The 72,089-nt window shown below is 37.5% G+C and overlaps 4 protein-coding genes and 1 long non-coding RNA gene across 16 annotated transcripts; 1 reads left to right on the forward strand and 4 right to left on the reverse strand.

Annotated features, from left to right (window-relative positions):
• Positions 1-25,950: 25,950 nt before the first annotated feature.
• Positions 25,951-31,700, reverse strand: LOC112195326. Of its 12 annotated transcripts, none has more exons than XR_005808355.1 (11): positions 31,309-31,700; positions 30,919-31,144; positions 30,772-30,839; positions 29,905-29,988; positions 29,682-29,783; positions 29,466-29,577; positions 27,332-27,424; positions 26,953-26,993; positions 26,670-26,749; positions 26,222-26,314; positions 25,951-26,133 (listed from the first exon to the last, which is right to left on the reverse strand). XR_005808355.1 is itself a non-coding variant. In XM_024335737.2 (8 exons), exons 2-8 carry the CDS (start codon positions 30,983-30,985, stop codon positions 26,727-26,729), a joined length of 477 nt encoding a protein of 158 aa, XP_024191505.1. In that variant the 5' UTR covers positions 30,986-31,144; positions 31,309-31,699; the 3' UTR covers positions 26,612-26,726. The 12 variants fall into 12 exon arrangements, 2 of the variants coding, with proteins under 2 accessions (XP_024191505.1, XP_024191507.1); XR_005808351.1 differs by having other exon boundaries at positions 25,951-26,140; positions 26,612-26,749; positions 30,756-30,839; XR_005808350.1 differs by having other exon boundaries at positions 25,951-26,140; positions 26,612-26,749; positions 31,314-31,699.
• Positions 31,701-41,032: 9,332 nt separating this feature from the next.
• Positions 41,033-43,052, forward strand: LOC121052336. Its single transcript, XR_005808743.1, has 4 exons — positions 41,033-41,371; positions 41,606-41,650; positions 42,474-42,540; positions 42,687-43,052. It is a non-coding gene; the product is annotated as an uncharacterized LOC121052336 (long non-coding RNA).
• A 17,212-nt stretch (positions 43,053-60,264) lies between these two features.
• Positions 60,265-61,068, reverse strand: LOC112194951 (inactive protein RESTRICTED TEV MOVEMENT 2). The gene is made up of 2 exons (XM_024335216.2): positions 60,883-61,068; positions 60,265-60,762 (listed from the first exon to the last, which is right to left on the reverse strand). Exons 1-2 carry the CDS (start codon positions 60,992-60,994, stop codon positions 60,419-60,421), a joined length of 456 nt encoding a protein of 151 aa, XP_024190984.1. The 5' UTR covers positions 60,995-61,068; the 3' UTR covers positions 60,265-60,418.
• Positions 61,069-62,369: 1,301 nt separating this feature from the next.
• On the reverse strand, positions 62,370-62,825 carry LOC112194662 (uncharacterized mitochondrial protein AtMg00810-like). The gene has a single exon (XM_024334880.1). The coding sequence runs from the start codon at positions 62,823-62,825 to the stop codon at positions 62,370-62,372; it is 456 nt and encodes a 151-aa protein (XP_024190648.1).
• A 6,297-nt stretch (positions 62,826-69,122) lies between these two features.
• LOC112193768 lies at positions 69,123-71,794 on the reverse strand. Its single transcript, XM_040517071.1, has 4 exons — positions 71,720-71,794; positions 70,895-70,986; positions 69,446-70,655; positions 69,123-69,355 (listed from the first exon to the last, which is right to left on the reverse strand). Exons 3-4 carry the CDS (start codon positions 70,641-70,643, stop codon positions 69,123-69,125), a joined length of 1,431 nt encoding a protein of 476 aa, XP_040373005.1. The 5' UTR covers positions 70,644-70,655; positions 70,895-70,986; positions 71,720-71,794.
• Positions 71,795-72,089: the final 295 nt, after the last annotated feature.

Consider the following 72,089-nt stretch of genomic DNA (forward strand, 5'->3'; position numbering starts at 1 on the left):
CCTAGGAATCAACGGGTTGAGGGCCCATTTACTTTCAGGTCACAAGCACAAACATACAAAGGGTACAGTATCTCAACATGCAAGTCCAGCCTCGGTTTTCCCAATCAATAATTATCCGTTATGAAAACACAGGTATCACGAGGCATCGACTAATAAACAACCAAAAACGTACTCGCAGGCAACATACTATTATACTAGAGCATTCCACATATATCGAAAAGTCTCTAATAAGGAAGCGATAGCACACCCTACCTGGATATGGAGTCCTCATCCACAATTAACTTCGTTTTCGACTTTCGATACTTCTTCCAATTTCATGTGCACACGCTCGAGTCCTTTATAATAAAATTAAACCAATAAGTAACTTGACTTCATTAACTTAATCAATCGAGCACCTAAGGCATTCACTTAATTTCCTTAAAGTCCATTGAATTATCCTTTAACATAAAAATCTACTATCCATTCCCAAATAATCCGAATGGTATTGCATTTGAACCATTTGGGATATGGTGATTATACTTAGCACTTTTACTTCACTTCTTTAACCTTTTTACTTTAGAAAAAGAAATCACAATTTCCATTCCCAAACAATTCACTTAATGTAGCAAGCTCATTCGGGATATGGTGATCGTACTTCTTTCCTTAATGTAATTCGGTTCAACCGAGTTGACATTTTTACCTAGTCTTTAAACCTTAAGCAAATAAATAGTAATTACGTACCATTTCCATTCCCGAATGATTATGATTCTTAAAATCATTCCAAGTTATGGCCGCTTTAAAGTTAAGTAATCCGCTCATGATTTAATTTACTTAACTATGCTCGTTTAACCTTTTTTACTGTCAATTTCCACTAGACTCAAATTCCTTATTTTCTTCATTACCAACTTCGTTCACCTCGCCATACAACATTCCACAATTGATATCAGATTCACCATTTTAATTAATAAGACCAATTTTCTCAATACAAACTGCCAGTTCACTCTGATCCACAGTATAGTCAAGTTATCATCAAGGCATCAGTCAACTAAGCAATCGAAGCAATAAAGCGGACTACGTTCCAAATAGTCACAATTGCAAGAAATTTACAATCACTACACCAAAGCCTGGATTGGCAGAGACCAAAACTTACCATCTTGTCTTCTCCAACTTGGAAACCAATTCCATTCTAGCTGCATTGCACAACCATTAACCATATGAATCCCTAGAATAAATTATACCATCAATGAACAACCCTCAACCAATCTTTAATCCAAAGCAGAATTCGGAAATCCTTACCAGTCTCCAATACCAATTAGGCTGAACCAACAGTTTCTCCTTCCTCCAAAATCCCCAAAATGCATACTCCATAATCCTCACAGGTTTCAAATTAAGGAATAAAGTTAGGGTTTTCAATCTAGACCAAACCAGAAGCTCCAGCTAAGAGAAATCACAAAATTACCTAATCAAGAAGTCCGGACGATTCCGGCGACCGTGAGCGACAGAGCTACGGTGATCCACGCGCCAGCGGCAGCTCCAGTACTAATCAGAGGTCAGGTGTTTGGCCTATTGGAAAATGTGAGACGCTGATTCCAACCATGGAGGTGGTTTAGCTCGATTCGTGTTGGAGACTAAAGAACGAAGGCATGCAGAGCCTCGAGTTCCGGCGAGCTTGCATTGTGTTTTCCGGTGGTCGGAGTTTGAGGCTATGGTTCGGGTTTTTCTCTCTAGGTCTTGGTGCTTCAATTTCTAGTAGTGATGGTGTGAATCAGCAACTAGAGATCGAAGGAGTAAGGATGGCAGTGGTGTCGCAGGTTTGGTGGTCGTGTGTGGAGGCCAGAGTTGATGCATGGCGGTGCTGGGCTCGGGTTTTGGTCGGATTTGGGTGCTGGTTCGAAGGGTGGAGGATGTGTCGGGAGGTGGTGGCCGGAACCGGTGTTTTCCGGTGGTTGCAGAGGGAAGAAGAGAGAGTGCGAGAAAGAGAGGCCGGGGAGAGAGAGAGGACGCGACCGAGAGTGTTTTGGGATTTTAGGGTTGTTTGTTCCTATTTATACTTGTACATGTGAAATGACAAGTCTATCCCTGCGACGAATTCGACCAATAATTGAGTCGGGTTTTGAGCTTGCTTCTTTATTCATTTTTCGTCACTAATGTTCTTAGTCGACTCTGTCGTATGCCCGACAATCTTTTGCTTCAATAAACCTTAGTAATTCTTTAGGCCCAATTGGAAGGACATTGGCCCAAACTTAATTCAAATAGCCCAATTGGTGGTCTCGATACCTAAAAATGTCCAAAATCGATTCCTTCACTAAAATCACCTTGTGCAAAAATCTTATTTTCGAAAAATTACCTTCTAAAAATTAAACAAAATTTTCGGGGGCTCACACTCCACCCCCCTTAAAATAAATTTCGTCCTTGAAATTTGCCCAATGCATAAATGAGAGGGGTTACTTCTTGTTGATGTCTAGAAAAGTTCAGCGGTAGCTGAACCTTGGTTAACGCTAATCCAATGGGCGGACCGCTACTTGTGATATTCAGAGCTCCGTTTACCTATCAAGTAAAATACAGAGGGCGTCAGCAACGCGGTCTTCTTTTCTCCGATGCCTAAGTTAGTCAATGTATTTATGTTGACAAAGTAACAGCAGGTAAGTAGTAAATGCGTAATTAATGAGAAGAGAGGAGAGGACCTTTTATGGGTGAGGAGGGAGCTGATCTTCTCCATGTTTTCGATGTGGGACTAATATGCTTCAGTTTCCAGCTTCTGGAGCTTCTGATGATATCTTGGCGCGACGCGTAGCGGCATGTTAGCGGTTATCTGGGGGTACGCCGGGGCTCAGGCTATAGCCTACTTGGCTGTGTTTCCGTAGGTCACCCCTTTGGCGGGTTTTGGTACCTCTGGCAGTGGCATGAGCGTGGCTCATTATAGCTAATTATGCTTGCAAATGCCTATGTAAGTACACTTCTTTTCACCTCGGACTCGAGTGTGCACAAGACATAGTTTCACTTTCCCTTGACACCTTTCGAACCTTTACCTTTCACATGGTTCATCTTACTTCACTTATGGGGACGACCTCATCATACTCCAACCATTTGTTTTTATTTATTTTTCGCAAATTACGATTTTCCTCAATCACATTGTGTGTGTATACGCATACATCTGATTTCATTGTCCCATCCAACTCCTCCAAACTCAATACCATAGGCAATGACATCATTGCTTTAGCACTTCTAAAAAATTCAAGGAGTCTCAAAACAAATCAGGGACTAACACTTAGTCACCCACTAATTTCAGTAACAACATACTACAAAGCATTGGTAAGTCCACTTATCAACCTCGTTTCCACAACTAGATGACCAACACATTAATGTAAGAATTCTCAAGCGTTACTTGTAAATAATTCACGTGGAATACCCCATCACGCATCAAGTTACGCAATATAATAACATTAATAAAGCTTCCACATTTTGTGCTTCTGTTAGCTACATATCCCAATTTCGGGGCTATTTTTATCACTTCACCAAGTGTTCCTATTATACGTTCCATAGGATACACTTCTCTCCATGAATCATGATTCTTCTCGATAAGTAACTCGCTGAATAGCAACTTCGTTGCAACCATGCAATAGTACCTTACCTTTCAAAATCACCGAAAACAGATTGATGTCTACACCAAATCTCCATTCCACAAGAGTAGATAATTACTCTGGAATTTGAACCTTAAATATAAGTTGCAACCAAGAGAAACCAAGCTTTGTATGTATGTCTAATATAGATAACTTTCGTAGAATGTCACCATGAATGACACGTCAACGATGTCATCACTGACGTTAGCCTCGTAGTTATCAACGATCTTGGTTGTCCAACCTCATACACCCTTATTCATAGCCCTAACAGATACTGTTTACTCCATGAACAAACAATTGTGACAGCTTGTCCATATAACATCGAAACCAAGCACACAATTCAGTAGGCTTGATGTCACATTATAAAATTGCAACACCTAGGTATCTACTACACGTCATGAGACATCAATCAATAAGTTGCTTGGCATTAACCGAACAAACCATTCAATGCTCAAGGCGTCAAGTTGCAGCAATACCTTTTGATAAGACTCAACGAAATTCGAGGTTCACCAATAGAAGTTGACTCCTTGGAATTTGTAAAGTTCATAGCATTTTCAATTCACAGTCTCGACCCTAAGGTATCATTTTCACCCCATGAACTCGTTTGGTGTCAAAACTCAAAAATCAAATCATAAGCGCTCCTTCGATTTTTGGTCAAGCCAAAACAGTTGAATCGATTATAAGCACTTTATTTCCTTGTGTCCTCGTCCAACAACAAGAAAAAGTAATTTCTGAATATTCTCCTTTAGAGTAATCATTTACTTTCGAAGGGGGTGTCCTGAGTAAATTCGAAGGTGAACTAACATTCTTCCAACCACCAGTTTTACATAAAAAGAATAACCAAAGAGAAAAGAAAACCACAACGAGTTTAACATTTCAAGTTTCCAAGAAGTTGGAAAATAATTTTGAAGAAGTTCACGACTAAAATTTTTTTGGATATGCAATTTCAACCCAAACAAGATCCATAGATTCAATGTAGAGATGCTGACTGAGAGCGTCGTCCAAATTTCAAAAATTTAAAAGTTGTAGAGGTCAGATAAAACTACATTTCAAGTAGTTGCAGAGAAAAACAGTAAAATTCTCATAATTTCAATTTTGCTTGAAAACAAATTAGAGAAATTTTCAACTTTCTTACTTTTCGAACAAGATTTGTTGGCATGAACTTTTTGGTAGGTAAGGGAATAATTTCAATCTCTTTGCTTGTCTGGCGGCTCCTGCCCGTGGTATGCCTCTGGCCTTGTTGCCGTGTGGAGTGTGCGGTCAGACTAGAGTGTTTTGAGAATATTGCTTGGGCGGTTTTTGGAGAGTTTTTGCTATTCGACGCTCTTGCAGGATGGTTGAGGTAGCGAGGTCTTGGTTTGGGGCGGAGCTTGATCAAAGACATCCTGGACTTATTGGGGTTGGATTAATTGACGCCGATATGGTTCATGAGGGTCTAGGTGGCATGGATCTAGTAGTGTTATTCGTAGCATTGGAGGTTGTGGCATTGAAGGTCATGGCAGTGTGGTGCAAGCGATGTGGTCTTCGCGGCCTGAATTGGAGGCGAGGAGGCAGTATGTATGTGTTGCTATTGCTTGAAGGGAGGGGAGACTTAGGCTTACGACTGATCCAACTTGCCTGGCTTTGAGTTTATAGCTTTTCTTTTGGGCTGCCCTTTTGAGATTTTTCAATTTAGTTAGTTTTTTCTTTCTAGTTATTTCCCTATTTTTTTTAAGGAACTATGCATTGTTGGTCTTATTTTGTGTGTGCCTATTTTGCTACCTCTTGCAGCATAGCTTATGATAGGACTAGCCCTGCGGCGCCCACCTTAGAAGAAATTCTACCAAAAATTTGGTGGAACTTCTCCTAAAAATTGACTACCCAAAACCTGCAAACCACACAAATGCACTTCTAACAATCCAACCTTGTTCTCTTGGAGCCACCTTGCTCCCCCAAGTCACAACATCTCCCATTTCACAAGTACAGGTCTCAACTTGATAACATTAATCCTACAGGTTATCAGAGAAATTCTAATCCACTAGGTAACAAGGAAAACATAAATAGAATGAATACAGGAAGCTATGCTGTTGACTATGCCTTGACTCTATGTATGACCGACCTCAACTAACCTAGCCTGCAAACTGGGCATTTGAAACCGAAGGGCCCAGGGAAAAGTAATTGAAAAACACGTTAGTGTGAGTGGACAAAAATTAATAAACAAGATAATTTAAATGAAGCAAAGCTTTAATACTTTCCCACGTAGTTAAACTTATAAAATCTCGATCCATGCAACGTTTAGAAAACATATTTCTTTATTCTTGAAATCTCGTGAAATCATACCAGCCCCGCTGGTTAAGAAAAAACATAAAGTAAGGGGAAGATGTGTAATGCCCCGATTTTTAAATACAAATAAAAATCAATATATAATCCCATAATTATACATGCGTAATGGTTCAGCCATTAATACAAAATACCTGGAAAACTTTTTCTCTTTAACCCAAGTACATACTGATGCCCTGAACCCACAACATCAATATATACTCGCTTCGTAGAGTCATATATTACACGAGTTTACGAATTAAATTGCTACAACAAGATAAACATAAATGCTCCTCAGAGCTTACTACATAGCGGAAGTTATAAAATGGCAAAGCCAATAAAATTTGCGTCCTACCCGTCCTGCTGCCCACAAGCTACCTCAAATTCAACCACGATTACCTTAACCTGCAGGATTAACCCCTACACCATTGAATAGTGTGCCGGGTTGCCACACAACAAACCCAGTAAGCTTATGAAAGCTTGTATGAGTAACTCATGAGCATCAATCAACTTAAGAAAACAACACAACCATGATTCCTTTCAACATTCCATGTCCTTTCCACTGAAGGGACAACATAAGTCACCGCTATGACAAAGTACTATTTGCAAACTCAACAATCAATAAGCAAATCAAGTCTCATCTAGACAAAAAAAGAAAGAATACTCTCGAGACTCTCTTTTAAACTACACACTTATGAGTCTCTAGCAACCTCGACCATTACCCTCATAAGCTATAATGGCGGACAGATAAGAGCTCTAACTTACCGTAACCACTTGCAGGGCCAAAGGCGTGATTCCCGATTTCTTGCCTTGGTCACCATCTGTGACATATGATTTTCAGACCTCGTCTGGTCTTAGAATCAAACGTTAAGTAGGTCGCACCCAACCTAAAAACGTTACATAAATCTAATAGAAGATTTCCCCATCCCTGCTCACCATATGTGACTCTTGGTACAAAGACCAATACATTTAAAATAAGTCATGCTTGACTAAAAAATATAACATCAAACTCAACACTTTTCAAACAATAGAAAACATCTTTTTCTACAATATTGTTTCCCGAAAAGTCGCCTTCAACAATAATATGAACACAATCATGCATATTATTCATCACACATCACTCACAAGAATATATATATTTCACGTAAATATATATATGCAGTCATTCGCTCAGGAATGCCTACTAATACCAACTATAGTTTGCAGTTAAATAAATAATGCCCAAAACAATAATAGTAACTCTGTTCGTAAATAAACATTATGAGATTACTCACCTTGGAATCCTGCTGCGTCTTCAATACAGAACAAAGCAACACAACCACAAAATATTCGTCCAAGAGCACTTCGTCAAGTACCTAATCACATACGGTCTCAACTTAGTATATGAATCACAAGCGCTTTAAGTCCGAAACCCCCGTTTTGAACTAAAATCCCCAAAAGTGACCCCAATAAAGGCAAAACCACAACCGAGGCCTCCCAATGTCTCCGGAATACTTCTACGATCGATATGTCAAAACCAGAAGTTGATCGAGCGCTTGAATCCTCACGGATCGAATAATCAAATTATTCGAAACCGTACAAATCATAACATATTCATATGATCTCCAAAAATTATGTATTATATATCAAAATGCTCGTATCGACGAGTAGATGATATATAAAACCAGAATTATCCCTTACATGGCTGGAATGCCACCATCGGCGCCTCCACAGGCTGCCATCGGGTCAAATTCTACAACCAAAAAATCAAGGCCATCAAACATGATCATCATGAAGAGTTGAGCAACTTTCATACCTGGAGCTAAGTCTGGATCGGTCTAGATCGTCCTAGATCAAGCTTGCAAGATCGATTAATCTCTGTCGTCTGATCAAGCTCCAGATCCGTTGTGCACCGCTAATTTTCAAACCTTGATCTTTCACTCCACACGCAAAATCGTCCTCCAAGGCGGGTATAGGGATGATCAAGAGGAGGAGGAGATTCCAAAACTGGGAAGCATCAGCCAAGGAGTCGCCGGAAAATTGAAAATCCGACCAGGTCGGTCCGCTGCCACTGTTCACATCTCCGATCTCCTTCTGGGTTGCTCTGTCGGTGAAACTGATGCCAGGGGTCGACAGAGGAGGGCTGGGCAAGTCAATCTGGGCCAGCTTTGCCGTCGTAAGTCACCGGAAAAAGGCGATGGGTCCGGGTCGAGTTGGCCAGACTTCGTCGGGTCTGAGGAGAGAGAACAGAGAGAAACCGGGGGAGGAAAATGGAAAAATGGAAAATTTTGGGATTTATGAAAAAATCTCAAAATTTTCCCTATCTATAAAATTTTCCCCAATCTTCAATCACAAATAACTTTTTCAAACGAGCTCCGATTGACGTGTACCACATATCTTCGAACTTATATCGACGTGTCTACGATTTTCGTGAAGGAAGTTTTCAGAGAATCTCAACATACAAAAAGTCAATCTTTGTAACCCCCTAAAACCACACTTTTCGAATAATTAATTGTCCGAAACAATTTCACTTCACATTTTTGAAATAGAAGTTGAATTCATTAGATCAACAGCCAAAGGCTAGAGCAGAACATGACAAGAAAAACCAAACTAAACTATCTAAGCTAAACAGATCATTAAAATCTCTGGGACGCTCACTATTAAGCAAGCCTATCTAAGAATGTAAAAACCTCGCCTTCTACAGAAATGAAATCATTCAACTAGTCCTTCCTTGCCAATCACGCAATTGTGGTACAAGCAAGAAACCAAAAACGTCATAGAAGACTCATAGAAGTCCATGCACTCTCACATAAGCTTCACCCCAATAACAGAATTTAAAAAATAACTATCTCCTTCCCTTTCGAGTTGGAGTGTTTACCCACAGATTGCTTCTTTTTGGGAGACATGTGCTATGCATTGCCCTCATCATGTTTTGAGGTCGTATTCTCGTCATCGGAAGATGACCTATTCTTACTGCCAATAGATCGTCCTCTCTTTCTCTTCATGCTTCCAGAGGTGGACTCTACCTGCAAATTCAGGTCCAGTCCAAGGTTTTTAGAATCTAGAATGAGGTTTCTCTTACCCACAGCCAAACTCAATTTCAACTTCTTAGGGGATATGGTCAAGCCATCTTCACGACCTCGATGTTTGCCAGTGAGGCGCTCTAGAGTTCCGGCTGTTTCTTGGAGGTCATGCACCACCACCTTCCGCTTTTGCTTCGGAAACAAGGTGTCCAACGAGGGCTCACCAACCAGACCAGGGACTGGAGTCCGAAATACCAATGACGGGCATGGGGTAGGAACCCTAGCCCTCATACCAGTAATAACCCCGCTGCTGCTAGCTGTGCCAGAAGATGATCCACCTGCCGTCCCCTACATTGGCATATCACCACCAGTCGCCTCTTTAGCCAAACTCTGGGACCCCAGAATGGTCCGCTCAGCATCGTCATCATCCTCATCCAACGCCGGCCCTGAGCACGGCAGTCCAACATGAGTTACAAGGCCATAATTTGAACACCGCCCAAAAAGCTTGTCATACCGGAACTTGCATCGAAATTCAACTTCATCCTCCACTAGATACCATCGCTTGAAAGGCAACAGTTTTTTCAATGGGATTTCAACCCTAATCCGAAGTTTCCCGACCTTCTTGGCATTCTTGTCGATCTCCTGAAAATCCCCCAAGGTGTATCCAATCATAGTCATGACTCTTTCAGACCGGAATACCGGCGGGATCTCCTGGAGAGTAATCCAATACGACGTCATGGTCAGGGGGACTTTTTCAACCAGCATGATGCCATCATACCATGCCAACACCACTGGAGCATGGTTATACCCCCATGGCGCACCGATCAGCAGGGTCAGACAACGTGAAGAGCACCCTTTGCTCCCCCGCTTCCTCCACTTGCAATGTTCCATTAATCCTCCAGGCGTTGCAGAAAATCCCCATGAATGATTTGATCTTGAAGTCGGGGGCTGTGAGGAGTTTTCCCACCAAGAACACATTTGCTTGTCTCAAATTCTGGCCCTGCGTTGGGCGCAAATCAATCTACCTCTTGCGTTCAGCGATAGCAAGAGAGATGGCTAGTCTAGCAGCCATGGCATCAACAGAGCTCATCTTGTTGACAAGGACAAGCAAAGATAGTTAAACCCTAGCCCTAGGTTGAGAGAGAGTTGGAGGCTTCTAACTAGGTTTTTGAATGCATATATTATCAAATCGAGTCATGGAGAAATATCTCATGGAATTAGTATTAGTGAAATAGTCTTTATTATTAATTAATTATAGCATTAGTAGTTTCCTTAACCAAATATAATTCTTTTTACATGCATTTTACTACAACCACAACAATTAATATAAAAATAGATAATCTTTGTTTTAGATGTAGTAACTACTTCACGTACAACTTGTTATTATTGCTTTTTGAACTAATTTAGAAATGTTACCACAATGTGTTATCATATAGGTAGATCATTATATTTTGACTAAAAGCTGTCCTCATTGGTGTAATGAAGTTCTCCCTTGCATAATTTAAGTCAGTGGCGGAGCCAGGAATTTAGGTTCACTGGGGCACAAAAAAAAAAAATACAAAATATTTAAATGTAATTTCTATCTATTACAATGGTAATTGCCCTTGATGAAATTTCATATTTTGAAATCCTTACATGATAGTCTCATTATCTATGCTAGTAAAAATGTCTTTCTCAATATATGAAATAAAGCAATCATCAGTAAACTCGTGAGCTCTAGGTTGACAAGGACCTTTTTGTAGATAATATCGATCTGCGTACTTCATTTTGAATATTAGGATGATAAGTTGAAATTGGAGGACGATTTCCATGATCAGAAGGATATTTTTCATTAATTTCAGGACAAGGCTTCTCTAAATTACTATCATTCTTCTTTGTTTTTTTTTTGCGGGAGATGAATCTAATGAGGTATTTATACCCGATGACTCCTCTGCACTAGGATTTTCTTTTCTTTTAAAGTATCTTAACATATTTGAATGAAGAATAGAGTAGTAGTAAGAATCAAAAGAAGTGCTATTCACAAAAGAATTGATTGAGAATTGTTACTTGACTATATATATATATAGGGCTAAATACAAATTACTACCCCGTGGTTTAGGTCCAAAATCAATTCAGTCTCTGAACTTCTAATTTCATCAAAAACACCCATGCACTTTCAATTTTGATATAATAGATCCAATTTGTTAGTTTTCCGACAATTGAGTTATTTAACTTGTTAACGTGGCTCATATATAGCCTATGTTTTATGATGTGATGTCGAGGTGATCTGCATAGTCAATTTAGGAGTGAGTCTTACTATTAAAATAAACAGTTTTTCGACAAATAATCCAACTATAACTTGAACCCATAACAGAATATTAACGAATTGGACCTATTAGATCAAAATTGAAAGTACAGGGGTATTTTTGATGAAATTAGAAATCCAGGGACTGAATTGATTTTGGACCTAAACCACAGGGTATTAACTAGTATTTAGCCCATATATATATATATATATATATATATATATATATATATATATATATATATATATAGACACACACACACACACATGTTACTGATATAATAGAATATTTTTTTTAGGGAAAATGATCATTTACCCAATTTTAACAACAAAATTGCCCACTTGCTCCACTAACAGTTTTTCAACCCTATTTACCCAATTAATTCTTTTTTATTCATTTTATTTATTTTTAGGACTTTTTTGCCCTCTCCTTCTTTCTCACTTATTGAGAAAAGTCATCCTTCACCATGCTGTGCTCCGGTGACTAGTGGCCGGCAGCGGACTCCGGCGATCGGTGACCGGAATCTGGTGACTGGTCACCAGGATCCGGCGATCGATTGACCAGAATCCGGCGACTGGTCACCGGAATCCGGCTACCTGACTGGAGTCGGGATTCCGGCGTCTGAATTTATTGCCCCCCAATAATACCCAGTAATCATATTATTGCCCCTAATAATCATATTATTGCCCCCCAGTAAACATTTTATTGCCTCCCAAAAATCATATTATTGCCTCCAATAATCATATTATTTTTGTCCAGTGAATTGTATAAACTCCCGAAACCAAAATGAATACACTACAAGCACAATTGATCATATTATTGCCCCACAGTAATCATATTATTGCCCCCAATACTCATATTATTGGCTCCTAATAATCATATTATTACCCTCCAATAATCATATTATTGCCCTCAAGTGAACCAAAATGAATACATTACAGATACAAACAAAAATTAAAAAAAAAAAAAAAAAATCTCTGGTCACCCACCGGAGTGTGAGGCCGATGCAGGAGTGGTTAACTTCACTGACCATCTCCATCGTTCATCATCATCTTCTAGTTCGATTGGAACGAGGCGGAGCCGAAGCTCATCGGAGATGCAGGATCGAGGGTGGCCGGGCGACATCGTAGGCTTGGATCGAATCGGATCGGACTGATCCGATCTGGACTGGGTTTCACAGATGCCTCGCTGTACTCATCGGCGGAATGGCTTGAAGGTGCAGGTTCGAGTTTTGTTGGGCGACGTCGAACCTGTGGCGACCTGGATCGCATCAGATCAAACTGATCCGATCTGGACTGGGTTCACAGATCCAAGCTGGGGATCGATTTGCTTGGAGGAGGTGGCACTTTTATTTTGCGTGACGGGGATGGCAGAATGACGGCGTTGCCGGATTCGGGTAAATGGGGTTAAAAAACTCTTAGTGGAGTAAGTGGACAATTTTTAGGCTAAAATTGGGTAAGTGGTCACGGCCCCCTTTTTTTAATCCTTTTCCTCTTAGACTTAAAAATCTGTAAATAATAAGGAAATAAGAATCATTTGCTCAAAAAAAAAAAAAAAGGAAATAAGAATCATAATCAATTTATTATTGATGTCAAAAAAATTGGGAAAAGAAAAATATCATATAAATCACACGTGGGAGCCCAAGTTTTCTTCCTCAAACAATCCCAACAAAGAAAACAAAGAAGAGCACGTGAAGTGCTTCCGAAAGTGAAAAAAAATAATATAAAAACATATATTAAAAACCTGATATTAATATAATACTAATACTATATATATATATTAACTTTTTGGTGAAAATGTGAGTGGGGCACGGGACCCATTGGGCCCCTGCCTCCCTCTGTCTCTGATTTAAGTAATATATTATGTAATTTCCATCGTCGAAGTTGTAATTACTTTCAATCGACGAATTTATCACAAATTATAACAACTAGTGTATAAATGATAATTTTTATTCTAATTATAGTAATTACTCCACATACAACCTATGTACTAGTTTATGGACAATTTAACAAGTGTGACATCCAATTTGTTGTCAGAGTGGTAAATCTTTATGTTTTAATCATTAATAAAATGATTACTTCAATAACCATGTATTTTACCACAATCCACGGCAATTGATGTAAAAAGGATCATTTTTGTTCTATTTATAGTAATTACTCTACCTAAACTAATGTACTAGTTTATGGACAATTTAACAAGTGTGACAACAAATTTGTGTCACAGTGGTAAATCTTTATGTTTTATCTTTAATAAAATGATTACTACAATGACTATAAATTTTACCACAACCCACAATACTTGATGTAAAAGCGATAACTTTTGTTCTATTTGTAGTAATTACTTCAAAAACTATATCATTTACAAGATTATCAACCATTTTACAATTCTGACAACATTTGTGTTGTGAACATGATAAAATTAATATTAGACCAAAAGATATGTAAGTACTCAGTATTGTAAGAAGGTTCTCCATTTGATAATCAATGTTCTCCATTTGATAAAAGTTGTCTAACTATGATATTTACATCTTTGACCACTCAATTACAATAACCATAATACAAGTGGTCATAAATCATAATTTTAGTTCTACTAGGTGTAATTGATTATTTTGACAATATTTGTTACATGTTTCTGAACAATATTACATATCAAGAAAGAAGACCTGCTCACCTAAGGGACAATTTTTAAGGGACTGTGAGGGACAAGTGAATCTGACGGCTGAAAATAAATGCACAGTTTTAAGTTGTTATAATTTATGCTTTTACATTTAATACATGTGGTTGAGATGCATTTGTCCCTCACAGTCCCTTAAAATTGTCCCTTAGGTGAGCAAATCTGATTAAGAAAGAATGTGTTGTTAATATAGTAAATTTTATTTAAAAAATAACACATGTCAACATTTAAGTGAGTAATCTGTTAACCGGTTCAATAGGTTTACATTACATTAATTTATTAAAAATAAAAAAATAAGGGTATGACATACAGTAAAGTACCCTAGACGACCTCATGAGTTCAACTCTATTTGATATTCCTTGCAGATTTGTTGTAGATTTCGGCCAAGGCAACTTTGAGCAGAGCAGTTTTACAGTGCTGCTGGGACTTGGGAGAGCAAGGCTTGCTGCTGGGACTTCAAAAGAACAAGCCATCGCCAGAATTTGAGGATGATACAATGCCTAGGGTACGTCGTGTAGTTCTGAAACAATATTGAAACAATTTTGGCACCCTAAGGCATGCCTCGCCGGAACTCGACGACAATCGGCACCCTATGGCACGCCGTGTCGGAGCTCGATATCACTAGAGGCCTGTATCATTTGAGTATAGCAAAGGAAAAGGTGCAGATCGGTGAAAGTCTCACCCTCTTCTTTCTCGCTTTCTTCCTCTCCAAAGCTGTTGTCCTCTGTTTCTTCACAGTCCTCCTCAAGTTGCTGTCTTCCTCCCTCTCTCTTCTTGATGTAGTCTCTTTTACAGGAGTAATAGGTAAGACTTTAATTATTGGGATAATACAAATTACTACCCTGTGGTTTAGTCCCAAAATCAATTCAGTTTCTGAACTTCTAATTTCATCAAAAACACCCTTGCACTTTCAATTTTGATCTAATAGGTCCAATTTGTTAGTTTTCCGACAATTGAGTTATTTAACTTGTTAACGTGGCTCATATATGGCCTATGTTTTATGATGTGGTGTCAAGGTGGTTTGCATAGTCAATTTAGGAGTGAGTCCTACTATTAAAAATAAATAGTTTTTCAACAAATAATCCAACTATAACTTGAACCCATAACAGCATATTAACGAATTGGACCTATTAGATCAAAATTGAAAGTGCAGGGGTGTTTTTGATGAAATTAGAAGTCCTGGGACTGAATTGATTTTGGACCTAAACCACAGGGTACTAACTAGTATTTAGCCCTTAATTATTCTATACTGACAACTACATTTTGCAGGGTTAAATTGCGCGTTTGTTTTTAACGTATCAATTTTTTCGGAGCATTTTAATGCAACGTTTTAAATGTTATTTTCTCATATTTACTTAGTTATTTCCTTAAATAAATCCTTCTTTTTTAAGAAAGTTTATATTTTTAGTAATTTTAATAAAAGTTTGGGAAAAATTCTGTTTAGTCGTACTATGCCTCTTTCATCGTTTCAGTCCTTGACATTCTAATTTAATCTTAAAAGTCCCTGAGGTCTCAATTTCCGTTTAATAGGTCCTCACCGTTAACATTCCGTCAAATTCAGCTGTTAACTTGCTGATGTGGCAATCCAAGCTACGCCACCTCAGCAATTTGCATGTCATGTAACCTGTAAATTGTCCAATATACCCCCCTTTACATTTTCCCACATTCTTCATGAAATCTCCCTCCAAATTGATTGAATTTTTCACTACATACCCCCAACAGATAAACCATTTATTTAAACTCTAGTCAGAAACATAATTAAACACAATCAGATAAGACTCAGACTTGGCCATGACCAGAAAAATCAAGCTCCAGATTGAAATGCATGCACAACCATTTAAACATAATTAAACACAATCAGTCACCATATGATTCTCATTCAGTTCTTTCGATCTCATGGCATACAACATTACCACTACTAGTAGAAATCCATATCTTTCATCAAAACATTACCTTTTTCATAATCATTCCAATTCCTCCCTTCTAGGTGGTAGTCTCAGCTAATTTTCCTTAACCCAGAACTCCATGTATTCATCTCCACCACAAAACAACATTCACAATAATCTCAATTTCCCAACAAAATCAAATTCACAATTAAAGGCTTGGGTTTCTTACCCTATTTCAATGTTTTGTCCACGACATATTGGAACTCGCTGTTTTCATCAGTTCTTCATCCTTTCCTTAAGGCTTTATAACAATCAAGACTAGAAGCTCTCCTTCCAATCTGAAGTCTATTGTTTCCTCCAAACCCAATATTCAAATATTGCAAATCGAAGAACTAAACATCATAAATCCACCAATTTCAAGGCTGGAACTCAATCATATAATGAAAGAGGCTTCAGGGCTAGCTTACCTGAACGATTGGACTACGCCGGCATACACAGCGTAGCTATGGCAGTCCACGTGCCAGCGGTGGTGCGTGTGGAGGCTCTGATCGAAACCGAAAGGCGGCGTCTCGGAAGTGTGTGGGTGTTAAGAAGCTAATTCTAATTATGGAAGTGGTTTAACTCGATTCGAGCTGGAGTTTGGAGAATGGAGAAGCACAAATTCGGCAAATCCGGCAACGGCCCGTGCGGCTTTCCAACCAATGGTGCCACCACTAACCTGATCTACAGAAAAGCTGGATTGGCGGTCTCCTCGACAAGATAAGGCAGGCCCAAAGTAATAGCTTCGAGTATGGCTCCGGCCGCTTCGAGTATCGCGGCTCCTTCGAAGACAACATCACAATCGTAATGCCCACCCACATCTTCAACTCCGCCAATCGCATACCCCAACGTCGACTGGTGCGAATCGAATTGATTTAAATCTAGGTTTGGGTAACAAACAGATTGATTTGGATTTGGGTAATCTGAATCCAAATCCTCAACCCCAAATCACCATATCCGAAAAAGACCTTAGGTTTTGGGCAAATCCGAGGATGTTTTTGGATGGTAAGCTTGGTAGTGGTGGTGGAAAGCTTGGTGGTGGTGGATTTTGCTCAACGCATGGCTCCATTCAGTGGTGGCCGGTGGACTTTGGGTGTGAACAAAAGAAAGAAAAGAGACAGAAAGAAATTAAAAAGAAAGAAAGAAAGAAGAATAGGGGCATAGTGGACATTTTACCATCCATCACGCTTACATGGCGCTAACGTGGTGTCTAATTGCATGCCACGTCAGCTAGTTAACAGACTTATTAGACGGTGAGGACCTCTTGGACAGAAATTGAGACCTCAAGGACCTTTCAGATTAAATTAGAATGTCAGGGACTGAAACGATGAGAGAGACATAGTATAGGGATTAAACAGAATTTTTTCCTAAAAGTTTCTATTTTTAGGTCCCATGGAGCAAGTGGAGCAGAAATGAGCTTATAGGAGAAAGAAAGGCAAGGAAACGTTGGAAATAGCTAAGGCAAGGCACAAGGGTTGTAAAAATGAGCTGAAACGAAGAAATGAAATTTTCCTGATCTAGCCAGGAAATCTTGATTCAACCAGGAAATCCTGTTCAAAATAGGAAACTTTATCAAAGTAAGACTCCTGAGTCAACTCGGAAACATTGTCGGGAAAATGAAGAAAAATGGCAAAATGTGAGGAGTCCTGAAGGCACTAGGGGACCACATGGCTTGAAGAAGATTTAAGAAAGCCTAAGATCCTTCTAGATTAAATGTGAAATTCGGCAAAAGGAAGAAGCCCAATTGATTTTGGGTTTTTGGGATGTGAAAAGAGATATTTTTGGGGAATATATATTTTGCCGTGAAAAATGGATAGAAAATCATGGAGTTAACGTCAAAAATGGAAGGATCTACAGAATAGATGACGCCATGGAGAGTTTTAAGGATGGCAAAGTGTATGCAATAAGAAAAGGTCCAAAACAAGTCCAGATTCATTCCTACTTTCACTCAATAGTATTTTGGCCGAAAATTAAGAGAAAAAACAGATAAAATCTTGGAAAATTCAGCAATAATATATTTTGAAGGTTTATGGACTTTATTTTGAAGGAGTTGTGTCCTAAAACAATCATTTTGATGTAATTATTATTGTAATGATTATTAATCAAAAAGGCAAGTTTATTGTTCATTGCTTATATTTAATATTTGATTGAACAAGGTCCAAGGAATATGAGTTAAAGAGAAAGTAATCTAAAGAGTTAGATGTGTGAGACCTTTACTCTTTTATACTCTTATCCTAAAAGATTTCTAGTCATAGGATTATCATTTGGACATTGATGATCCGGACAGACTAGTACATACTATGTATGCTCAATATGGAGGATGATATGTCTCTTGTCATTCGTGTGGAGACACTAATACAAGTATGTGGGTGCTCTTATCTTAAAGAGTACACTGAACGTGATTACTAGAGTTCTTGTATGGAGTTTTACTTACATGTCAAACTTGAACTCTAAATTGCAATAATACGAATTAGTCCTTTGACCTGAGACACCATGGTTATCTTATGAGTGAGTGGATTAACTCTTGATGATGCAATAATATTATGTCCCTTAATGGATATGATTGATGTATTCATTGGTGCAATCAATTCGGTCATAGAGACATGTGAGTGTACAATAAGGAATCTCTATCCTTTTTTTTTTTTTTTTTGGTGAATGGAATCTCTATCCTTAAGTAAATAAGGTGTATGTTTAAAGATGTGATTCAAAGAGTCTTTGGCCAAAACATTGAATGAGATTAAAAAGGAGTTTCTAATCACATTCTAAGAATCACATAAGAATGGAAATCACATTAGGGGGTTGACATATCAATTCCATAGCCCAATGATATGATTTAGAACATCGTGTTAGAGAATGACCGTATTGTATTGTAATTCCAATTGAATAGGTTATTTGTAATTCTATATTAACTAGGGTAGTCATGATATGTTGCAAGACGTCACTCATGACTTGTGAAGTCCCCAAGGATTCATAAACATTTATGATCCTAATAACAAGGGAGAATCAAAATGGAGTTTTGATTCATAAACGAAAATAGAATGGTTCTATAAACTTCACTGCCTTGTTAATTAGAACCTAAGAGATCACACACTATATAAGTAGATCCTTGAGATTGTAAATGAAGAAGATTAAACAAGAGTTGGTTATGACCAAATAATTAATTGGATTTATTATTTGGACATAATTAGGTCTTTCGGGTAAAACCGAACCTATTGAGCCTAAACGATTGTCAGGTTTTGGTGTGGACTTGGGATTCACTAAGTGAGACTTAAATGAAAGCCCTAGACACATTTTTAGTGCCCAATAGCATGTATAGACCAGCCAACATATTGGCTTTGTGAAAGTCAATATTTCACTTTTTGTAGTTGGAGTTATTTCCTATTATATAAGGTGAAAACATGGACAAAGAGAGTAAGTAAGTAAGAAGAGTGTGTCTTCACACTATCATCTTTTAGTTGAAAAGAGAGAGTTCTCCCTTTGTCTAATTGCACAAGATGATGTTACAACAAGGAAGGAAGAACACTTGCATACTTCTTCCTTTCCTTTCATCTTTCTTCATCTCTTGATTCACTTGGTGAAGATCCTTAGAGGCCACATCCTTTTGTGGCTCTACTTGTAATCACAGGGAGGAGTCTACAAGCACAAGAAGGAATTCTCAATCCAAGGTTTCTTAAGGTGGAGGGAACACACACAAGGAGAGATCAAGGAGAGGAACTTTGGTGGTTCACTTGGATCGAATTGAGATTACGCTCCAAGGGTGAGTAAAACATAAACTCCTTCTTTGTTCTTCCTTACTAAGCATGCTATGTTTATATACATATCATAATCAGCCAAGATCATGGGTTAAAGGAATGTGTTTTATGTTTAGTTAGTAGTTTAATGTGTTTTATGTTTGATTGGTTGGATGACACAACAGGGCTTATGTGGCATTATTTGATTGGTTGAAGCTGTGTGGTGCAACCAGATAATTCCTTGGAAATTAAAAGAAGATTCATAAAGCCTTGGCCTTTCCCTATATATAGAACCATCCTTTGGATGTTTTACACACCTCTCCCCCTCAGAAAACTCCAATGAAAAACATTCTCTCCACTCTCTAGTTTCAAGTCTCTACGTTTTCAAGCAAAGAGAAGAAGAGAAGAAGAAGCCGTGAAGCCTCATAGACGCCATCATCCACCTTGTGCCGTGAAGTTTTGAAGCCTTGCTTCCAAGATTCAAGAATCAACGTCTCAAGCTCTCCACCATCCTCTCCATTCACGGTGTAATTCCGTCTTATTCCTTGTAACCTTTTGGTTTTCTTTGTTTTGAATTCGTATGAACTTGATATCTAGTTAACATATAAGTTAAGGGCAAAGTTAAAGCCCGTTCTTATGTTTGAATAAATTTCGAATTCTATGGTTGTGAATCTAAGTTGCTTTTGTGAGTTTGTTCAATTGATTTTGCTTGATTGATATCTTTTATGTGTTAATCTTATTTGGGTCGACACTTATAGGATTTGCATGTAATTGGTGCTAGATTTAGGTTAACAATTCACCTAATAGTTTTGTAACCCTAAATTGAAAGTAGTAAAGGCTTTGGACAAAAGTCGAAATCAATTGAAGAGGATTGCAAGTAGATGAACTTTTTCATACTAGGTTGTGCACTCAAGTTGATATCCTTTCTCTATGCTTATTGCGTTGAACATGTCTTGATTAGCTAACTTTTTAAACTTTGATTGCATGTGTAATAGGATTAATTTGGGTGCTTTCACTTAGATTAATTAATTAAGGAAAGTAAAATATGGAAAATCGTTTTCTTTGAACGTTTCACATGATCAACTTCTCTCTCATGACTTAGATGATCAACTATAGGAATTATAATTGAATTCGATCATATGAATTTGGTTTTAATCTTTGTACCTAACATCCACCCTATCTTGTATATATATTTTATATGTTTGTGTTATTTCGTTTCAATTTTCGATTGCTTTATCCTAAACCCCCCCTTTTTCGTTAACTTGTATATATTCTTGTTTTATTTTTGTAAATAACATTTTATACTTATATTAATTCTTTATTTGTTTATGCCATTATAGGTGTACCCTCAATCCCTAGCTTGAACGATCCCTACTTATTCTATTCTGACAACTACATTTTGCAAGGTTAAATTGCGCGCTTGTTTTTAGCGTATCAGACTTTGAATTTGAATTAGCCTTAGACTCCTGCACCTTTACACAATATGCACGGGCAACATATCTTGATACCTGTATGCTTCCTTTCTTTTAGGGATAGATAAGAACCGATGATAATCCACATGCAGAGGTGGCATTTGTTCTGGCTCTAGACTCTCGTCTCTATTGTACTTCTTTGTTTTTGAATTTGACCAAACATAAAATTTGTATTTTGGTTGGAAGAAGTGTACATGAACATATATGCCTTTATTTTTAGTATTCAATTTTCTCTTACCAGCTATGTGCTTATAAATATATATATATATATATATATATAGATTCTATCCAGAGCGATGTTAGGGTTTAGGGTCACTTTTCGGTCGCATATTCACATCTTGACCTTTCAGTTTTTAGGTACTAACGTATAGATCATCTCTGCAAAATTTCAGCCAAATTGATAATCTGTAAGGTATCTAACTCGTTCAAACCAATGGACGAACTAAATTTGTTCAACCTGAACCGTACTGGCTTTAAGGCAGTTATCAATGCCTTAACAACCATCAATTTGACTGAAATTTTACAAAGATGATCTATACATTAGTACTTAAAAACTGAACGGTCGAGATGTTGATATGTGACCGAAAAGTGACCCTAAACCCTAACCTTACTTTGAAATTTCAGAGCGAGGCATCGCTCTGGATAGGATCTGTAGACACACACACACACATATATATAATTTTGACTTCATGAAATTTTTTTATCTCAACGATAATGCAACCCAAATAAAATAAAATAAATATTATGTTGAATTAGAATATACAAATTACTGATATAAACCCTAAGATGCCTCTCTCGACGTCCAAACCCTAATACCAATTTTTGGCAACGACAAATCGTCCAAAAACAGTAGCAAGATGGCATCCATTGATGCCATTACAGCGCCCTTCGCAGCCTCTTTGGCCCTGATCGGCAATGAAGTCGTCGACATCACCAAAATGGAGGGGGCGCGCAGTGGAGGGCGGTAGAATCGTATATGGGTTCTAGAGGTAGGCTTTCAGATCTAACAACGAGATGAAGACTGCTTTCACATCTTCTTTGATCTCCGACAAGACCGTAACAAGGTGCTGCAAGGTGGTCCATGGAGGTACAACAAGGCGTCGGTAATCTTGCAGATCTTTAATGGTGTGTCACCTTTTCATCAGATCCCCACGACTGAACTCTTCTTCTGAGTGCACAGTACAGACGTACTGCCTGACTTCGAAGAGCACCATACGATCAGAAACATTGCATCTGTTGCATGTAAGTTTTTCAAGCTTGATGACATGTTGTTTAATACTACAAGAATGATTAGGGTTCGTGTATCCCATGATATCTCGAAACCTTTTCACTTCAAAAAAACCCTAAAGTTGGACACAAATGTGATTGCTGATATCTCATTCTTCTTTAAGAATTTGGGGGGTAAATGTAATGTATGTCATTTAATCTTCCATTAGAATGAGATTCGTTCACTTGCTGCTCAAGCGGCACCTGCACCACCGGTAGAGAAAATTACAAACATAACAGGGCCTTTGCTAGGCTTTGCAAATCAGATCGTCAATGGCAGTTTCACCTTCCAGGGACTTAAAACCCCTGCCCTCCCTCCTGTAAGTCGAATGCTCTTTGGCCCGAAAGAACAGGTACAAAAACCTATTATTATTTGAGAGCATGTGTTATGCTCAAAGGACATTGGGGAATGCAGCAACATGGAGCTATCTGTTGTCCCCATGAACACCACTGTCACAAAACGAGGTCGTCCCACATCTCCTTTCTCTTCACCAAAAAAGCTTAAGGGTGTCCCGGAACTGCTAACCCTACCTGCATGCTCTGAAGCTCCTACTAAAAAGGTGAAGCTCCTACCCAGAGTTCACATCCAAGTTTACTAGCAAATCCCTCTCCTTGGTGGAGGTGCCAAGCTGTGTACTTGTTCCAAAGGAGGGGAATGGAGCTGAGACAAAGAAGAAGAAGCGGGGAAGGCCCCTAGGATCAAGGAACAAGCAACCCTCCATGAAGAAAATTGAGAAAGCATAAGAAGCATGCTATGCTTTCCTTACTCAACCTCCTAGCCCTAGTGTAAAGGGCAAGGAGAAAATTTAAGTTTTTTATGTTTTAAACTTAGCCTATTGCTTTGCTTTTCTTGCTTAGTACGTAGGCTCTCTGAAATAAGTGAGCATGGGAATATTCAAATGAGTAGGTCTAGTCCATGTATCATTGTGGCTTGTCCACAGACTTTTTATCTACTCATAGTCGGTAGAGGGAGGATATGTAATGGCATGTTCTTGCTTGAGAAATTTATATAATATTGACATGATATTTATTCAAAAAAAAAAAACACAAATGACTTTATGGGTTTATTTTATTTTAATTTTCGTTTACAGAAATAAAAATAAGATCTTAAACACAAAAAAGAATAATCCCTCTCTCTTTTTTTATTTATTATTTTTTTTTTGTAGGGAGATAACCTAATTGATTTAAGAATTGAATTGATCATCTATGACCTTGAATTTCACACCTTAAAATGAATCTAATTTAGAAAAAAAATAACTACACGTAAACTCCATACTTTTTCTTTTCTTTTCAATACCTGATGATTTTAAGGATGAAACGGTAAATGTTTAATTGGTTGAGTTTTTAATTTAATATAATTAGTTTTGTCATTATCTTTAGATAGTTTTAAAGTATATTGACATTAAAATATTAACAATAGAACACACATGTTGCCTAGCTCAAGTGGTTGAGCACTAAACCCCAACCAAGAGGTTGGAGGTTGTGAGTTCTTGAAACATTTTTGTTAGGCAAGATGGTTGGGCCCACTACTCCAAACTGGAAGGTGCTATCTCACCAAAATGGATCTTTATTGGCCACGTCAGCTAGGGGTCATCATTTGACTCGCTGGCCCAAAAGCTCATAGGCGCCCGCCCGGCCCGGCTTGCGGCAAAGCCCATCTCAGCCCGCCTAGCCCAAAAGCCCATTCAATTATAGTATTAATATTTTTTTTATGTAGTTATTAGTTCAATATGTAAACTAATTATTGCATTAGGTCATATTTTTCTTTAATTTTTTATTTTATTTTATTCAATCATTAACATATCACAATTTTTTTCATAGCTTTTTGTATTTTTTTTAATAAAAGAACAATATATATATATATATATATAATGGGCTTGGCCCTGCCCATCCAAAAAGCCCAGCCCTTTCTAACTCGAAAAAAAAAAATGTTGTGGTTCTGCCTTGCCCATTGATGACCCCTGATGTCAGCAATCTAATATGATTGGGCATTCCATGTCATTGCGAATTGATGAAAAAATGGGTCCTAATTGTGCCACGTCAGCATTTAACGGTCAAAATTGACAGATTGGCTAACGGTTGGACTAGACTGATCAAATTGATAAGTATAAGAGTGTTGTTGATGAAATTAAAAGGTCAAGGATTGATTTTGGGTATAAATACGAGGTGGTAAACCGGATTTAGTCTTATGTTTTGTACTACTGTTCATGTATTAGTGGTTAAACACACACAATGGCTCTGCAACTCCTTCCTCAGCCTTTTTTTTTTTTTTTTGAATCATACATGCTCAAAAATGATTTATCTATGGTTCTTCTAGATGAAATTTCAAACCTAACGCAGGCTACTAGGTAAAACCTTTTAAAATCAAGCATTTCTATTGCACTAAATGGTATTTCATCTAGCACAATAATTTCAATCACAGCATCCTACAGTTCTCCTGTGTCCAATTTCTCATTGCTAAAATTAGTTCTCTAATGCTCCCATTTCTAGCCAAAACTTAATGGCCCTTTTCTAAATCTAACCCACCCGAATATTGCTCGCAAACATCTTGAATGTGTCTCCTAAGATTACTAGTGCCATTTTCATAAGAATCGCAATCCAAATCAATTGGATAAAACATACATTTAGCACGCTGAGTTGTTGCCACTTGTTGCATCTTTCCATCAACTGTTTCGAAAGTCAGCTTCTCAATCTTCTCAAAATGACCCCAAACACAAGACCGTGATTTCGGAGTAGACTTCTCTGTCTTCTTCCTCTTGCCCTTTGATTTCGGATCAACTGGTGGTCGAGCTGTTGAACTTGCAGCCGAGTGACTTGCTTCTACTATTGAACTTCACTACTAGAATTTTGTTCATAGACATCGGTTCTGGACCGATGTTAAACTAATTTTCGACCGATGTCTTAGTGGGTGTAGAGAAAAGTATAGACATCAGTATAAGCGCGTTTTCAACCGATGTCCCAGACAACAACCAACATCAATTCTAAAAAACAAATCGATGTATAATCGTTATAATCATCATATTTTTGTATGTTAGGTATGTCTAATTCTTCATATTTTCACATTTTATGCTTAAAAAAGTATATGTCGAACAATACCTACTTGAACATTTGCATTGATTTCTATTCCAGAAGCGATGTCCAGTACACTTGTAGACATCAGTTCCCATGAGTATTGTTTGTTCGTGGCCATTTTTACATGTAGGTTGCCACATTATTTTCCTAGGAACGATGTCTGTATCTTTATTCTACATCATTTTTTAATTCAGAAATGATGTTTCCTTTAAGACAGAACATCGTTTCCAATTAAGTAAACCGATGTTCAATGGTATTATGTACGTCGGCTATTTTTATTCAAACTGATGTGTTAGTTCATTGAAGACATCGTTTTTGCTTTCCAAAACCGATGTTCACTTTTTGACCACACATCGGTTTGCTCCATGGTAGGTGATTTGTATATTCATAATAGATTACGGTTTGGTGATTAGAAATCGAGAAATCGATGTGCAGTAGTTTTGATTACATCGGTTTTGAGTTACAATTCGATATATTGATAATCATAGGACATCGATTTCATCTAGTTGCTGGAAAAAGAAATACATTTCTCATCACCCAAAAATTGGAGCTTTCCATTAATTTTCTTTCCAAATTCATGATTCAACATAATTCACAAAACAAAACCCAAAACCTACAAAGGCTAGCTTAGAAACATATTAGCAACCAACTACAAAAGTATGTTCTACACCAAACTTTGCTTCAAAGCAAAAACTAGCCTTACTCAAAATCATGGAAGCCAAAAGTCTTACACCAAACTTTGTATATAATCAGCCACTTCAATGCACACCTCGTCAATATCATTTTGGCTATATGATTTGCGCGCCTTTACTACCCACTAGAAATTTATAAAACAACATATAAGTCACAATCATTGGGTAAAATCCCACAGTTCACTCAAAGTAGGATAAAGTCTTACCTCTTTCCTTAAAACATGTGTTATCAATAAGGGACCCTATAAGTAATGTAACAAAATTCTTCAACCAGGGGTGCACAGATCTCCTCATATTTTCTGGAAATATAAAGTATTTTGTCAAAATCATGTGCCAAGTGTAAAAGAGAACAAAATATAAGATGAACAATCAATACATAAGTAATTTTAACACACTGCAAACAAAGAAGGATGTAAGTTCTTACGACCTTGTGATTAATTGTTTTCTTTGTTCTTTTTTCTTTCTTAGCCTTGTGCTTATACCAAACCCAAAGTCCAATCAACATCCCTTATTATTTTACTCAAATAGATATATCTCTCTCTAGAAGTCTATTAAAACCATAATTAAAACAAAAAGACAATTGTAGTAGTAGTTACCTAGAGGAGCATCATGAGCGTGGAACATGTAAATAGACTGATGACAAAGAGGAAACACCTGAAGAAACTGAAGCTGCTGCTTAGCATGTCTTTTCAGTTTTTAATACTCATGAAGCTAAAATTGATGCGTAGAAGTACCTAGATTACAATAGCATGAAAACACTATATTAATGTATAGCAAGACAGTTTAGAAGCATTCTTTTCTGGATAATTGAAATTTGAACTCTACTTTTTGTCTTCATTAACTAATTGAAAACATCATGTACTGGAAAAAGGGTCGTAGCACAATAGCACATCCACTTAAATTTGAAGTTAACTAGAGAAAGAACAAGACAACATACTGATCAATCTCACAGACCATGGTATACAGTTCCAAATGGACCTGCAGAGGAAAGTAAAATGGCAAAAGGATATTAGAATGAAATTCAACAAAGCAATTCAAGGTTAGAATTTAATCCAAGCAAAGTCTCATTTGTAAATTTCTATCTTTTTTTGTCGCCGGTTGAGCCAGACGAGGAAGAAGAGAAATGAACTTATACCTCTAGCAATCACAGTGCCTTGTGACACTTTTACAACAACACAAGAGCACGAAACAACCTTTTTCACTTTCTCTAAGGACCAATTATGCAATGTTGGTAGAGAGACGGTATTGAATTAAATTAGAGAAAAGTATCGCACCTTATATCTGTGCATTATTTTAAAAGAAATAAGTAAACAAACCTTGTTGGGAAGGGATCATCTGGAGTACCTATCTCTGTTTGCATAACAGTTGCTCCTCCAGTTTCATCACTTACAAAATGATTGTAGATGTTCCTGCAGATACAACATATATAGGGAGTAATTAGATTGATAGAGCTGAGAAGGTTGTTATATAAGAGACCAGCTTAGCAAGGGCATTTTCTTAATTTGCCTACTATCTGCAAGGGAACCGAAAAGAAACCAGCTTAGCAGGTATAGGTTTCTCAATTCACATCACCGGCCATGAACTTTTTCTCAACTCAAAACTTTAATCCCAATTCAATATCTGCAAACTCAACTAAGATAATATCTAATATTTCTGAAGCACCAAAGCTCTCAGATTTGGTTGGTTTCCAGAATAGTTTCTCTTAAAGATTCCCATGCCGTTCAAACCACTTCCAGATTACTACTTTCATATAGATTGCACAGAAGGTATATTCAAAATAAATTAATAACAAGTCATACCCTCTTATTTGTGTGTAAATCAACTGACAAACCTTTTGACTTCATATTACTAAGGTAATGCAATAAGGGAAATCAAGTAAACACACCTTATTCTAGTTGCTTCCAGGTATACATGGCAGACATAAACAATTACATAAATTAAAGTCTAAGACTTGCTGGGAAGAACGGAGAAGACAAATCAACTTTAACAAAACCTAATCTTTGACATGATTACTCTGATTCAGAAGTGAAGCACAGACACCCATTTCAAAATTGAGCTCAAGCAATATGCAATAAACTATGAATTTAAAATACCCACTTCAGAGTCATCAATATCAATCCCAAAAATAAACATCCTACAAACTCACTCGAAGAAATTATTTGAGGGAAAAAAATGGAGAGAGAAGTTGGTACCTTTATAGTAGAGAACTATATGAGCATACTCGAATCAGAGACAGCCTATCTTCCATAAGCACTTGAGAATACCAGAAGAAGACTATGCAAGGAAGAAAAGCTATAGATCGAAGTCAATGATGCGCGATGGGTGAAGTAGAAGGAGCGGATCCCCTAGGGTTCCAAACTGTGACGTTTTTGGTAGTCAAGGTGGCGGCGGTGCTATCGGTGACGGTGACGGTGTCGGTGTTGCTACAATCGGATAGAGGCTTTAGCTAATTTATTGATTGAAGATTTAATCTAGGTAGATTATTGTTTAACTGCCACCTTAGTTTATTATTACTTCCAGCTAGCTAGCTCTTCTCAACCAAGTTCCTAAACCTTATTGAAGTGGCCTCCTATGCATATATCCTTAAGAATGCATATAATGTTATGTGGAACTCATTTATTTTCGGGTTGACGTACTGCTACGAGGACAATAGTCGATTACAGTTCATATGTGGATTTAAGTAGTTACTCTGTGTTGACATTGCAACATACTTTGAAGTAATGTTTGGTAAGCTATATCTCATGATTTGTTAGGGTGGGTTGACATCTATATTTTGAAATTGGTAGCCAGCTAGCTGCTTCATCAAGCTTGGCATTGAAGAATCAAAATGTTGGTCCCATTAACTAAGACCAAACTCTCCAATCCAAGTTAAGTATAAAGTTTGTAAGGGTTGATTTCATGTAGTTAGCAATTAAACATAATCTATATATAGCTAGCTAGTAATTAACTTTGTTATCGGTTTGATTGGTAATTGGAAAACAATAAGGGCTTGTCCGGTAACGTTTTTAAAAATGACTTTTCAAAAACAGATTTTGAAAATAAAAACGAGAAAACAAGATTGGATTTTTGAGATCCAAAAATGTGTCTGGTAGCTTATTCCGAAAACAATTTTCAAAAACGAGAGAAGATTGCGACAAGAGATGAGAGAGAGACCTGAGAAGAAGATAGTGACGTGAGAATATGGAAGAAGAGAGCACATTCTTTTTTTTCTTTGTTTTGGAAAATATATCTCCATGTTTTCTAAAATATGAGAATGAAAAGGTGAAAACGTCTATTTGTCGTTTTCCTGTTTTACGAGTAAAATAAAAAATTATTTTCAAAAATTATTTTCTGCATTTTTGAAAACAGACCAACGAACGCATTTTCAAGCCATTTTCATTTTATAAAATGAAAAAGATGACTTGAAAACGTTACCGAACGCCACCTAAGCTTTCCTCTTCCTCAATATACCTTGTATCTTTCGCCATGCCTGAACATGGAGTTTTAGAGCTTCAAGGAATTTGTTATGCTCTTCCTCTGTCCATCTCTCTCTCTGTTTCGTGATCGTGTATGGTTTCCTCACCTAGAAATACCACAGTACTAATCAGATAATGTGAAAATGGTCAATGAATGAAGCTAGGTTGTACTAGATGCAGTAATATTAACAAAAAGTACAAAATTAGAAACCTTGGGAGCATAGTCATTTCCAGAAGATAATTGATCCTTCAATTGGACCCCAACAGCAGCAGGACTAAAGGAAATCTCACCATATTGATCATCATCATCATCCTACATAACACAATCAATTCATAAATGTCTCTTGGGATTCTAAACTAGAGTTTCCAATTTTCAGTGATCCATCAAATATTAAAGACAGAAAGGCATTAGTAATGAATTCATTGATACGTACTTGAACTGGTGCCATAGCTAGAGACGCCATTAATCCACCCACCAAGCAAAGTTGACCTCTTCCTCCTCGACTCTGTCGTTGTTCCTGCTCGTTTAGCATGCAAAAATGGCCAAAATGGAACAGTCCATGAGAAAGAAAAGTAACTTTATGCAAGAAGACAGATACTCCATAACGAAGACCGACTCTCTTCTTATTTGGTCATGCACCTTTGCTTATGTGTTTTAGCAAATTCATCTGTCTCATTACTAAAATCATTGGTATTTGTTCGATATGATTTAAATATTGGATCAACTGATTCAGGAGGAGGAGGAGATGTAGCGGTGGTCGGTAAAAGAGTACTTTTCTGGTAGTAGTATAGAGTCAGTGTCCGTGTGTGGAAGAGTGAGATGCAGAAGAACGCAACTAAATACTGAGATTTCCAAAACTAATGCAAAGAAAACACCCAGTAAAAACCAAAGCACACAAAAACCAAACCCTTCTTCTCATTTTCCACAATCGAGGATCAAACAGACCAAACCCAAAACCCAATTTCATGAAAAAACAAAACAATTGAAAACCCAGAAATCTGAAACCCTCAATTTCCATCCAAATACCATAACTTTAAACAAAACCCAGAATAAACACAGAGAGGCCCAAATGGCAATTCTAAGGCTACTTAGTTGCACATAAGTTTGGTTGCAGAGAAACCAAGAAAGAGAAATAAACAAAAGACCAGGATAATCAATTTAACACCATATACCAAACCTTCTATTTGGTTCCTCAGAAAATGAAAGAACCCACAGAAACCCACAAAACAATCACACAAATGCAACAATACACAAACAGAGTTTTAAGTCCCAAAAGATTTGAACCTTGAATCTCCAATACCTTGTGTATATCAATACAGGGTTGGAAACGAACATCACAGCTTATGGGTACTCGCCTTAACCCGATACCTAAACAACAACAAAAATAGGTTCTATGTTATTACTGCATACAAAAAGTTACAGACCAAAAACGGAAGCAGAAACTTACTGAACGTTGCAGATGGCCTAGACCCATCAAACTTCTTTTTATCAAGACCGTCCAACCTCAAAAGCATAACAAAATCAATAGTTCAAACTCAAGGTGACCATACAATTTCATAGATCACAATTTCAATTGGAACAAAGATTGGAAGGAAGCAAGAGAGAACATACCCAACTGGACTTGACAAATTAGTTAATATTGAAGACACCCACAAACTCGCGCTTCTTAAACTCTAAAGAAAAACAATCGTACTTCAACAATCAGAATTGCAACAAAACAAAACAAAAAAAGTACAAACACAACAAATCTCCCACAAGCCTGATACCATCAACAAGTAAAACGACTGAAATTGACTCTATCATTTACATATATAGAACTAGAACAATAAGTACTAACATTACTTCGTCTCCGACCGGCGACTCCTAGAATCCTTTGAATCCCACAACGGAGTCGTTCTCTGAAGTGAGTCGCGCCGACTGGCCGCCGCTCTCTTGCTTCGATTCCAGAGGCTAAGAGGGAACAGCGCTGTTTAGAAATGCTTCGACGAATAAGTTGAGGACGGACTGGACGGAGTTGATGCCGGACTGGACGGAGTTGATGCCGAAGAAGCTGAGGATGTAGATGAAGGAAGGAAGGGAGGAGATGGAGGTCGGGTTTGGGAGGAGATCCAGTTTTGGGGTGAGTTCAGAATGAAGGCGAGTTTGAGTGAGATGGAGGTCACGCGAGAGCTTAGGGTTTTCTGTCTAACTTTTGGGATCGGCCTTTAATTTTTTTTTCTAAGTGTGAAAGTTTTTAGATTTAGTACCCGCTTCTTCAATTCACTTAAAACACTTAGCGCGTTTTGCAAAAATAGGTTCCCGCAAATTTTCAAACAAAACTTTTAACACCGGTCATTTTAAGACCCGATGTTAATGATATACATTTAAATCGGTATTTTCGTAAAACGATGTTGGATTACGTTTTTACATCATGTGCAAGTTTGACCGATTTAAAACATGCGATGTCTATGAACAGATTTCTAGTAGTGCTTGCAGTCGAGTAACTTACTTCTACTGTTCAACTTGCTGAAATAATTACATTTACACCCACCGAAGCCTAACTTGTTGATATCTTATCATTTGAGGCCATTTAAAAATTGATAATTACATATTTAGAGTTCTAGATTTTCGGAGAGATTGAATCTATCTAGTGAAAATTGATGCATATTGAAAGGGTATGGTAGGTAGGAAGAATCGAAACATACGATGTAAGAATTAAGCGCTATTTGGTGGATTAGGGTAGAAATTAGGGTTGTTCTTGAATTTAGGAAGAACAAGTTTGTTGAAAATGTGGAGCTGTTCTTGAATGATCGAAGAAATGGGGAAATGGGGCTAAGGTTGTGTTTTTAGTCGCACATGACTAAATTAAGAACCAATAATCAATTGACACATTTACATGTTAGGAATTCGGTCCGGTTCAAGCTAAACCAAATTTGGTAATGTTATATACCGAGACCAACATAGATTTTTGCACTTCGGTTCAGTCTTGAATCAGACTGTGAAGAAAAAGGTAAAAGGCTGCATCTTACTGTCAGACTTAGTCCGGTTCTGGCCAGCTCCTCTTGTTAAACCATATACATGCTCACAATCATATGCATACAAGCTCGACAACAATCACAAAAGGACTAAGGCTTACCTTCAGCAATCACATGCATGGATTCCATCTTTGCAGCTGCACAACAACGATCACTTGAAGATGACCTTCTGTTACTTACCAACTTGCTTCTCAATGGACAAAACAACATGCAATAATCGTGGTGGTAACAGGGACCAAGTTCATTTTTTTTATATTGGTGACTTAACCCTCAAGAAGCTTCCCATTAAAGCATCCCGCTATATGGTTCATCCGGGGGGGAGATCGAGCTTCAAGAAATAATGAATGGTCTTATCAATACACAAATGTATAACTCCCCAGGAATTTCAATTGCGCTTATATTCATCACTGTAGGAATTGGGTTCAAGCTTTCCCTAGCCCCTTATCGGATTAGGTTTCCTAGTTAGATTCTTAATGTATCACATCATTGTAGTCTTTCTTACAGACTAAGAATAGGATTACTTACCTTAATGAATTGATACACTCTTTCATTAAGTTACAATATTGATTTACAGTTTGTGTCCATGTTGAACTATTTTTGACATTAAGCTAATTATCAATTTACTATATGTTAATGTGTGACAAGTCCATGTTGATTCTAACAATCTCCCCCTTAGATTGACACATATTAAGCTTGATAATTTGCACCAGAAAATGTCAGAAACTACTCGACTTACTGTAGTGCACGCCAGATAACAAAATAAAACCAAAAATCCATTCCAACATGGTCAGATCACAGAGCAAGAAACAGTATACATTTTAACAAAAATGCAGAGTTTCAAAACCACAAACACAAGCTCCTGCAATCTATATACCAGGTCCTACTGCATGTTCTCAAACTAGAAACTCAAGCAAATTTTTCTGAACACTGATGGCTTAAAAATATTGTTTGAACCTTAACATCATGCTATACATGATTTAAGCCATCTGATAACAAGTATGATATTAAAAAAAAAAGATGATAATTTCCAAAATATAACAATAAAGCTGCAACAAACCATATTTGGAAATACCTCAATTTTTATTGATAATATTAAACTGTCTTTACAATCAAGTTGTGATAAATAAAATGGAAATCCACAACTCAAAGAAATACAAGAACTCAAAAACTTTAGAAATTTAAATTGCTCCAACTGGACTAACTCTCTACTGAACCTAAGCATCTAAATTAGCTAAAACTCCAATGCTTGCTGTATGCTTCTAGAATGTTGCTACTGACATGGCCTTGGTGAAGGGGTCTGCTAGATGTGAATTCGTGTCAATGCTCAAAACAGCTATTTCACCATGTTTTACCCTTTCTCTAACACTGTAATACTTTAAATCAATATGTTTAGAATTGTTTGATCTTTTACTGTTCTTGCTAAAGAAAAACTGCAGCCTCATTGTCACAATAAATCACAAGTGTGCCAGCCACCATGTGACTCAATACTTTGGTCTGCATGAGAAAATTCCTGATCCAAAGTCCTTCACACACAGTCTCATGCACTGCAATAAATTTAGCTTGCATAGTAGAAGTTGAAACAAGAGTTTGTTTCATGGTTTTCCAAGCAACTGCACCTCCTACAAGCATGAATACATATCCACAAGTTGACTTCTTGGAGTCTGGATAGTTCCCTGCAAAATCAGAATCTGAGAATCCAACAAGTTTCAGATCCTCCACTTGCCTATACACTAGCATGTAATTCTTGGTTCTCTGCAGGTACCTTAAAACCTTCTTCCTAGCTACCCAATGCTCATGGCCTGGATTGGATTGAAACCTTGATAAAATCCCTACTGCAATAGACAAGTCTGGCCTAGTGTAGACTTGTGCATACATGTGACTTCCTACAAGTCTGGCATAAGGTTTTGACTCTATATTCTCCTTCTCAACATCATTTTTGGGATTTTGCTTCTTGGTCAATTTATCTCCTTTGGACATGGGAACTTCTCCAGCTGCACACTTCTCCATACCAAATATCTTTAAAATTTTAGTAACATAATTTTGTTGAGACAAACCAAGTAGTCTCTATGCCCTATCTCTTTTAATTTCAATACCTAGTACATAAGATGCTTCTCCTAAGTCTTTCATGTCAAAATTCCTTGACAGAAAATTCTTAGTGTCTTTAAGCAATTTAATGTTACTTGGTATTCACCAAGGATGGACAGAAGTTGAAATTGAAAGCGACTCCACCCTCCTTATAGCAGCCCTGAAAAGAGTGGGGAATGACTTCTCCGATGTTGGTCGGGTATTAGAAGATTGTAAGTCCTATATGACGGCTTTCCAATCTATTGAGATCCGACATATTTATAGGGAAGCAAATGGTGTAGCAGATCGTCTCGCTCACCTTGCTAGCTTGTTTGCACTTAATGATGTTTGGTTAGAGGAGACTCCTGCTATTATTCAGGACGTTCTCTACGAGGATTATTGTAAATGCTCTAATGTAGCGCGAGGTTCAGGTTTTATGTCTCCCCCGGCGCAAAATACTACTATTAATATAATAAATGGAACCAGGCGTGGGGCTGAGCCTCCCAGCTAGGCTGGGTTCCAAACCCCTTTCAAAAAAAAAAAAAAAAAAGCAATTTAATGTTACTGCTAGCCAAAAGTATATCATCCACATAGAGTACCAGAAAAATAAAATTGTTCCCAACTGTCTTCAAATAAACACACTCATCCACAAGATTTTCTGTAAATCCAAAAGTGGAAATCACATAATCAAATTTCTTGTACCACTGTCTAGAAGCTTGTTTTAGGCCATAAATTGATTTTCTTAACTTACACACTAAATTTTCACTTCTAGCTTGTACAAATCCTTCTGGCTGCCTCATATAAATCACTTCATCTAGTTCACCATTCAAGAAGGCTGTTTTAACATCCATCTAGTGCAGCTCCATATCAAAATGAGCCACTAAAGCCATGATTATCCTAAATGAGTCTTTTGTAGAAACTAGAGAAAAAGTTTCAGTAAAGTCAATGCCCTCCTTCTGTGTAAAACTTTTGGCAACTAACCTTGCCCTGTGTCTCTCCACATTTCCATTTGCATCTCTTTTGGTTTTGAAAACCCATTTACAACCTATAGGTTTCTGATTAGGGTCAGGTTCAACTAATTCCCAAACTGCATTTTGGCTCATGGAATCAATTTCTGCTTCTATTGCTAGCTGCCATTGGTGAGATTCATTACTTTCAATGGCCTGATTAAATGTAGTTGGATCATTGTCCTCTGAACAGTACATTTCAATTTCTGCTTCTTGCAGATAAACAATGTAGTCACTCTCTTCCCCCCCATAAGTTGGTTTTCTTGCTCTCTGTGATCTTCTAGGCTGAGGATTGTCAGGATTAGGTTGAGCTACAGGTACTTGATCAGTTACAGGTACTTGATTAGTTACTTGATTCGTAAAGCAAAAACCCCCTTTTTTTGTGTGTTTGTTTTGCAAAATCCTAAAACGATTTTCATGCCAAGCAAAAACTGAATTCATATTTGTGAGCCTATGCTCTGATACAATTGTAAAACCATATACATGTTCACAATCATATGCATACAAGATCGACAACAATCACAAAAGGACTAAGGCTTACCTTCAGCAATCATAGACATGGATTCCATCTTTGCAGCTGCACAACAACGATCACTTGAAGATGGCCTTATGTTACTTACCAACTTGCTTCTCAATGGACTAAACAACATGCAATAATCGTGGTGGTAACAGGGACCAAGTTCATCTTATTTATATAGGTGACTTAACCCTCAAGAAGCTTCCCATTAAAGCATCCCTTATCGGATTAGGTTTCCTATTTAGATTCTTAATGTATCACATCATTGTAGTCTTTCTTGCAGACTGAGAATAGGATTACTTACCTTAATGAATTGAAACACTCTTTCATTAAGTTACAATATTGATTTACAGTTTGTGTCCATGTTGAACTAGTTTTGACATTAAGCTAATTATCAATTTACTATATGTTAATATGTGACAAATCCATGTTGATTCTAACACCTCTGTTTTTCACCTTAAACTCCCTACTATACCTTTAATTATATATGAATTTGCAGCAACTTTTGTGTTTTTCTTCTTCAACTAGATTTTGCCATCACACATCGGTAATTGAGAGTGTGAATGATCCTTCATCAATCCAGGGATTATGATTAAAACCTCATTATGATTCTCTCCGCTGTCCACACGCCTCTTCTTTGCCTTCGTTTCTAGCTGAGCCTCCACTACACCTGAGCTAATGTCCACCACTATCTCATTCTTTAAAGGTACTGCCACTTCCATAACTCCTCTCTTGTCCTAGCAACACCAGACACATTCATGGTGGGGGCTTGCATTGCCCACCTTGGTTTCTTACTAAAATATTAAAATGAGTGACGTTTATTTTGTTTATCATAGGTGAATTTATTTGGGTGATTCAATGCAGAATTAATTTCGAAACACTTTCATTTTTGTTAGTATGAATTATGATGGTTATTCTCCAACTTCTTCCTCTTGCCCTTTGATTTCAGGTCAATTATTGGTCGAGCTGTTGAACTTGGGGTCAAGTGACTTGCTTCTGCTGTTGAACTTGCCGAAATAATTACATTTGCACCTACCGAAGCTTGACTTGTTGATGTTGTATCATTTGAGGACATTTGAAAACTGAGAATTTCAGAGATAAGGTTTTCAATTTTCGGAGAGATTGAACTATCTAGTGAAAATTGATGCTTATTGGAAGGGAATGACGATAGGAAGAGAGAATCGAAACATGTGATTCAAGAATTAGGGGATATATATTTTGGTGGATTGAGGTAGAAATTAGGGTTGTCTTAAATTGGGGAAGAATAGGTTTGGAGAAAATGTTAAGCTGTTCTTGAATGATAAAAGAAATGAGAAACAATCAGGCTGAGGTTGTGTTTTTAGTCATACATAACTAAATTAAGAACCAATAATCAGTTAACATGTTTACATGTTAGAAATTCGGTCTGATCGAAACTTGGTAATATTAAAAATAGAGAGCAACCCGTCTTTTTGCACTTTGGTTTAGTTTTGAGCCGGATCGGGAAAAAAAGAGTAAAAGCCCGCACCGAACCGTTAGTCTCGATTTAGTTCAGGTTGGTTCCTCGAGTTTTCCGCCTCAAACGCCTAGCCCTATCTTCAATTATATATTAATTTGCCTTAGCTTCCATCTTTTCCTTCTCCAGCTGGATTTTGCCATCACACATTGGTAATTGCGCATAGATGTATGAGAATGGTAGGGGTTCAAAATTACTTTTGCCAATCACCTTGATTGTCGGATACTCCATCAATCCCATGATTATGATTGAAACCACATTATGATTTTCCCCGCTATCCACACGCCTCTTCTTCGCCTCCGTTTCTAGCTGAGCCTCCATCATACCTCAGCTAATGTTCACCACCAGCTCATGCTCTGAAGGTACTGCTACTTTCATGAACTCCTCTCTTGTCCTAACAACACTAGACACATCTATGGCTGGGGCATGCATTGCCCACCTTGGTTTCTTACTAAAATATTAAAATGAGTGACGTTTTAATATTTTATTTATTTTAAGTAATTCAATTCAGAATTTATTTTGAAACGTTTTGATATTTGTTACTTTAAATTATGATAGTTATTTTAATTTGATTTATTTTATTTTTATTTCTTATAACCTATGCCTTTTGTTTATTACCTAAATAATTACGTGGGGAGTATTATGCGCCTATATATATATACCACCATTTGTTGCATGCATGCTTATGTAAATGATTGTAATACTAGGGAGAAAAATAGAGAGAGGGTCTCCGAACCTTTCAGAGCGACCTGGTACGGCGAAACCTAGATTTCATGTTGGCTGTAGTGAGTCTCATGCTCTCCAGACCAAGCAGAGGCGAGACGATAGTGCAGTGGGCTGGGAGAGACCATGGTTTCTCAGGCAGCGGCGTTGGGATCTCGACCAAGTTTCTCGAAGCCTCCGGTTGGGACGATTCTCAGCTGAGGGTGGTTTCTTGGTTGTGGGTTGGTGGATCGTGTCGAAGTTGCGACGTGGGTGTCAGTGCCTGCAGCCTTCTAGACGATCAGGATCTACATCGTGGTGGCGGCGTCGGTTGGTTGAGGTCAGGTCTGACATGGAGGCGCTGGCTTTGGCGGCGTATGGCCGAGACAAACGCTACGTGGGCTTTGGTGCAGGGTTACAAGTGGTGGCGATAGGAAGGTTGAGACGGGTAGCGCTGGCGATGGCGGGTTTGGAGTTGGCTGAGACTGGTCTGGTGCTGGAAATGAGTGTGGCAGCGGGTTGCGGATCAGAAGAGGTTCCGGAAAAATCGGCAGTAAACCCTAGTTTTGAACTAGGGATGACTGCTGGTTTGACCGGGCTGGTTAGCTAGGGCTTCTAGGCCTGATGGGCTTAGGGCTGCATTCAGTGGGTCGAGGACTGGGCCTGTTTGTGGGGGGCCCAAATTTGGAGAAGGGTTGCAGATCTTCAATAATACCCAAAGAGCAACCTGTTTCTGAGGTTGTTGGCTACTGAGGAGGCTGAAGATGGTGTCGGTTCCAACCCTAAGGGGGAGGCACTAGCGCTTTATTATGTTTTGTCGGCTTTTAGACATTCTAGACTCAAGCCTTTTGAAGTAGGAGTAATTTCTATAAGCTTTTCTAAGACCTTTCTAGTTGATATTTGTACCACAAGTGCGTGATTGGCATATTAGACTAGATGAATATGTTTTTCTTAGAGAGCGAGGTTATTCTTGCTTAGTTTAGGCTTGCTGTTTCAGCCAGCGTCCATTTAGACTTCAATGAGTTTAGTTGTGGCTTAGATAGTTTATCCGGTTTGGCCAAGAATTTCTTATGTAAGTTCTTAGGCCTCATCAATGGGCCGGGCCTTACTCCATTTTTAAATAGTAGCGGGTCGGGCCGGGCCGGGTTTTATTGTAAATTGAAGGATCCAAGCCCATCCATTTAATACGGGCCTCGCGGGCTTTTTTGGGCCGGCCAGGCTAAGCCTTGCGGGCTTTTTCGGGGCGGGACTTGCGGGCTTTATTTACAAATAAATCTTTAAAGATAATATTTTTTTTAAACTTATATTTATATATCATACACTCCAAAGAGAAACCTCTATGAACTTAAATAAAATGGGAAAACCAACCGTTGGATGAGATTATTATAATAAATTATGAGTGTGGTAAAAAATTTAGTCAAGTTCACCATATTTTGAATCCGATCGAATTGGTCAACCGTCATTACTTGTATGTTTTCTTGGTTGACCGATGGCATGACGACCGCGAAATGTGCTTATTTTTTCACATCACGTCTGTAAATATTTCATCGATGGATGTGCGTGGACATAAGATAAAAATTTCAATTTTAATTACAAAGATGTTGGCCTATATTAATTTGCCTCCTAAAGTTGTATGACTTGTATATTGCATTTAAATTGTTGAGGTTCATTCTAATGCAACTATGAAGTGGAAAATGAATTTAGAGAAATCAACCGCTCGATTGAGATATTGTAATGTTTTATGGTGATTATAAAAAATTCAGCTAATTTGATTCTCATTTCGAATTCGATCAACTAGGTCAAATTTAGTTACTCTTATAAACCTATGTCTATATATCATACACTCCAAAGAGCAACCCCTATCAATTCAAAGAAAATGGAAAAATGGACCGTTGGATGAGATTATTACAATAAATTATGAGTGTGGTAAAAAATTTAGCCAATTTCACCATATTTTCGAATCCGATCGAATTGGTCAACCGTCGTCACTTGTATGTTTTCTTGGTTGACCGATGGCATGACGACCGCAAAACGTGCTTATTTTTTCATATCACGTTTGTAAATATTCAATCGATGGATGTGTGTGGACATGAGATAAAAAAAAAATTAATTTTAATTACAAACACATTGGCCTATACCAATTTTCCTCCTAAAGTTGTATGACTTATACATTACATTTAAATTGTTGATGTTCATTCTAAAGCAACCATGAAGTGGAAAATGAATTCAGAGAAACCAACCGCTCGATGGAGAGATTGTAATGTTTTATGGTGGTTGTAGAAAATTCAGCCAATTTGGTTCTCGTTTCGAATTCGATCCACTAGGTCAAACTTAGTTACTCTTATAAACTTATATAAATATATCATACACTCCAAAGAGTAACCCCTATCAATTCAAAGAAAATGGAAAAACCGACTGTTGGATGAGTTTATTTCAATAAATTATGAGTGTGGTAAAAAATTTAGCCAATTTCACTATATTTTCCAATCCGATCGAGTTGGTCAACCGATATGTAGAATATATATATGCACTAATGCACATATTCTATATAGAAATATAAGAACTTCCACACACACACACATATATATAGATATAGATATATATATATATATATATCTTTATTAATTAAGCTAATTCTCTACCAGAATGGTTAAATTTTTGAAGTACCTGTAATACCATTGGTTTATTCAAGCTCCACAAATATATAAATACTGTGCGAAGGATACGATGGTAATCATGACAATAAAAGGCAGACAAAAAGAAAGGCAAGAGGATTCTGCGGCAGAAATAAGAAATTAGAAAGAAAAAAAAAGTAGTCGCACACGATCTCCAGATTAGAGGAGAACTGCCCGGGCACGATCTCAACACTCACTCCTCTTTCAATTTACAGTTCTTGCAAACGTAGAAAACAAACACAGAAAGAAGAACATAGCGGAATCAAACCCAGAAGGAGGAGAAAGAGAAAGAAACAAATTGGTTGCCAGGGCACATGAGGCAGCCTATACACAGAAAGAAGAACAGAGCGGAATCAAACCCAGAAGGAGGAGAAAGAGAAAGAAACAAATTGGCTGCCAGTTTGCAGACTTGATAATTCCCATTGGGTAATTTTCAAATTTCATTTTTCAATTGATTTTCAAATTCAATGGGCGGGTTTTCTATAATCCAATCTACGGGTTATTGCCATGGGTGAAACCTGACATTGGATTACATTTAATACTTTAACGGTTAGTTTAGTTCATCTCTATTCAAAACTAATTACTGTTCATACTCCTTCACAATCTCATATTCACTTGGTTTTTTCTGTATCTTTCGTTTTTTTTTTTTTTTTTTTTCAGGAGTAATTGTGAAGTTTGCTGTGATCCTTGGATAATTGATTTCAAGTATGTATATTCACAATTTTGGTTCATTTGTTTAGAGTTTGTTTCAAATGAATAAATTCTTTTACTTATGGAACATGTGCATTACATTTATTTATCTTTGGGTTTTGTTTTTCTGAAGTAGTAGGGTTTATAGTCAGTTTCAAATGAATTAATTCTTTTGTCTTTGGGTTTGGTTTTGCTCAAGTAGTAAGCGAATCCACTTTTGCATTCTTTTAAGGAATATTTGTGTTTGGATTCTGAATTGTTCTTCAGTTCTTGCCTTAAAGTTGTGTTAGATCGATGTAATAATTTAATTAGATAGTTAATGTTTGTGTCTGTCATGAGCAGGTGGAATACTGACCTGGGTTTCAAATGAGGAACCAATTATGACAAAGTTTATAGACTACATTATTAATCATGCAAGTTTCAGAAGTGACAACCATAATAATGTTGACAATGTAATTGCACCATGACAACTTTCTGTTATCAAAGATAGCCATTAATTCAGTTGCCAATTCACTGTCTACAACTGCACAAACATTTCCTTCCTCTTTTTTAATGTGACCAACATATACATTGGTCTGATTACTGAGTCACTATAAGACATATAAAATATTTGTTCTCCAACATGAGATAAGTTATCTGAAAAATCATTATAATTTGTTGTTGTTGTTTGAATCGATAAAATGGGGTTGGGGTTTCACTTCACTTGCTCTCAGTATCGGATTCTAGATCCCATGTTGTTAGAGATGTCTCCCATGATTCTTTTGTCTTTAGTTCTGTTTCTTTCTTTTTATGTGTCTGATCCTTTAATTTGGTTTCATTAATTTTGTTTCCTATATAGGTGAAGGAAAATAATCTCAGTGGTCAACCAAAACAGTCACATTATTTGGGTTCTCATTATCACAGAGGTGAGGGAAAATAATATTTATATGGTTTCTTTCTTTACATAGGTGAGAGACAAATACGGCGGAAAAAAAAAAAAAAAAAAAAAAGCTTATTACTTTGTGGTTCTCCATCGGCACCTTATTGTAATACTTATACGTTCTGTGTATAGGTACAGCTGGAGGTCCAGACTTGAAAAGTTTTATTGTCCAATTTCCTGTGTCCCGAGAAGGTAGTTCAGTTAAAGGAAAATAAGATAAATCTCGCTTAAGGGGGTTTTGTTTTGAGTCTCTCTGTGTTAGATTGTGTGATCTTCATTCAATAGCAATGCTATCAAACTATTGCTTTAAAGCTGTAGGTCCAGACTTGAAAAGTTTCCTTGTCCAATTTCCTGTGTCCCGAGAAGGAAGTTTAGTTAAAGGAAAATAAAGGTAAATCTTGCTTAAGTGGTGTAAACACGAAAAATCCTGCAACGAATGAAAGAAGGACACGTGTACAAAATAATATATTTTTATTAATGAATTTGCGGGTTACAATCTCTGTAGATGCTCTTTCACAAGATTCTCCTCTGATTCGATCTCTGACGTTGATTTAATCCAAGGGTGGCGAGCACTTGATCTTGAATCAAACGGTTGCAATGTGGACTTCCTGCTATGTTGACGATTTGAGGAAGATGATTGACCAAGGGCTGTAGAAGCTTGATCTTGATCGGATTTAGGCCACGAGTGGTGTCACGTGATGAGTGTTCTTCGGCTTTGGTAGGGGATGAACCAGCACGTGTGTTTGGTGCTTGTTGATTCTCCACGAGCTTGATGAAGAACTTGTAGAGGATTTACTTTGTTGAAGACAACTTGAAGACGTCGGATGATCAAGGGCTGTAGAGGCTTGAACTTGATCAATTTGAACCACGAGCGGTGTCACGTGGCTAGTATGGCTTTTGATGGTGGATGAATCAGCACGTGTGTTTGGTGCTTGTTGATCCTCAGCGTGTTTGACGACTTCCGAGCTTGTAGGTGATTTCCCCTGCTTGTCTGAAGTCAGCGAGGTGAAGAGACCGGCTATTTGGCAGCTTGATGGTTCTTCACGAGCTTGGGAGACTTCTGAGCTTTGGAGAGGTTTCTTCCGTCTGCTTGCGTCCCTCTGTCTGTCGTCGTCCTCGATGGTGTATTTGGCTCAAGGGCGATTGACGCTTGATCTTGAGTCATATGATGGCCACGAGGGTTGACACGTGACGAGTGCTTTGACTTGAGGTTGGTGATGAACCGGCTATTTGGCAGCTTGAAGGCTCTTCACGCGCTAGAAGACTTATGAACTTTGGGAGTGATTTTTCTCTCCGGCCGCTGAAGTCTCTTTTTTAGCCCCGCCAAGTCCTTCTCTTGATTTGAGAAGGGGTATTTATAGTGTCGGCGTCTCTCTTGATTTGGAATGCCTTGATGACACGTAATTAATTACATTTTCCTTAATAACATAATCAAATTAATCAGCGTTAATTAACTGATTTAATCACGATCATTAAGGAATTAGCCAATCAATTTAATGGCTGATTTTAATCACATTTTCCTTAATAACATAATCAAATCAATCAGCGTTAATTAGCTGATTTAATCACGATTATTTAAGGAATCAGCCAATTAATTTGATGACTGATTGTCGTCTTGATTATAAATTGATATCTAATCAGCAGACGAGATTTAATACTTGATTTGACTTGGAATCAATTTATTTAATTTGATTGATCCGCTTTAATATCAATTGATTTAGCCGGAGCAAATTCATTCATTGCCGTCGGGCCTTTCATGTGTCGCCAAGTGTCATTCTCTGAGTCTGTGTGATTTTGCTGACTCACAAGCCACGTGGACATTTTGTGGGACCCACATGCCGACTAAATTTGTTCAGTCATAATTTTGAGTGTTGACCGAATTATTTAATGAATTTATTTTCATTAAATTTTTGGTGTCTACAAGTGGGTTTTGTTTTAAGTCTCTCTGTGTTAGATTGTGTGATCCTTATTCGGTATCAATGCTATCAAACTATTGCTTCAGTTTAAGTTATGCAAAATTATTGTTTTGAAGAATCAAGATTTTTACTATTAGCCTTATTATGTTTTTAAAATTGCAGAATCCTTATTTAGCATTATTCTGTTGAAGATTAACATTAATTGTTGTTCTTTCTTTGATTGTGTGAAGTTATTTGACTGTTAACTTATTTCTTTGGGTCTTTACACAGGTCAAACACTATTTTTTCTGATGGTTCAGTTTGTTTCCCTTTATTTTGTTTTCAATATAGGTGCAGGAAAGCAGGGGTAGGTACACGAAACCAACCATAGAGTTGGAGGAAAACAATCACAGAGGTCAACAACATCAATAACATTAGTTTGGTCGCAAAGAAACAATCACAGAGGTGAAGGAAAAAGAAAAGTTATTTCTATGGTTCTGTAGACAGAAACAGAAAGTGAATTCAACCAGAATACACACTGATGTTCTACCACTTACTAACTTCATATTTTCCTTTTACACAGGTTCAAGCTCATCAGTTCTGTACGTGAATTCAACCAGAAATAAATTTGATTTCTTTCTCTCTACACAGGATTTCTTGGTGGCTCACACAGGTGAGAAACAAATTCGAAAATAAATAAATAAATAACTGCTTATAGCTTTGTCGTTCTCTTAACTTACTTTATATTGTTCTTTTCACCTAGGTTCTCTGGGAGAATTACACATAAATATTGCTTGGAAGATGCATAACTGCACAATCATTTAAGGAGGCATAGACGCAGCGCAGGTTAATTATCTTCGATCTTCAAATAGAGTTCATGAAGATGTGATGTTATGTTTTATGACAGTTTAGAGGAACCTACCAGATTCAATGACAGATAGGGATAGTGTCATGTTGTTCAGAATGGCTTATGTTTCATTCATTGCAAGAAAGTATGAATTTGAAAAATGTACTTGGATTCCAATCCATGATTGCACACTATATGCAGTGGCAACAATATTGAGCTTTCAAAAATATGGAGCGTTTAAATGTTACTTTTAGAAGAAATTTTTTCACCAAACCTAACAAGGCGTTTAACTTGGTCGGCATAGTGAAATTGAGTGGGTTTACTGAAATTGTATTAGCAAATAAATTTTTTTCCTATTTAGGGAATAAGGTCAGAAAAAAATAAGGACTCTTACCCACAAAAAAAATAAAATGCAAAGATCTACAAAATTCAAACTAAAGGAAAACAATACAGTATTGTTTTACCTTTTACTTTTTTGCGATAGGTTTTTTTTTGTTATCTTCCACAAAAAATTATAAAAAAAATGAAACCGGGCCTCACTACAGGAAAAATTGATATATTTTATGATATTTTTATAGGAACAAGTACGGAGAGATATGGATCAAAGAGAGGAAGGATAAGACGCACGCGCGAGCGCGAAGGCTAGTGTATATATATAAATCTATATAAACACACATATATATAAATCTATATGTGTGTGTCTATATATAAATATATATATATAAATATATATATATATATATATATATAAACACACACACTCACACACACACACACACACACAAATATATATATATATATAATATTTTACGGGCCTGGCCTACCGGGCCTTTGGACGGCCGGGCGTACGGGCCGGGCCTGGTTTTTGCGGGCTGGCCCACTACCCATCGAGGAGGCTTTTGCGGGTTTTTTAACGGGCTGGGCCGATCTTTTAGCCCTCAGGGCCGGCGGGCCTCCATTGGCCCACTTGATCCGCTGGCTTTTTGATGAGGCCTATAAGTTCTGTTAGACTCTGGCCTGTTTCGATGGCTTGATTGCTAATGAAATCAATTCCTATTAAAAAAAAATTATTGCAATACCACGAAAATTCGTTATTAATTTCTTGGAATTTCCTGGAATTAATAAAGCGTTTGTTAGTACGATTTCGTGGTTTGAGGGTGGAGCGAAAATGTTTCATACGAATAATTACTCGAAACGTTTTATTTTTGAGGGGTCAAAGAGTTGATTTTTTATTCATTGCGATTATGTGAAAATGTCCTTCACAGAAATCGTAGAGCACGTCGATACGAGTTTGTAGATATATATAACGCGAAAATCAGAGTTCATATGAAGAAGTTATGGCTTTTAGAAAAAGTTTCTATTTTTGTATAAAGGATGAAATTTTGTGAAAATTGCAAAAAAGGACAGATTTCCAAAATTGGAAACCGGCCTCTCTTTCTCTCTCCCCGATCCAAAATCTCTCTCTCCCTTGATCCGGCGATTTCTCCACAGTCCGGCCACCGGTCGCAAATTCTTCATCTCTCCTCCCTCAACAAGTCCGTGGTAGAATCGTCGCAAGATTCGAGCTGTGGAGGGCGCAACAAGGAGAAGAAGATCCATGGTAGCTTTGCGTTGGGGGCTTGTCGGAACTTGAGATTCCGGCCACTTCAGGCGATAATTCTTTAGGGTTTTTGGAGCCCAGAGGACGTAGATGCTTCCTCATAAAATGACATGCAACGATTCAAAGCGTGGAGATCGAATTTTGGAATTGAAATTCTAGGGTTTCAATCAACCCTCTTCCTTCCAAGGAAAATTCCGGCCAATTAGCTTACAATTTGATTTCAGTGTAGTTGTGAGAGTTGTTGTGCATGTTGTAAGAAGATTTTGGCATAGGTATTGTGACGCAATTTTGGAGGTTGTCGGCGGCGGTGCTGTTACGTCCCGTACCTCAGTTTACCAGTTTACTAGTCATTTGGACAGTAAACGACAATTACTTTCACTTTTTGCTTTGTTTCAATACTTTTAGTAGCCCTAAAAGTTGACTTTTTTGTTTGGGTCAAAATTTGAGAAAATGTTCTTCATGAAAGTTGTAGAGGACGTTAAACCGAGTGCGTGCACATATGATACGTAAAAATGTTAGTTCGTATGCGAAAGTTATGTCTAAAATACCAAAGTTACTGTTCATAGTAATTTGTCTATAAATAGCCGAGTTACTATGGTAAGTTTCCATTTTTCGGAAACTTACCGAGCTCTCTCTTCCTCTCCGACCTCTTCACTTTCTTCCGGCCATAACTTCTTCATCCGGCGACGGATTTTGACGCATAAGCTATCATTGGAAAGCTCACTTCCTTCTCTTCATTTCTAGATTCGTTTGGTAGCTTAATTTGAACTTTGGAAGGTGCAGAAACGAGAAGAAGAGGACGGTCACTGTAGCAGTTTTGAGTCAACGCCGACATCTCCCTATTCCGAGCACCTCCGGCAATAAACCTTAGTCCATTGGAAGCGCCTTGAGAAGTAGATGATGCTCCCTGAACCTTTTGCAGCGATTTGAAGCGAGAAGGAAGAATCGAAGGTTTGAAATTCTGGGTCACTATTCACAAATCGGGTTCAAACTTCTCCTTAATTGTTGAGGTACTTCTGCTCATTTTCTGACTTTGACACAGTTGAGAAATTTTTTTGGTTTGTTGAGTAGGTGCTGCTGCCAAAATTTGGTGGCCATTGGAGATGGTAGCAGCGGCGCCGCCACTGTGGGCGGCGTGTAGGGCAGTTTTTTTGCTTCGATTTTTAGCCTTTTAAATCCTATATTTGATATAAAGCTCGTAAATGTGAATTTGGTTAAAATTGAAGAAAAGTTGTGTTGAATACGAAATTTCCGGAATTTAAAATTTCATTATCGATTTACGAGAATCCGACGGTCGGATATCTCTTGGTTCAGCCTCAGAACCTTTAAATTAATGAATTGGTATTAGAGGTAAAATTTGGGTTGAATCATAGAAGGAATGAAAATGTTGAATTATGAGGATATGACGTGGGAATCGTGTTTAATTTCCGGATAGTTATTCACGAATTATAATTGTGTACAGGACAACGTATCGAGTTACTGCTGGACGAGGGAAACCGTTTGCATGGTCACCTAAACAGTACTCTGAGTGGACATTTATTTTAAATTAATTGTGCATGCAGTATATTATTATTATTTTCCGATTAAGGTTTAATTTATTATTTGAATTATTGAGTTTTATGATTTTATGAGCTTAATTTCTTGAGATTTATTATGCTCTATGAGTGACGGGATTATTAGTGGATTTCCTTCCCGAGGGCTTTTAGTAGATTTTCGAGATAGTTATTTATGAGTTATTGAGTTGGGAAATGATTTTCGGGAAGTGATTAATTAAGAAAATACAATGAGAATTATTGATTTCGATTATCGATTTATATGATGATATACGAATACGAATTATTTATCAAATATTAGAGCACGATGGAATTATCGAGATTTCTTGAGTTTTGAGCTCCGCACTTATCAATTTGGAAGTTATATTGAGATTCTTTCCGAAAGCATTTATTGATTTACCGAGGATTTATGCTTTCGAGGATTTATTGAGATATTGAGCTTTGGCTTTGAGATTATTGAGATATTCTTAAGTTATGCTTTTGGTGAATTATTGATGATTTATTGAAGTAATATCGAGTTTCTTTCCGGAAGCAATGATTTGAAAGAGGTTGATTCCAGTTTATTAAGGAGGTAAATAAGTTAGCGCATGCATGCATTACTTGCTCGACAGTCTCCTCCAATTAAGTCTGCTCAGCAGTCCTCTCTAGACAATATTCCAGTCGGCAGTCCCCTCCAGAATATTTCGGTCGACAGTCCCCTCCGATGTGTCATCTTGTCGACAGTCCCTTCCAGATGACATGAGGTAGTTAGTCGGCAGTTCTCTCTAACTACCTATGGTTAGTCAGCAGTCCCCTCTAACCATTACCTCCTCGTCCGGTCGGTAGTCCCCTCCGATGCGTCACTGGTCGGTAGTCCCCTCTAGGTGGCATGAGATGACTAATCGGCAGTCCTCTTTAGTCATCGTCTATTTTGAGATATGATTTGAGATATGAGTAATTTAACGAGATGTTTGAAATATCATTATATATTTGAGGGATTTAAGATTTTAAAGAGATTTTGAGATGTTCTACTTTACGTGATTGAGATTCTAGTAAAGATGATGATTAAGAGTATTTTCAAGATTTTTACTGCATGTTTGGTTTTTAGGAGGATAATTTGGGAAAGCACTAAATCTTATAATTATTTTACTTCGAGATTGGTTATTTTTCTTCCACTCACTCTAACGGTTTTTAAATGCTTTTCCCCTGGGCCCTTTGGTTTCAAATGCCCAGTTTGCAGGCCAGATTAGCGTGAGGTCGAGCGTACATGGAGTTGAGGCACAGTCAACAGCATGGCTTCCACGTTTGCCTTTGAATTAGGTTTTCCTTGTTTACCTTTCTATTAGAATTGCTCTGATTACCTGTGGGATTAATGTTATTCAAGTTGCGTTTTGTGTTATGTGAATTAGACGATGATGTGATTTGGGGAGCAGGGTGGCTCCAGGAGAATAAGGATGAGTGATTTAGAAGTGTAAATTTCATTTCTACAGGTTTTGGGTAGTCCATTTTAGGGGAAGTTCTGCCAAATTTTTGGAAGAATTTCTTCTAAGGTGGACCTCGCAGGGCCACTTCGGATTTCAGGGTGAAATCCGGGGCGGGTCTTGTCTGGTGCCGCAGTCTGTGGCGGCGGTTCCGACCATGCCAGGGACAGTTTCTGGTTATATATATGATTTACTTGTTGATACAAGCATTTCGATATATACTACGTAAATTTTGGAGATCATATGAATATGTTAGAATTTTTACGGTTTCGATCGTCTCGATTTTCAATCGACTTGAAGTTTTGTTGTATTGACCGTAGGAGTGTTTCAGGGACTTTGGGTGGTCTCGGATGATGATTTGACCGTTGGATCGTTGTATAATTTTGTGAGTATGGTCCTAAAGGCGATCCATGAGGATTCGATCGTTGTATCGTTGTATAATTGTGTTTGTGATTTGTGTGCTAAGTTGAGACCGTATGTGATTAGGTGCTTGACGGAATTGTATTGGGCAAACATTTTGTGATTGTGTGATCTTGGCTGTTAGAGAAGACGCAGCTAGAATTAGAGGTGAGTAAATCTCACGTAGTTCATTTATAAACGAAATTACTTTATTATTTGGAATTGTTTGATAAATTGTCAAATCGTTTTCAGAAATAAATAAATATTTTAAGGGTTAAATACTGTTTACTCCCTGAACTTTCAGGAAAAAAACAGTTCAGTCCCTCCCTTTTTAATTTCACATGTTTACTCCCTCATCTCTCAATTTTAGATCAATAGGTCCATCCGTTGAGATTTGAGAATAAATCAAGGGTAAAAATGTCTTTTTCCTCTATTCTCTCTTTCCATAAACAAATTCCCAATTTTTTTTTTGGTCTTATCCCAATAACCCATCGAATTTTGCCTGGACGCTTCTTCATTCATGGCGTGTCTCACAACCTCCTGGTTGCCCAAAACCCCAATTCCTTCTCCTCAAATCCTATCAATCCTCACAACTTATGCTTGTAAAACAGTGCCGTTTAACTCCGCAAAGAAGGATCTTTTTGGGTTCCACCATTAGAGAGTTCGAGCTTCCCCACAGACCTCGCTGCCATTGGCGGCAACTCCACTCTCAAAGCCACCGATTGGATTCTCAACCGCAATTCCTCCACCGCCACCTCTCAACCCAAACTCGATCACTTCTTCCTCTCACAATCCACAAATTCACAATCCGAAGACAAACAAGAACCAGAAGAACAACAATCCACCCCAACCTCCCAACTCCCCAAGCGCCTCTCTGATCTCCTCTCTCTCTAATTCGACCTCTTCAAGCTCAACACCAAAACCAACAACAGCCACATCGCAGTACTTGACCCACTTTCTTTACCAAATCCCACAACTCAGATTTTGTACTACATGTTTGGTCGGAGAGCGTCGTCGAAAGACAACATTGAGGACGACGACAACTGGAGCTGAGATTTCTCCAAGTCGAGATCGGGATCAGGCTGGACCGATTAGTGAAGGTAAGAATCTGAGGAGTTGTAAAGATTTCGACTTTGTTGGAGGCAGTGTTGGTTGTTGTTTTTGAGCTATAAATTGGTCTCGGTGAATTGACTAGTCAGAGAAAAGAGAGAGAGAGAGAGAGGAAGATGAATGTTGCTCTTTATTTTTTTTCTTTCTTTCTGTAGAACTTGTTATGAGCTTGAGCCAGTGAGGCTAATTTTGTTTTGAGTGATAATGGGTTGCTTAGTAGTGAATTGCAGAAACTGAGGAGTATAGAATTGGATGGGGAAATGACTAGGAAGAGAGTGAGGGGAGCGATGAAATCGAAATTGAAAATTAAGAGCTCCAAAATCTGAAATTGATGAAATCGATTTGACGGCAGCGGTGTTGGTTGAAATGGAGTCGAGGGGTTGGATCCTGGGTCGAACGAGGGAGGTCAGAGATGGAGATTGGAGAGAGTTGTGGGGATGGGTTGCTGGAGTTATATATGAGTTTTGGTAGAAAGAGAGAGAGGTAAGAAAGGGGGGGTACATGATGTGTTGGAGGTAGTGTTGGACAAGTCTCAGACTTGAAGAAGAAGGGGAAGGTTGTAGAGGAGATGGAGGGAGGTAGGCCTGGCATTTAAACCCGTAACCCGCAAACCAGCACTATACCCGCACGCTAAAAACCCGCACAAACCCGCCCGTTTATTAATTCAGGCTAAAAAAAACCCGCAAATTAACGGGTTTTGCGGGCTAAACCCTTTGGAACCCGTTAACTCAAAATCCTTCCCAAAAATCCATTTCCCATTACCCATACGGGTTCCCCATTTTTATTATTATTATTATTTTTTTCAACCAAGACATTTTTATAATTTTTCTTATTCCCCATGAGGATCCGACAGTTGGATCTTCGTATAATTGTGAAAAGATGATTCAAAAGGAGATCCGTGAGGATTTGACTGTTGGATCGTCGTATAATTTTGTGAGGATGATTCTAAAGGCGATCTGGGATGATCCAACCGTTGGATCTTGGTATAATTGTGCAAAGATGATTCAAAAGGCGATCCGTGAGGATCAGACCGTTGGATCGTCATATAATTTTGTGAGGATGATTCTAAGGGCAATCCGGGACCATCCAACTGTTGGATCATCGTATAATTTTGAGAGAATGAATCTAAGGGTGATCCGTGAGGATCTGACCATTGGATCATCGTATAAATCAGTAAAGATGATCATGTAGGTGATTCGTGAGGATCTGACCGTTGGATCGTCGTATAATTTTGAAAGGATGAACCTAAGGGCGATCCGTGAGGATCTGACCGTTGGATCGTCGTATAATTTTGAAAGGATGAAACTAAGGGTGATCCGTGAGGATCTGACTGTTGGATCATCGTATAAATTGGTAAAGATGATCATCGAGGTGATCCGTTAGGATCTGACCGTTGGATCGTAGTATAATTTTTAGAGGATGAAACTAAGGGCGGTCCGTGAGGATCTGACCGTTGGATGATCGTATAAATTGGTAAAGATGATCCTCTAGGTGATTCGACCATTGGATCTTCGTATAATTTTGAGAGGATGAACCTAAGGGCGATTCGTGAGGATCCGACCGTTGGAACATCGTGTAAATCGGTAAAGTGGATCCTCTAGGTGATCTGTGAGGGTTCGACCGTTGGATCGTCGTATAATTGTGATTTGTGAATTATTTTTTGTCAAAAAAGGAAAGGAAAAAAAATCTAAAAAGATAGAAAATAAAAAATTTCAAAATAGAAAATCAAAAAAGTTCATATAGAGAAAATGGCAAATGAGAGGTTATATACATAAGTCTTAATTGGTTTTAGTTGCTTTGATAAAAAGTTAAAAAAAAAAAAAATTATGGGTCTTAACGGGTTCCAACGGAAAACCCGCAAACCCGTTGGGTTTGGCTCGCGAAACCTGTTAAGCTAACGGGTTCTTACCGGGTAGGCCCGTTAAGAACCCGCACCATACCCGCACTATACCCGCACGTTGCTAGGCCTAGAGGGAGGTATCTAGAGTAGAGAGAGCTGAAAGACGGAAGAAGAAGAGATAAAAAAAAAAAAAAGATATAAAAGAATAAAAGGAGCTAAAAAAAAGGTAAGGGTATAATAGACTTTTGAAGCGGAAGGATTGCCATGTCACCAATTTAACAGAGTTTTTGGACGGAAAGTTAACGGAATGGACCTATTGGTCCAAAATTGAGAGATGAGGGAGTAAATGTGTGAAATTAAAAGAGGAGGGACTGAACTATTTTTTCCCTGACGGTTCAGGGAGTAAACAGTAGTTAACACTTATTTTAAATCATATGAACTTGATCGTCAACGGTTCATAGGTAAGTAAAATGAAGTTTTATTATAAAAAATAATTTTTACGGGTTTTAGTATCATTCCTGAGCGGGTGACTACGTGTGTGTGTGTGTGTCTATATATATATATATTTATGTGGAATATATATATTGGTGCAATTGTGTAATGATGTGGAAGTAACATGTTTTGTGTGTTCGATGTTGCTATTGTTGTCATTTAATTTTCTAAGGAAATGAATGAATTTTGGTTCTTTTGAATGGAAACAATTATATTATCGACGTTTCGTATTTGAGAGTTTTTGTTGTCAAATTGTGTTGGTGGTTTAAGAGGTGAAAACAACATTTCGAAATTGATTTCTATATTATTTTTTAGATGAGAGTGGAGCTTTGAAAAACACTATTTGTTGCAGTCAATTATGTTGTTTTGGAAAGTGTTGAGGTTGTGTAAACATTTTGAATCTTGAGTGACTTTTTAAATATTTTGGTCTTTGTACCAAGGGTCACAATAGTGAAAGGGTGGTTATCGGAACAATGCCCTTAGCCGGGGTATGGTTACGACTTAGTTAAAACTCTAGTCTGTCCGCCATTTTATGTCATGGGGGGTAACAAGTAGGTTACTTACGACTCATGAGTACGTATTTTTAAAAGAGAATTTGGGGTGTATTCTTTCTTTTAATGTCAAAGGAAGGACTTGATTTCATATTATGGTGTGAGTAGTAATAATATGATTTTATCACTTTAGTGATGTATGTTACCCTTAAGAGGTAAGGATGTCGAGTTTGAAACGAGTCATTTTGTGGGATCGTTTATTTGGAGTTGGAAGAGTGGTTTCTTGAATTCAGCCTACGTCTTGTGATTTCCTTATTATTTTACTTCTTCATTTCTATTGCTTGATTTTAATGTAATCTCCAGAACTAAAATTTATGCAGGGATTACTATGATTTCTTTTGTTTGATTTTGATGTAATCTCCTAAACTAATTTTCTATGCAGGATTACTAATGTTTACCTTGTGTGATTGTAAGTTCGGTTGTATTTTTGTAGAGTTAAATGTTGTTGCTTATTCTATCTCATGAGTGGAGAAATTATAAGCACGTGTTGTTTGAGTCATTTTAATTGAGTTTACTTATACGAGCTTAAAAAGCTTACCGGGTTTGTTATTGAAACCCGGTGCACTATTTCATGGTGTAGGGGTTTTATTGCAGGTTAGGGTAACCAGGGTTGATGCCGCAACTTGTTGTTGCAGCAGTATTAGATTTAGAACCTATTTTGTTTATTCTATTTACTGTTGTTTGTAGTATGCTCCTGGTGAGCATTTACATTTACTATAATGCTTTCGAGTTTATGTAAACACGTAGTGATGTAATATGTGACTCTAGAGAATGAGTCGGTATTTACATTTTGTGGACTCGGTAGTTTTATTTCTTAGATTTAATTGAAAAAGTTTCTTTATTTTTATGGGCATTTGTTTGAGTTATTACATTTCAGATTCGAATTTCTTTATTCGAAATTGGGAGCGTGACAATGATTTATGTACAACTACTCAAACAATAATATTCACCCATCAATTTTCTCTCAAAAAAATTTCCAAGTGTCTTGTGTCTCTTTTGTGACCAAATAAGGGTGTTCATTTGTTGGAGATTTGGGTTCCTCCAATTTGTGTAGATTAGTGTGAGTTATATAACTTGTTGTTTAGCTGTTGTATCCTAGAGGGAATAAGTCAAGAGATTTATGATGCACTTGTATTATTCAGATATGGCTTGAATCTCCTTAAAGAGGATGAGATATCCGCGCCTCAGTCTAATTGTCAACGAGTTTCTCAAATAGAAATTATAATCCTTATTGTAATTCCGCAAAAATTATAATTTTAAGGCTTAATTGCCAAAACACCCCTTAAACTGGCAATACTTGTCGTTTACATTCCAAACTTGGAATTGTGGAAATTTACCTCCTGAACTTGACAAATAATACCAATATATACCCTCATTGGAATGTAACTTTTTCCATCCAAATATGAGGCAGTGATATTATAACAACCTTTTTTTTATTTTTTTTTTTAACAAATACACATTATAACAAAAAAAATTAAAATTAGAGTGGAGGTTTATGGCCTTCCACATACTTTTTTTTTTTTTTTTGTAGATAACTTAACTTGCACCATATTATTCCACTAAGAAGAAAAAAATTTGAAACTATCGGATTCATGTTGTCATTCACCAATTGTCGCATTATTCTAATAACCAACACCAAGTTAATGGAAATGTTATTTTCTTGTTAGAGAGTGCCTGTGCATGTCCGTGTATAAAGTGTCATTTTATCGTGTAAAAAGCTCCCATTTCCAGATACTCATGAACATTCTAAATATACGAAAGCTAAACTACACTGTTGCTGTTCTCTTCAGAAAAGACAAAATGAATGAATAGTGTCTCTGAGAATATACCGTTCTACGCTCCTTTGAGAGTGTTGTTTTTCTGTTCTTCTGCGTATCGATCATTAGGGAAACCTAAACTACATTGTTGCGAATAGAGAGTCGTCGAACGCAGATATCGGTCTCGATTGTTTGACAATTTCAACTGCATCCGTGAAGTTGGGCTGGCACGAAAGTTGGTTTGATAACAAATACAAAAGGTTTGGTTTACAGAGTTTGTGTGCTAGATAGATTTGATTTAAAATTTGGGGTTTTGAATTATGGATTTGATGTGGGATTTCCGATTTTGATCGTAGACCGCTGGGGTAGGAAAAAGAAGAGGAAATATTGAAGATTTTGGTCGACTTTCGGAGGACGGTTTGGGGTGAGGAAGGTTTTAATAGAAGAAGAGGTATGTGTTTGATTTGGGTTTTTTTTTTTTCAGTTTTTTAGGATTGTGGTTTTGTTTTTTGTGTTTGAAATTTGTGTATTTGTATATTAACATGTGAATGATGGTGATTTGGGTTATAACACACATTGAAAGAGGTTTTATTTCTAGATGTGATATTGAATGTCATTTTGGCCATCGTAAGCTGGAGAGCTTTATTTGATCCCTTATTTCCCCAAATTAATTCGATGAGTTTTCTCCTCTCTTTATGTCTCTCTTTCAACGCATTCACAAAGAAAGGGAAAAAAGGGATTAAATTTCAGAGCCAATTTGGACTTCGGAGCCCGGAATATCATCTGGGTTTTATCTGTTTTGGGTGTTTGGCGGTTTAATTTTGAGTGCTTAACCGCCTAAAGATCACTGGGAGAGTTAGCACTGAATTTCTAACTTCTCTGTTGTGTGCAATGTTGGGAGCATATTTTCATTATTTGTTGACTGATTTTGTACCTCCCATGTTTTTTTTTTATTCTGTTCAATCTTTGGTACCTACATGATAGCACAATGGAATTTGCTATATAAAGATCTAGGTTATGGTCTTTTGGTAGTTAGAAAAGTCTCAGTTAAATTGTGATTTTGTCATACTTATGTAGATTTTCCATTTGCATACCTGGCTCACACTTAAGTTCACAAATATCCTTCCATTTTTGTTTATAGGTGATGGTGTGACCGAGTAAAAGCCTAATCCTTCAATTTATTTGATAGCTGCAAAGGTAAATGATCTACATTCTTATTTCCTCCGTATGTATTTATATCTCAAGTATCTTGATTGTATTGTCTCTCTCTGTATAAAGTGCATATCCGTGGAGAATTAGGTGAATGCCACGTCTCAGCCAACCTTTAGGGTATTCTAAAATTAAGAATTAGGTGAGAGCCAATGAACCAAGCTCCTCCAGTAACCAAAATTCTCATGTTTGCCTTAAAGAATTTGGAATTTCTTACAGGAGAGGGGCTCAGAGGCCGTTTTGTACAAGTACGTTCTCCATTAGTAGCCATTTGATGAACTCCTTAACTTCAAGAAAAATCCCCAAATTTCCTAAGCTGTTTTCAGATTAGTGCAATTGTAGTATGAGATCAAGGAGAGAGGTTTATGTACAAAAATGCAATGGGGTCAGACCCCTTCTTTTCTCTTAGTCTGGATTAAGGATTCATTGTCCTTAACGTAGAAGGACTAAGCTAATTAGTGCAGTGTTTGGATTGTTTTCTTTTGTTTCCAAATTTAATTAAGATTTCTCTTCCTTTTAGTCAAGTTATTTATAGTTTGGAATAAGGATTTATTCTCCTAATTTATAAGGGATGAGTTTAGTATTTCCCTTCTAACTACAACCTTCTTTATAGTTTATGAGTTAATGCTTATATCCCGTAGTTTGTATTCTTCATTCAAAGCCTTGATAGTTTGCCATTAGGTATTGAAATCTGAATTATTTCTGCTATCATCATGTGGTACTGAAAAGGAATAAAATCTTCCTCCACCAAAAGCAACGACGGTAGCAATCAATTGATATCTATTTATCCCAACAGGCTAAGCTTTATTGTTGACAAGCAAAGCTGTAGTACATAATTAAAAGCAATTCAAATAGTTGTTCATGATCAGTTCATGTTGAGTTTTGATACATATGATGATCAATTAAAGCTGTTAGTATAAATGATTAAATCAGTTACAATCGTGTGTATTAAATGAATGTATTTCTAGGTATTTAAATTATTCGTGTTCAAAAGTTCATTCAGCTACAGAGGTGAAAGCGAATATAAATTTTGAAGATTGTATGCATGCTTGAAATGGCGTGAAAGATTGTATCAAGAAGCAAATGGCAAAGTAACAGAAACAGATAAAGGGCTTTTTGCATCAGCTTTTCCACGTAAATTAAAGGGCCAGTATTGGTCAACAAGGTTAAAGGATGTGTGACATGTTTATGATTTTAGTGTTTACATTTTAAAACTGTTCACAATCCTGTAAGCATTGTTGCAATGGGTCAGATTCAATGTTATTTTGGGTAATAACCGGTGATCTAATTCATCAATGTTCTTTCTATGTTTGTCATCATTTTCAGTGCAAAGACTAAGTTAGTTAAAACCAGTAAACAATCTTATGTCTTGGAGCCTCAATCCATGAGCCGTCTCTACATGGTCTTAGTTTCGGTTCTGAGCATATAACTGTTTTGTTATGTAGTGGATATATGAATGGTAAGGATGAAAGGTATAGATTAGTCTAGGTCATATGTGTTTATTAAATCAAAATCACTGTGTAACTGTGTTCCAATTTTAAGTTCATTTCCAGTGAGTATAATTGCTTGACCTTTAGTTTGAAGTCAAGGCAATAATGATACTGATTAGTTAGATATTGAGAAGGATTCTTATGGCTTTAGTTTAATCCTAGATCAATTGTACATCATACATGATATAAATAAGAATTAGGTTACCTAAGTTAATGTTTTTTCTCTTTCAGCTCTCTCTTCTTCTTCTTCTTTTTTTTTTTTTCTCTCTCTCCCTTTAAACTTTTAATTCCACTTGCTTTTGGTTTGCTGTAAAGGTTTTCGGAGCAGCTTGAAGCTCTGGAAAGATCTACAGAGGCAATGTCTTTTGGTGGAATTAACCACGCTTTCCTATTGTGTTCTGATACAGGTTAGCAAGCATATATATTGATTGGTTAGTCATCATTGTTTACATTTTCAAGTCTACCTCATTGCAGCATGCTCTATGAATTTCTGCATAATATCCGTAGCATGAAATTGTGGAAGTGTGATACACTTTTCACATATATTTACAATATCCATATGTGGTTAGTTTATACGGTTGTTGTTTTGAAGGAAATCAAATACTGTTTCTTTGTTTCAGTTTTTTCTACTTTTTCAATTGAGTTGACAAATTGTAAACTATGAGCCCTGATATCTAGGGGTAAAGCTATGGTATGTTAACATTTCTCATATATCAACTATTTTTACCCCTCTAAGGACTCATGTTATCACTTTGAGGACTAATATTACTATTTTCAAGACTCATATGGTAAACTAAGAAAATTTACCACTTTAAGGACTTATGTTATCACTTTGAGGACTAATATTACTATTTTGAGGACTCATGTGGTAACTAAGAAAAATTACCACTTTAAGGACTCATGTTACTACTTTGAGGACTAATATTACTATTTTGAGGACTCATTTTACCACTTTTAAGGCAATTGTATGCATGTCATACGTTAACATATTGTAGAATTTTCCGATATCTAGACCCTAAACCCTTGAAAATATTAATGTCAGTATTAGAAATTGTTTTCTGAGATCAAGTATATTCAGACTGGTCTTTCTGCCGTTGTCCATTATTGTGCTATTTGTGGTTGAGATTATTCATGCATCAGATATGTTGCATGGTCTGTTTGATTTTGCATTCAATCTTATGAGACCTCTCCCTCTTCTTCCTTTTTTTTAAATTTTTTTATATCCAATTTGTTCTTATTCATTCTTCCAGATTTGTAGGTGAGCAACAAATTAATTGCAATCACAACAGTGAAATGGTTTGCAAGTGAAGTATTTTCCACCGCTTATATAAAATCTTACGAAATTTGGTAACAAAAATTCGTAAGTACTATATTTTACCAAATTTCATAACATTTAAGGATATATGATAATGTTTATATTTCAAAATACCGCTTATAATAGCCAAGTGGTTGTTAGGACCATTCTATTTTGTACATCTACTGATCAATGTACATAAATTTTTTTTGCTATTCTTCTTTGTTTTCTCATTCGGTTTTATTGCAACAATACACCAATTATTATCACAGCTAAAAGACCCGCAGCATCGCGCGGGCCTTTGTAACTAGTAATTAACTAGTAGTATATGTACAAGTTAAATCCATGCATACGTACAATACAAGAGTCAGCTCCCTATAACATGCGATGTGAAATATTTGAAGATTCCATAACCTCCAACAGCGACCATCACAACAAGAGCTGGTGCAATCCTCAGAAGCAAACTCGTGTTCGCAAACGGAAATCGATTAGATGTGTGATCATTTGAAGGTTTGGTTTTTGGTAATATTAGAGAAAGAACACCATTCTGAAACCTTGCAGAAATATCCTTGACTCTATAAACATCAGGAGAAGCTTTGAAACTTTGGCGGAAGCGGCTCCATCTATTTCCATCCACAGGACGTTCGCCTTCAATCTTTATCGTTCCTTTCTTGTCGTTAACACAGACCTTGAATTGTTCGATCTTGAAACCTGTATAGACACACACACACACACACACACGTAAAAAGGCAGCAACAATTACAGAAACTTTCATTTACTGAAACTGCTAAAATTTCTCCAGAAAAAAATATATATGAAATGATACGGTACCATGGAGAGGAATCTGGTAAGTGTCACGTAGTTCTTCTTTTTGGAGCTTGCAATAAGGCATGAAATCTTCATAAGATCGTATGATGGTAACCACTTCACTTTTGGAATCCATATATGGGAATGAAAAGCTGCTCTATATATTTAGGATTAATAATGATTAATTTGACTGAAATATATGGATGATATATCTTTGTCTTATATATATATATATATATCTGATATTCTGTTATATATATTCTGGCAGGCCTTACAGGTTTCTTCTAGGTTTTGTCTAGAAAGAGAATTGTTCTTTATTTTGTTTCTCTACCTTGGCATTTCTTTATAGCGAGGCACGCAAAGAATCTGGTTTGTGCTTTCCAGGCACAATATATAGCTAAACCAAACTGGACGCATCTTTGAGCAATAATCAACGCTTACACCATCATTAGCGACGGTACGTACAGTTTTCTATCAAATTTATTGGGGAAGATCATAAACCTTTGAGAGGGAATATCATCGTCGATTATAAAAGGGAAGGAGAAGATTTTGAATCATGCATTTTGTTTACTTGAACAAGACCATTAAAGTTGACTGTCAAAGCTAAACATCCAACAATTATGACAAAACTTAAGCAACACTATTCTATTTTTAAAAGAAACAACTGGTTTGACATGGCTACAAAATGTTGGGGGGAGAGCATACACTTGAGAATAAGAACGTATTTGAGAGAATAATGAGAAAATTTTATTCTTCTTACAAGGAGGTATTTATACACTAAGGTTACATATACTAACTAGCTACGTAAGTGCTAATTACAATTAATAAAGGAATAATTACATTCCTAATTACATACAGTAAGTACATTCCTAATAGAATAAGAATATTCTAAATGTGATACGTTGACTCACGCTAACAGTCCCTCTCAAGTTGGAGCTTACAAGTCACGGATGACCAACTTGTCAAGTGAGTCATAGAACACCTTGGTAGAAACTCATTTAGTCAACACATCTGCTAATTGGTCTTCAGTTGGAACAAATGAAAAGTCAATCAATTTCGTGTCTATCTTCTCCTTAATAAAGTGCCTATCAACTTCCACATGCTTGGTATATGTTGTACCAAATTTTGTGATATATCGATTGCTGTCTTATTGTCACAGTATAACTTCATCGCTTGCTTAGGTTTGAACCCTAAGTCACGCAATAAATTACACAGCCATAGTAGTTCACAAACTCCATGAGCCATCCCTCTATACTCTGCTTCAGCACTAGACCTTCCTATCACCTTTTGCTTCTTACTTCTCCAAGTAACCAAGTTCCTCCTACAAATGTAAAGTACCCTGAAGTAGATCTCTGGTCAGTAATACAGCCAGCCCAATCTGCATCAGTAAAGCCACTCACCTCCAGGTGATTATGTTTAGAAAACATCAGACCTTTCTCTGGTGCAGTCTTTAGGTATCTTAAAATTCTCACAACGGCACCCATATGAGCCTCACTTAGGTTGTGCATGAACTAACTCACTACACTAACTGCATATGCTACATCTGCTCTGGTATGAGACAAGTAAATTAATCTTCCATCCAATCTTTGATATGTAGCCCTATATGTAGAACCTTGATCAGGATGCTCTGCCAGCTTGTGATTTTCCTCAATAGGTGTGTCAATAGGTCTGCAATCTAACAAACTTGTTTTAGTTAGGAGGTCCAGAACATACTTCCTTTGGCATAAGAAGATTCCACTTCTCCCCCTTGCTACCCCTCTCAATCCCAGAAAATACTTTAGGTCTCCAAGATCTTTCATCTCAAACTCAGAAGCTAACTGCTGTTGCAGTCTTCCAATCTCATCATTATCATCTCCTGTAATCACCATATCATCCACATAGATTATCAACACAGTTATCTTACCCTTCTGACTTTCGAGAAAAAGAGTCTGATCTGAGTTGCTTTGTTTATAACCAAAGCGGCGCATTGATTAAGTGAACCTCCCAAACCATGCACGAGGTGACTATTTCAAACTATACAAGGACTTTTTTAATCTGCAAACCACATGCATCAATATTTGTAGTAGTTTCATATCCAGGGGGAAGGCTCATGTAAACTTATTCAGCTAAATCCCCATGAAGGAACTTATTCTTCACACCACATTGTCGAAGTGGCCAATCTAGGTTTGCAACCAAACACAATAACACTCTAATGGTATTGATCTTCGCTATAGGGGCAAACGTCTCATCATAGTCCACACCATAAGTCTGTGTGAACCCCTTGGCCACCAATCTTGCCTTGTATCTATTAACTGAACCATCTGCATTGTGCTTCACTGTATAAATCCATCTGCACCCCATAGTCTTCTTTCCACTTGGAAGTGGTACTAACTCCCATGTATTATTCTTCTGCAATGCTTCTATCTATTCATCCATTACCTTAGACCACTTGGGATCTCTCAAAGCTTCCTGCACTTTGTTCAGAACAGATACAAAAGATATCTGGTGTACAAAAGATTCATATGACTTAGATAACCTATGGGTTGACACTTAATTGGCAACATGATCCTTTGACTTGGCACTAATGGTGGGTTCATATCTTTTTGAAGGTTTACCATGATTGACTCGATTAGGCAAAGTGTATTTGGTAGGTTCAGACTTTTCATCATGATTAACAATATTAAGAGGATTAGACACATGTTCAGGATTTACTTCAGAATGATCTTCAGAACCTTGGGAGCCTTGGTCGGAGTGGGGTAATGGAGGAAGGGGAGTTGCTGTAGAAACTTCTTCATTGAATTGATTGAAAAGAACGCTAACACGTTCTTCAGGAATGACAGGAACGCTTGATCATTTTTCAGGAGGTATAGGAACGACTTCAGGAACAAGAGAAATGCTCGAGCGTTCCTCAGGAACGACTGGAACGACCAACCGTTCTTTATCTTTTTCGTCCCGTTCTTCATCTTTTTCATCCTCTTGGCTTCCACTGACCATCTCTTCAAAATAGCTTAACTTCTCCCCCTGATGAGAAGTGTCGGTGGGAGAAAAATAGCAGGCATCCTCGAAGAAAGTAACATCCATACTAACATAAAACTTTTTTGTGGGAGGATGAAAACACTTATACAATTTCTGATGAGTCTCATACCCGACAAAGACACATTTTAAGGCTTGAGCCTCCAACTTAGAGAGTTGGTTCTTGGGAACATGAACAAAGGCTACACAACCAAATATTCTAGCAGGTAGGTTATGAAAAGGAGGAAGGGAGACGTGTGGAGAGTACCTCAAATGGGATTTGGCCCTGAAGGACACTAGAAGGCATATGATTGATAAGATGAGAAGCAGTGAGAACAGCTTCTCCCCACAAGTACTTGGGCATATGTGTACTAAAGAGGATGGAGCGGGCAACATCCAGGAGATGACGGTTTTTAAGCTCAGACAAGCCATTTTGCTCAGGTGTTTGTGGGTAAGTTGTTTGGTAACAATGCCTTGTGCCTGGAGATAATCCTGAAACTCATGACTCATGTACTCCCCCCATTATCTGATCGAAAGACCTTAATTTGACCATTGGAATGAGTTTGAATCATGGCTTGAAAGGCTTGGAATGCTAAGAAGACAGTAGATTTAGACTTAAGTAAAACCACCCAAGAAACTCTAGTACAATCATCAATAAATAAAACAAAACCAACACAAGCCTGTAGGAATAGGATCACGGGAAGGTCCCCAAACATCTGAATGAATCAACTCAAAAGGAGTAGTACTTTTATTAGAAATACTTAAAGGATAACTAACATGATGGCTCTTGGCCAAGACATAAGTTTCACATCTAAGAGAAGAATCATTAATGCCCAAAAACAAAGAAGGCATAGACTTTTTCAAGTTACTAAATGAAGGATGTCTTAAGCGACGATGCCACAACCACAGCTCACTCAACTGCTCAGAACACGAAATCAAAGCAACTGAGACCATCTTCCCTAGTTTCTCCCCTGCATACATCTTGTCCAAATGGAACAACCTCTCCCCCAGATCTCCCCGACCAATAGTCTCCCTGTTAAGAAGATCTTGAAACACAACATACATAGGAAAAAAGGTCACAGAGCATTTAGCTTCAGCATTTAATTGTGGTACATATATCAAGTGGTGAGATAAAGCAGGACATATAAGACATTACGGAACTCTAATGTAGGTGTAAGTCTGACCGAACCGGTTCCTAACACAAGGAAGGCTTCGCCATTTGCATTGGTAACTTTAGACACAGGTAGTGGTGACAAGTGGGTAAAATTTGATTTATCATAAGTCATATGGTCTAATACCCCATAATCAATGATCCAGGTATCTTCCCCAACAAAATCAGATATCTGAAAGCAACACCAATCTTACCACGTCCAACCATGGATACCTAAGGATTACCTGCAGCAATAGTGTGATCTCGCCCCTCCACACCATAGTAATTAGGATTTTGGACTAAATGAGCTATAGCACGTCCTTGTTGATTAGGTGCTGGTTTTCCCCAAGATGCAGGATATCCATTCAGCTTGTGACATTTAGTTTTAATGTGCCCTAGCTGTTTGCAGTAGTTACAGAAAGGAGGATTGCTAGTAGGTGATGTAGAGCTAGACTGAGGACACAACTGTTGAGTATGTGGTGACACATATTTAGGTGGTGTAGGATTGGACTGAATTGTGAGACTAGACAATTTAGAGTGAATTTCCTTAGCACTCTCTAGTTGAGCCTCATCCTTGCGAATATAGGCAAAGACTCCATTAAGGGAAGGAGGAGTAGCAAGCCATAACAACTCACCTTTTGCACTAGCATGCTTGGAATCAAGTCCATTCAGAAATATGCGCACCCGCGATAAATCTTTCTCCTTATTGTGCAGCTTGATATCATTAGCATTCTTCATCTTATTAGGGCACCTTTGATCAATCTCCAACCAAATGTTCTTCAAAGCAACAAAGTAAAGGGACACACGTTGTCCATTCTGGGCAAAGTAAAGAGTTATCTTGAATGCCTTGGTATGGAGTTCATGAATCAAAGCAAAGTCAGAATCATTGAGATATAACTCTTTCAAAGTCTTCCATATCTCAGTAGCTGTCTCGCATCCAATGATCAATTGAATTACCTCATTGGTCATTGATTTGTAGAGGATGGACATCACAGACCGATTTGAGTTCTCCCACTTTCTGAAAACCCTAGGTCCTTCTCATCTGGTGCTTTAATTGTGCCATTCACATATCCCATCTTGTCAAGCCCACACAGATGGGCAGTCATCATCTTCCTCCAAGTACAATTGGTGCCATTCAACTTAGCACCACCAAAACCCCTAGAGGAGTCTTGATTCAGAGATACCTCCCCCTTTTGAACAGCAACATCATCATCCTTGCCTGACCCTTGTCCTCCCATTGCAGTAATAGAGCACAGTGGAATAAAAAGATGAAATTGATTAGGTCAAAAAAAATGAACAGTAGAAGCTTGAAAAAAAAACCCTAAATTTAAATGTTTGAATACTCTCAATCACAAGAACATAGACAAACAAATCCCAAATATTGGGTAGAAGAAAATATAAGAGAAATTAAATTGAAAGCAATGATAGAACAAAGAGACAAAGTCCAATATGGATCTTTGCTCTGATACCAACTTGAGAATAAGAACGTATTTGAGAGAATAATGAGATAATTTTATTATTCTCACAAGGAGATATTTATACACCAAGGTTACATATACTAACTAGGTAAGTGCTAATTACAATTAAAGGGATAATTACATTCCTAATAGAATAAGAATATTCTAAGTGGGATACGTTGACTCACGCTAACACATACCTAGAATTCCAGTATAGTAAGGGATACAAATATTGGGGTCTTGATGAAATGATGACACTGTACTCCCAACCACTAATCACCCAAATGAAGTCGCATTGCTTGAACTTTGCATCCCTAGATATTCCAAAACTAAAATTCTAAAATAAAAATTGAAGCCTCGTGAGAAGTAGCCTCATGGCTCTTATGACTAGATTGACTCCTCTTTGACGAAGCTTCTTCCATCCACCAAAGTGAGTGCCGACCTGCGTCAGTAAAAGGAGCGTGTATTACACGTGTTGACAGATGTTAGCTTTGACAAAAAATGTACAACTTGGTAAAACTTGTTTACTGCAGCACGTGCTATGAATGAGGTTGACATCTTCATAGTTTTCTCATCTTCGACTAACCAAATCCACCGCCAAAACCCCAAATCACATTAAAGAGTTAATACAAAATGGAATAGCAAGAAATTGAGTATTTCTGATCTTTAACAAATCTTGATCATGTCCAACATATCCACTCTTCTCTCTGAAATCTCTCGAAGCAAAGTGAGAGCCATGGCCCTTTTCTTGAACCTTCCATCAATCTGAGTAAAACCCATTTATTTCTCACCCAAAAACTCAAATACCCAATTCCCCAATTTTCTTTCTTTGTTGAGTATGAGATAGATCAAGGACTCAAGCTCGGAAAATGACTCTGCCACCAAGAGTAGAGTTAGGATTTTAAAATGGGGTGGGCTAACTCAAATATTTTAATAAAAGTTTATTAATTTGGGGTGGGATATTTTTCAATATTTAATTGTTTAAACTAAAATTAAATTATAGATTAATATATATATATATATATATTTTTTTTTAAATTTGGGGTGGGCTGCAGCCCGCCGCATTCCATATGTAGCTACGTCATTGCAAGTGCTGCGTCAATAAATGGTTCTTCCTCCGAAAAGTCACAACCCGACCCACAACCACCGGTTGAGCCCACCTTCAGTTATACCAGGACTGGGTGTATATGGTTTTCCCATCCCCTTAGTTATTAACTTGTTGACTGAACTTTTTTTTTTCAAACTGTGTTTTAAATTCTGATGGTGACGGTCATATTAGATTAACAACTCAATAGATGGCTCACATGAGTTAGTTGCCTAATAGTGGCTGGAAGTCTAACACATCAATCGGGTGACCACTCACTTGGGTGGGTAGAAGAATTTTCGCCTCTTTGAATGTGAATCCTCAAAAGACCCAATAGGTTCTCAAAAATGGAATACATAATTAAAACTGTAAAACCACATAGAATTAGAATCCAAAGTGAGAGGTTGTACCCAGTGGCGGAACCAGTATCAAATTCCTGTCTAGGCTAATTAGAAGGGCACAATATATATATATATATATATATATTTTTTTTTTGAGGTTTGGAATCCAGTGGGAGACTCATCCTCACGCCTTTATTATTTTGGATCAAAACATACAACGGAGGGGACATAAAACCAAACCCCGTAAATTAAAAACTACAAGCATACATTTGTTGTAAAATAACAATAAACTAACTAAATCATACCCTCCTAGACCCACTGAGTTCAAACTCAGCAATCACAGAATCATTATCAATGTTATCGGAAAATTCTTTTTCCATGTAGAGAGCCATCAAATCATCAAAAAACTCATCTTCCATCTTATTTCGAAGTTTTTTTTTTTTATGATGGTCATAGATGAAAATGCTCTCTCTGTTGTTGCTGTAGAAACTGGCAAAGTCAGCACAAGACAAATCAATCTATAAATCATAGGAAAGAATGCTGACTTTCTTGATTCAACTAACCGCCGACACAAATCAGACACAGTAGTTGTGTTGGCAAATCTTGGATCCTTCTGAATATCTGCTAGAAAATACCCACACTCCATATCTAGAGCAAGCATATCATATGATGTAAAATCTTGAGGATAAAACCTCAAAGCAAGATTGCAAACATCTTCACATTTAAATGATCGAAAATTATCGCGTGGATCAAATGTAGCACTAAGAATAAGGAGCTCCAACGAATTATCTGTAAATCTACTATCCAACTCTGCCAATTGAAAGTCTACCACAGCATTAAGTATATTGACCCGATAATAATGCTCATTTGTAATATTTTGTTCACAAGCCCTTGTACTTTTTTTATAAGGAGCAGACATATCTGGCATAATAATATCATACTCATAACAAAATGTTTCAACCCTCATAATCAAATCATCCCAACCATCTTCTCTCATATCTTGAAGTTTTGATTTGTTATTGAAAGAAAATTGAGAGCATACAAGATGTCTATGGCTTTTTTTTGCAATGACTGACAAAGAAAATCAGTAATCTTCATGACATCATGCATCAAAAGCAAGCAAAACACAAAATCAAAACGCTTCATTGCATTACCTACACTCTTTGCTTCGCCTTGTACTTTATTTGGTCCATTTGCAACCAAATTTGCAAGAATTGTTTGAGTAGCTCCAAATAACTTAATCAAACTTGAAATGAGCGAAGATGTGAACCCCAACGAGTAGCCCTTGCTGGTTGCAAAGTGCAAGTCTGATTAGCACCTCTACCAGTCTCAAGTGCTCCAGTAGCCACTAAATCTGCAATTTCTTCTTCTCTGATAACTCTCAAAGCTGAATGTCTTTTTGCAGAAGAATCAACAAAATTTACAATCAAACTTAGAGTTGAAAAGAATTCCCAAATATCATGCACCCCTTTAGCTGCAGCATTTAAAGTCATTTATAAGGGATGAGCAAAACAATGAACATAATATGCATATGGACACTCTTCACGAAACAAAGCTTGCAAACCATTAAATTCACCCCTCATGTTGCTAGCACCATCAAATCCTTGCCCACACATATTTTCTACTTGAAGATCATATTGAGTAAGGACTTTAGATATCTCATCTTTTAGAGTTTGAGAACAAGTGTCTGCCACACTAAGCACTTTGAAAAACCGTTCTCTAATAAACCCATCACAATCAACAAATCGAAGAATGATAGCCATTTGTTCCCTATTAGATACATCAACAGCTTCATCAACAAGGATACAAAATTTGGCATCTCCTACTTCCTCCTGAATCTTGATTCTAACTTTGTTACCAAGTATATTTAGAATTTGTTTTTGCATAAGGGGAGAAATATACTTGGCATTACCAGGAGCATTTTGTAAGACTCTGCGAACATCCATATTCATTCTTGCAAAGGAATCCACAACCGCATTGAAATTGCCACCATTTGATGAATTAACCGATTCATCATGGGCTCTAAAAGCACAACCTTGGCGTGCCAACAACCTTACACTCTCTATAGTTGTAATAAGCCGGAGTCGGTGGTCTGCTATTTCTTGTGATGATTGTGTGCTAATCACTCTTTCAATATGCTTAGATGGGTTTCTTAGTGACTCCCACTTGTGCATGGAAATATTATGTGGGGAATTTATGCCTCCCATGTGATAGACAATGCCAGATTTTTTTGACATAATATTCTTCCAACCTTGAAACCCATGCTTAGTAAATGCTAGATGATGGGATGGGTAACTATCAAACAAGAAACAAGGGAAGCAAAATGCTTTGTCCAACTCTGCGGAATACTCAAGCCACGGCCATTCTTTGAACCACTTAGGATTAAATTTTCGACCTTGACCTTCGTCAAATGATAATGGGTAAAAACTTAAGTGAGGTTGATACGGTCCTAAGACCACATAAGCTCTTTGAATATTATCACGCTCATTCAAAGGGTACTTGCATATTGGACGCCTTATTCCTGGATCACGTTCAAGAGAACTAACATCAAAACTTTCTTCTCTCTCAATTCTTTCATTATGACACTCTTCTAATGGAATAGATGGAGAAGGGTTTAAAGGGACATCATTAACAGAATTCTCAGTCACATTTCTACTCCCACTCCCACTTCTAATCCCATCGACACTATCACTTGATGGAGCACCACTTGTAAACCATGACAAAAGATTTTTGTACCTCTTGGGTTTCCGGTGATCTGTCATTATATTCAATACCTATAGTATTATATAGATACCACCATTAGAATTCTATATATATATATATGTACATTTCATACATAACGCAACTACAACTAATTATACATTATTATTAGTTACTAACTAGCAGCAGACATTAATGTCTAATGGATTTAATATGTGTCTCCTAACATATATATAATTCTAATGGGTTTGTGAAAGGAACACTCAGTTATTAAATAAGACAGGCTAAAGAAAATCAAGTTAGTAACACTAACCAGATGGAAATGTTGATGCCCTCAATCTCAATCTTAGTATTCTGCATAACCCCAGACACTATCACCATAACTCAAAATAAAAACTCTCCAATCTGCAACACAAAATGCACATCTTTAGATAAAAAATAATCACAAGTTCACAACATGATCAGAAGCCAAGATCACAACTTGATTTTTTTACCCAGTAATTTATACAATCATGAATCATCATAGATTCATAGCCTCACTACACCTATCCACAATCCACTGACCATAAAAGTATCAGACCATGAGTCCATGATCAACAAGACAACAAAGACATCAGTCGGTAACTCGGTAATTCTAACTAAATTCGCATTCATCAATCATCGATTCATCATCTTACTACAAATCCACCGACTGAGTGACTGACCTTCACCCAGTGACTAACTCACGGTCACCGACTATGAATCCATGATCAAGAATCAAGAATTCAAGATCCTCAATTCCTCAGCTAACATGGAATCTCTCTCTCTCTCTCTCTCTCAGTCTCTCAGTCTCTCTATCTCTCTCTCTCCCCTAAATCTCAACTCATACACAAAAGCCCAACAGCCCCAACTCATAACCAGACGGCCAGACCTTAGCTAACATGGAATCTCTCTCAATCTCAGTCTCTCAGTCTCTCTCTCCCCCAAATCTCAACTCATACACAAAAGCCCAACAGCCCCAAGTCCCCAACTCACAACCAGTTGTAGCAAACTAGCAAACATAATCGATATTCGGCAAAAGGAGATATCAGATAGAGGCATAGAGCAGAAAGAAGAAGTGAAGAACAGAGGAGATCAATAGAGGCATAGAGCTTCATACCTTGTTTCAATTGACACTATCAATAAGTCAATAACCTCCATCGAAATTTCGAAACACTAGAGTACGGGAATGGGAGCTGGGAGCTGCTGTGCCGCTGTGGGAGATGGGAATACGGGACTTCGATCTACATGTAATTTTTTTTTTCTTTGGGCTGGTATGGGTTGGAGGTTGAGATATGTATATACTTAAGGGTTTTTAGCCCAAAAAGTTGTCTAGGCTTGAGCCCATATAGCCCACCATGTCCTTCCGCCACTAGTTGTACCTAAGCAATCTTGTAGGCAGTGAGGGTGTTCTCAGTCGCCTTCTTGTGTTTAGCACTGGTCATGAACTTGGTGAGGTAGCGATGGTAATCTCCCTTGGCTCCATCTTT

Source organism: Rosa chinensis, chromosome 3 (genome assembly GCF_002994745.2).
Source record: "Rosa chinensis cultivar Old Blush chromosome 3, RchiOBHm-V2, whole genome shotgun sequence".
Classification (NCBI taxonomy): domain Eukaryota; kingdom Viridiplantae; phylum Streptophyta; class Magnoliopsida; order Rosales; family Rosaceae; genus Rosa; species Rosa chinensis.

Excerpts from the sequence above, each read along its gene's own strand:
- LOC112195326 (XM_024335737.2), bottom strand. The coding sequence starts at position 30,985 with ATGCTTTTGAGGTTGGACGGTCTTGATAAAAAGAAGTTTGATGGGTCT. Across the intron at positions 30,840-30,918 it reads TAGGCCATCTGCAACGTTCA|GTATCGGGTTAAGGCGAGTA; the intron begins GTAAGTTTCTGC and ends GTTGTTGTTTAG. Across the intron at positions 26,750-26,952 it reads ATGGTCTGTGAGATTGATCA|GTACTTCTACGCATCAATTT; the intron begins GTATGTTGTCTT and ends ATTGTAATCTAG.
- LOC112193768 (XM_040517071.1), bottom strand. The coding sequence starts at position 70,643 with ATGACAGATCACCGGAAACCCAAGAGGTACAAAAATCTTTTGTCATGG. Across the intron at positions 69,356-69,445 it reads CATGAGGGGTGAATTTAATG|CTAAAGGGGTGCATGATATT; the intron begins GTTTGCAAGCTT and ends TAAATGCTGCAG.
- LOC112194951 (XM_024335216.2), bottom strand. The coding sequence starts at position 60,994 with ATGGATTCCAAAAGTGAAGTGGTTACCATCATACGATCTTATGAAGAT. Across the intron at positions 60,763-60,882 it reads TTACCAGATTCCTCTCCATG|GTTTCAAGATCGAACAATTC; the intron begins GTACCGTATCAT and ends GTGTCTATACAG.
- LOC112194662 (XM_024334880.1), bottom strand. The coding sequence starts at position 62,825 with ATGCGCCGCTTTGGTTATAAACAAAGCAACTCAGATCAGACTCTTTTT.